A 72,089-nucleotide genomic window follows, 5' to 3' on the forward strand; every position below is an offset into this window, starting at 1 on the left:
TAACACACTCATGCTCACTCTAGTTACTCTAACAGAGGTGAAAACTCACTTTTTCTTTCTGAGTCACATGCCCTCACATCATAATTTTGAGAGAAGTTCCACACACATAAAATATAAGCAACAAGGAACCAAAGATAGGCAGAATTCACTCACTCTCAGCAAAGAACATTCACATGCCATACAGACACACCATAAGCTTGCCCCTAGTGTAGTACTCTACTAATCGAACTATTCAGTCAAAGATCAAGAGGTCTTTATTTGGTTGATATGTAGGCTAAGGGACGGGTAGGATATATTTGGATATAGTGACTAGCCTCCCTAAGCACTTTTAATACACACTTCCTTTTATTTCAATTTCCATGCTCAGCCCACTCGTTCTTCCACATTTTAGTTCATAGGTGACCCCCACTTTTCTTTAGGTGCAACTGTTTTTTTCTTTCTTTTTGTTTTGTTTTCTTCATTTTTTTCTTTTTTTTTTCTTTTTTTCTTTCTTTCTTTTACAAATCCATTGCACCATTCGAGTATTTCTTTCCTGATTCCCCTTTTTCCTACTTCCTTACCACCCCACACTTTGACTTTTGTATGTTCTTTAGTAATTCAAGTGCTTCTAGGAGGTACAGGTTCAAACAGTCAAACTATTCAAACACAGGGATATAGGTCATTATAGGGTTATCAAAGAACAGACTTCAGGCTCAAAGGGGTTAACTATGGCAATATATATAGGTGGATTCACAAATATACAGGCTACACAAAGAAATGCCTCAATCATCTCTAAAACCAAACAACTTCTATTTCGCTTTGCAAACACACAGGGAAAGTTCTAGGTATCACATGCAAGCACAGAACACAAGTAATAGCTCACACACACTTGGCATGTAACTCATTCCGAATCAGTTTATCAACACACTCATACGAGCGTTCAAGCAAGACAGGATGTGCAAAATTAAGGCATAGATTTACGAGTCTACAAACGAGCCTTGACGTCACACCCTCATGTTCGTTTTTGTTATTCTCAGGTGTGTACATCAAGGTTGCATTCTAGCCTTCACCCATTTTGGTCCAAAAACTACAAACGAAAAATCTACCTAACCCGGTTCAAGAAAAGCCCTTGGAAAAGAACCGTGGTCAAAAGAAAAACCAAGGGAAAATTACTACACTACCTAAAAAAGAAAAAATAAAATAAAATAAAGAAACTACATGGACTACTTCCCTCAAGAGTACTGTCCAAGTGGTCCGTCCTCAGGAAGAGTCCTCTACATTTTTTTATTTTTTATTTTTTTTTAAATCCGACTTTGACCCTCAAGAGACCCGTCGACAAGTGTCCGTCGTTGGGCCAAGTCAGTTACTTCTAATGTGAGTACAGTCAATTATACACAACAACACCTATCAAATACTATAACATACACCATGTCTATATACATTACAATACATTACCCAAGCAAGTCTCCCACCTCACACTTAAAAATTATGGAATGTCCCCATGTCATATCAAAAATAACGAGCAGAAGGGTAAGAAGACTTCCCTGATCCTCAATCAGAGTCGGAGACGGTGCTGGGGTCCACGTGGAAAGCTCTCCCCAAAGCACAGAACCAGGACATAAACCGGCTCTCAGACCTGGCCTGCCGCTGAGACATGGCATCCATACGCGTGTGTAGGCCCTCCACCGAGGTGCGAAGATCCGCGACCTCTTCCTCCATAGAACGCAACATAGGCTGGGTGGACTATGATCTGGATAAGCCTGCCCCAACATGGGGGTGCCGAGAGGGTCCGGCACTGTCATAGGATCTCCTGGATGGTGCCATGGGAACCGGGTCATCATCCTCATCATCGATCTGAATGGTGGTGCGTGCACTCCTGCCCACTCTGATGCCCGAAGCTTTGAAAGCTGCTTTAGGGGGCAACTCTCCATCAGTAGGATTGGTGGGGACATTCTTCAGTAGGTACGATGTAGTCACCAGGGAGGGGAAGTAGAAGCCCTTTGACCTCAGCGGGGACCGTATGATCATTTCATCACCAATAAGTCTTGCCGCATCAAAATCTTTCTTTGTGACGAAGCACCACGTCAAGAGGGCTCTTTGGAAGTTCACGTCAGTCGTGTTGCCTGAGGGCAAGAACCGGCTGCAAATGACAGTGAGCCAACACTTAGCCAAATGGGTGAATGAATTGGAGTTCAGGGTGATATGGTCACGTATCCAGATTAGTTGCCCCCCTGCGCAGAGTGCATCAGTCATAATATCCAAAGTGACTCCTAGTGCGTCCTGGTAATAGTCGACATCACCAGTAAACTGGGGCAGCCGCAACACTTGTTGAATAGTTTCAACTGAGGCATCTACCCATTTGCCCCGCACAGTCACCTCCCGCAACGTATGTGATAGGCAGTTCGCGTAGAACTCTCTTACAAACATCCTGTTCACCGTTTCAGGTTCATCAAATAAGAACTCCATTTCCCTCCACCAGATTTCCTCATACATCTCCTCTTTTTCTGCACGGAGGGCTGCCCTGTCAATCGGAATCTCAGGGATGAAGCTCTTTGAGGCCTTGGCATGAAAGTCGTCCTCTGCCAATTCCGATTCGAACCTTGAAGCATCATATGTAGGTTGTTGGGACGTGCCTGCCGATCTCTTTTGCTTCTTACGAGCCATATGACCTGCAAAAAATACAAGAGAACCATCAAATATATCCTACATGTGCCAGTCGGATGGTTACTCAGACTTCACCACCCGATGGCACCAAATAATATCCCCCATTTATTCCATTCATACACTATGCCAAACCCCCAACTAGTGAGGTGTTCCAGGTTACAACCTCCACAATGGCCCCACAACTTTCTTACAAATTCTGGCATACAACACCCCACACTTACTCCCTCAAGTGATTCACGTTAAATATAACACCACCATTCACCAAATACAACACTACCACAACCTAGGATAGGCACAAAATGCCTCAAAATAGCACCACAAGCCCCAAATTTTCCAGCCAAAAAGGGCCCTCCCCCAAACTACACCGCAAAAATTATTTCTAGGCCTCCAAATCATCGAAACAATCCCCACAATCGAAGTATAAGAAAGACCCAACCATTTTAGCACCAAACAAATCCACAAGAAGTAAATACAACAATAAAAACAGAGAAGAAGCAAAAATTGAAAGAAAATCTACACTATTCCTACCTAGGGTTTAACTAAACTAGTTTAGACTAATTTACACTAATTAGAAGAAGAAATAGACTCAAAAAGAAGAGAACACTTACTTGATGAAGGTTGGAAGGGGTGGGTAGTGGTGAGAGGAGGTGTGGAGAAGATAACAATGGCGGTTGTTGGGAGTAAGGGAGGGATTTGAGAGAGAAAGAGAAGAGAGCATTTGGGTTTTATTTTGGGGGGGGGGGGGCATTCTGTTTCAGAATAGGGAGGGGGAATAAATGTTTTGGGATGGGTGCAGGGTTATGTGAATTAGAAAGGGGGGGTGAATTAAAAAAGATTTCTACATACCTGGGCCCGACGGGGTCTGCCGCGGTTCTGCCGCGGTCGCGGTTGAACCGCGGTAGACGAAGTTCAGAGAGGGGTCCCCACTGCGGTTCTACCGCGGTCGCGGTGGAAATGCGGTGAACGAAGTCCAGAGAGGGTCTCTGACCTCGGTTTGACCGGGGTCGCTGTGGAAACGCGGTCTGGGTAGTTGTCTGATTGTTTTTTTTCATATAATGTGTTACACTTACAACAATTTTGTGGGTTGCCTCCCACGCAGCGCCTGATTTAACGTCACGACACGACGCAGGATGAGCGCATTTAAGGCTCACTCGACCTCTGTGGTTCAGTCAGGTGCAGCTCAGACACTTCGTTTTTCTCGCTCATGCCCACATATGGCTTCAATCTTTAACCATTGACTCTGAATGTACGAGAGTCATTCTCTGTGGAAATCTCAACAGCTCCTGAAGGGAAAACTTCAACTACTCGAAATGGTCCAGACCATCGTGACTTAAGTTTACCTGGGAACAGACGTAGTCTTGAGTTGTATAGCAATACCATGTCCCCGGCTTTGAAATTTATCTCAACAATGTTCTGGTCGTGCAGCCTCTTCATTCTCTCCTTGTACAATTTTGTGCTCTCAAAAGCAAGATATCTGAATTCCTCGAGATCATGCAATCAATGACTCTTGACGTGCCCGCAGCTTCCATGTCTAAGTTCAGCTGTTTCAATGCCCACCACGCTTTATGTTCAAGTTCCACTGGCAGGTGGCAGGCCTTCCCAAACACCAACTTGTATGGTGACATACCAATTGGAGTTTTGAAGACAATTTTGTAAGCCCAGAGTGCATCATCTAGCTTCCTCACCCAATCAGTTCTTGTGGCGTTCACAGTTTTGGTTAACACACTCTTGATTTCTCTGTTGGACACTTCAACCTGTCCACTAGTTTGCGGGTGGTAAGGAGTAGCCACCTTGTGGCGCACATCGTACTTAGCAAGCAACTTTTCAAAGGCCCTGTTGCAGAAATGAGTGCCTCCATCACTGATAATTGCTCGTGGTGTCCCAAAGCGGGTGAATATGTTCTTCTTTAGAAATCCCACCACCACTTTTGCATCATTGGTAGGTAACGCCGCAGCTTCCACCTATTTGGACACATAGTCTACAGCAACAATAATATACTTATTGCCATAGGAGCTAACGAAGGGACCCATGAAGTCAATCCCCCAGACGTCAAACACTTCCACCTCTTGAATTGGGTTCATGGGCATCTCGTGGCGTCGAGAAATGTTCCCGGTCCGCTGACATTCATTGCAGCCCTTCACTCATAGGTGAGCATCTTTAAACACTATCGACCAGAAGAATCCAGCCTCTAGCACCTTTGCCGCTGTCCTTACCCCTCCAAAGTGTCCACCATACGCTGATGCGTGACAAGCCTACAAAACAGAAAATTTCTCTATCTCGGGGACGCATCTCCGGATCATATTATCAAGGCATATTCTAAACAGATAAGGTTCATCCCAGCAATACTGGAGGCTTTCAAGAAAAAATCTTTTCCTTTGGACCGATGAAAGGTCATGAGGAACTATACCACTGGCCAGGTAATTAGCAAAGTCTGCATACCATGGCGCTTCCTGATGAGTGGTGGCGAGCAGCTGCTCGTCTGGAAAAGTTTCCAGTATTTCCTCGACCTCAACTACATTTTTAGGTCCCTCAAGTCGTGATAGATGATCAGCGACTTGATTCTCAGTGCCCTTACGGTCACGAATCTCAAGATCGAACTCTTGCAATAGCAACACCCAACGAATCAGGCATGGCTTAGATTCTTTCTTTTCTATTAAGTACCTGAGAGCTGCATGGTCAGTATATACAATTACCTTGGACCCTATCAGATAGGATCGGAACTTGTCAAACGTGAACACTACAACCAACATCTCCTTTTCAGTCACAGTGTAGTTCAACTAGGCTCCACTTAGCGTTCTACTAGCATAGTAGATTGGGTGCATCAGTTTGTCATTCCGCTGGCCTAGCACTGCTCCCACTGCATAGTCACTGGCATCACACATTAGTTCGAACGGTTGCTCCCAGTTGGGGGTAACAATGATGGGTGTTGTGACCAGTCTCTTTTTTAACTCCTCAAATGCTACCTTGCAATCATCAGAAAACAAAAATGGGTGATCTTTTTCTAACAACTTACAGAGAGGGTTGGCGATTTTGGAGAAGTCTTTTATGAACCTCCGATAAAAACCGGCATGTCCAAGGAAGCTTTTGATGGCTTTGACTGAAGTTGGTGGAGGAAGCTTTGCTATTACATCAACTTTCGCGCGATCCACCTCTATTCCCTTGCTTGACACCCGGTGCCCCAAGACTATGCCTTCTTGTACCATGAAATGGCACTTTTCCCAGTTCAGAACCAAGTTAGTCTCGATGCACCATTTTAGCACACGCATCAGATTTATCAGGCATTCATCAAATGAATTCCCCACCACTGAGAAGTCATCCATGAACACCTCCATTATGTCCTCAACCATGTCAGTGAATATGGCCATCATGCATCATTGGAATGTGGCAGGTGCGTTGCATAGGCCAAAGGGCATCCGTCTAAAGGCATAAATGCCATACGGGTATGTGAAGGAGGTCTTTTCTCTGTCCTCCGGTGCAATGGAGATCTGATTGTACCCTGAGTACCCATCCAGAAAACAGAAGTGTGACCTCCCTGCCAATCTGTCCAACATCTGATCAATGAAGGGAAGTGGGAAGTGGTCTTTCCGGGTGGCTAGATTCAACTTTCGATAGTCCATACAAATTCTCCAGCCTGTGACGGTTCTTGTTGAGATCAATTCATTATTGTCATTTGTCACAACCATCATGCCACCCTTTTTAGGAACACATTGCACTGGGCTCACCCAGCTGCTGTTAGATATTGGGAAAATAATTCCCGCATCCAACCACTTTATCACCTCCTTCTTCACCACTTCCTTCATGTTGGGGTTCAGCCTCCTCTGATGTTCCCTGGAAAGTTTGTGCCCCTCTTCCAGCAGAATCTTGTGCATACAGTAGGCGGGGCTGATCCCCCTGGTGTCTGCCATGGTTCACCCCATGGCAGTTTTGCACTCCTTTAGTACCTGTAAAAGTTTTTGAACCTGCACATCTAACAAACTAGATGAGATAATAACAGGTAATGTGGAGTCAGGTCCCATAAATTCATACCTGAGGTGGGCTGGCAATGGCTTTAACTCCAGCTTTGGTGGTTCTTCAATGGATGGCTTAGCTGGAGAAGTTTCTCTCTTTTCTAAGTGCAAGGGCTCAAACTCTAGATTTCTCTCCCAAAACCCTCTACCTTCCAATGCCAACACCCATTCCGCCAAATCCTCACCATTCACTTCATCTAAGTTCATCAAACATGCAGCAAGGGGGTCCTCAATTGTCAATACCTCATCATCAGACTCTACAATTACATCCACGACATCAATAAGAGAGCAATTGGCGAACTCTCATAGACTTCTGTACATTGAATATTATTTCCTCATCATTGAGTCTCATTTTGAGCTCCCCAATCTCACAGTCAATCAGAGCTCTCCCCGTGGCCAAGAATGGTCTTCCTAAGATTATAGGAATCTCTTCATCCACTTTGCAATCCAAGATCACAAAATTTGCAGGGAACACAAATTTTCCCACCTGAATAAGCACATTATCAAGGATACCGAATGGACGTTTCACAGTCCTGTCGGCCAGCTGCAACAACTTGGAGGTGGGTTTAGCTCTCCCAATGCCAACCTCTTATAGATAGATAGGGGCATAAGATTAATGTTGGCCCCTAAATCACAGAGCGCCTTAGCAAAGGCGAAATTCCCAATAGTGCATGGAATTGTAAAGCTACCTGGATTAGACAGCTTTTCAGCAATAGGTCTCGTCACCACTACACTACAGGTCTGAGTAAGTGCAACGGTAGCCAAGTCTTGAAAATCAAATTTCCAGGATATCAAGTCCTTCATCATTTTTGCGTACCCATGCATCTCCTTTAAAGCTTCAATCAGTGGAATATTTACCTGGATTTGTTTGAGCATTTTAAAGAACTTTTTATACTGCTCCTCCTTTTGATGCTTGGCCAGCCTCTGTGGAAAGGGTGCAGGAGGTCTCTTCTTCCCAATCACTTGGGACTTCTCTTTATCAGCTACTATTTCAACTACTGGCTCTTCAACTGGCTCAGCTACTTTCTCGGTCTCCTGCTGAATGTTCTTTTTTTCTTGAGCAGGCTGGACTGTCACCTCTGTCAGTATCGTAGACTCATCCAGCTCAATGGGCACTGGAATGAATGTCTCAGCCTGTATATTTTCTCGAGCTCTCTCTTGTTCTACATCTAGATCCCTGCCATTACGGAGACTCACCGCCATCAGCTGCTTTGGGCCCTGATCTTTTGGATTAATCTGGGTGTCTGCAGGTAATGTCCCCTGAGGACGATTGTTCAGAGACATTGAAATTTGGCCCAATTGCACTTCAATATTTTTGATTGTTGCGTCATGTGTATCTACTCTTTCATTTATTTTTGCATTGGACCCAATAACCTGCTGCATCATTGCTTCAAGTCTAGTGAACTCATCTTCTTGCCTTCCACCATGTTGTTGCTGAGGTGGGGGATACCCTTGTTGCTGATTGTTGTACCCCTGTGGCCTTGGATAAGGTGCCATATTGTTGGGAGGTCTCATACCTCCCATGCTTCCAGCGTTGTACTGTGGCTGAGGTGGTCTGTATGGCTGCTGAGTTTGCTGACCCCAGTTTTGATTGCCCTGTCTTTGGCCTCCATAGTTTGACACATAGTTCATGTCTTCAGGGTGCTGATGATGATGATCATGTTCTGCATTCCAAGGATTACCAACTGGCTGACTAATGCAAGATGTGCACAAGCCCCCATTGGTAGTATCTACAATGTGCACTTGCTGTTTCTGCCCTGATTCCTCCACTTTTTTGGTGAGTATGCTCATCTGTGTCAAGAGGGTCGCCACATTTTCAGCCATGGAATTTGATGGTCAAAAGGCACTGAGTGTACCACTGGAGTGATAGGTGCATTCCTCGTCGTCCACCCTGAATTCTGAGCCATTTGGTCAAGCAGACTCTGACCTTCTCTCCAAGTTTTGCTCAAAAATGCCCCACCAGCTGAGGCATCTACAATGTTCTTCATGCTATCTGACAGTCCCATGTAAAACCGTTGTCCCAACATCTGATCTGGAATACCATGGTGTGGACATATAACCATATTCCTTTAAACCGGCTCCATGTCTCATGCAGTGTCTCCATTGGTTTCTGTTTAAAGCTCACGATCTCATCAATTTGTTGAGCTATTTTATTAGGCAGGTGGAACTTGATGTGAAATTGCTTGACTAACTCATCCCAAGTATCTATAGAGTTTATGGGGAGTGAGTTTAGCCAGACCTGAGCAGCTCCTGTCACCGAGAATGGAAATAATAACAGCCTGATTGCTTCCGGAGTTACGTTGGGTTGCCTTTGAGTTTTGCAAATCGACAGGAAGTTCTTCAAGTGCTGCTGAGGATCTTCGGCTGGTGTCCCAGAAAATAGTCCCTTGTTTTACAGCAAGTGCAGCATGTTGTTCGTGATCTGGAACGATTCAGCTTGTATCGCGGGCACAATAATGGAAGTGGCCAAATTGTCAGCTGTGGGTTGTGCCCAGTCATATAGTGCAGCCTCAGGCACAGGAGGTGCCATATCTCTGACGTTTCCGTTGACGTTGTCTACATCACCAATGTCAATTTCGAGTTTGTGTGTTTGATGAGGTTGTTGAAGTCTTTTGTTGGCATGGTTCAATATCCGAAATATTTTCTCGGGGTCTGAGAGTCCTTCAAGTAGTTCTCCAGTCCTCATAGAGTTTCTAGGCATACACCTGTGCAACCCCGTCAACAACCGTCAAAAATTTCAATCAAAAATTTGGTGTAGAGAAAACTGACTACACTAAGAATTTTTGTATTTCTATCAATGGTAATTGATAATTCCGTTAACTCCCCGACAACGGCGCCAAAATTTGATCACGTCCAACTATGCCTTATAAAAAGGACCTTGCGGACGTTGCAAATATAACCTGAGTATTCTGCCTAGAGTCGAATCCACAGAGAGTTAACCTATCAATCACTATCTTTAGACCCATTAAACTCTTGAGAACCAATTTTCCCAAACGTTTGAATCACAGTTGATGGTGTCTTTAATAACTAAAATTGCAAGTAAATAAATAGCTGTCAACTAAGGATGCTAAGGTTGTAAACAATAATGAGAAAATGCTAAGGTAATGACTTCCCCTATTGATGGAATCCCTTCTGTTTATGCTTCATACAAATTGACCAACACCTCTCTATCAATCATGAACGTTCATCTTACCATAAATCTCTCTCGAGTAATCACAATAATATACTCAATGCACCCTCCCGAGATACACTAGCTAGCTCCAATTAACACGGTTCACTTTAGATTGCACTCAAGGCTTCGTTATCCCTAATCCCGCCTTTAAACCCGCAGTTATAGATCCCTCTTATACTTTGGGAGTGGTGTTGTTCAACAATAACCTAAATATGCACTCTCTCCCGAGTTATGCACACTAAATAGGCACAGCTAATTGAGGATTCTGTCAATTAACTACAACATGCACAAAGTTGAACAAATAAAGATTGAGACTAGCAATTTGTATTCACATAAACAAGAAGTTCATCCTCTAATAGGTTCCATCAAAACCTTAGACAAAGGATTTAGCTACTTATAACTATGGGTAAACAAACTAAAACAATATTCATCATAAAACTTGCAAGAAAAATCAAAGAAAAGAAGAAAGATGTTTTGGGTGATCTCTCACAATTATTTTTCCTTGCCAAAATACTCTCCAAATCAATACATGCCTCTCTTGGGCGGAGTCTAGTGTTTAAAATAGGGTTTTGGGCTAAAAATCCCGTGTTTTGCACTTTAGTCCCTGAAGTTCTCCGCCTCCGCCGCGGTTCTGCCGCGGTCGCGGTCAAACTGCGGCCAAACATGCTCTCTGATTCTCACTTTGTCTGCAGGGATCTTCTACCGCGGTTCTGCCGCGGTCGCGATGGAACCGCGGCAGTACTCTTTCAGTTCTGACTTGAGCTGTTTCGCGTGGTTTACTTGACGGAATTTTACGATCGACCTCTTTTTCTCTATATTTGATCCCAAAAGTACTCCATAGCCTTCTCTGGTCATATATAACCTGCAAAGCATGAAAAACACTAATAAGAGCATTTTGTTATCACTTTTATCATCCAAACTATACAAGAAGGTGGTTATTTAGGGCCTAATTATAGTTAAATTCACCTATTATCAATTGCATATTGGAAAATCTATGAACCATAGCAGCAGAGAAGACGAAGAAAAAAGTGAAAGCAATTATAAATATGTTACCTTTGCATCTTGTAATACCAACTCTATCGAATAAGGTATTTCGGGCTTGTAGTGATCCGGGATTTCCCACATTCGAACTACTCTAACTTTCAAATCCCATTGCATGGCGTTGCTTGAAATTTGTCTGATGTCATGAAGTTTTGTAGCCATATATGTAAAGTTCGTATTCTGACCAAAGCAAAAAGAGAATGGAAAAGGAATTAAAAGGAGTCACATAAAACTGTTGATGTAGTTATGGAGAAAGTGGATAAGTTGTGGAGTAATGGTGGGATACCCACGTTTGGGAAGATGATCGTAGTTATTTAAAAAAAAATATTTTGTCCGATTTATTTTTGAAATCTATTCATATTGCACATTATCCTATTCCAAACGTGGGAGTAACTCCAGACGTGATTGAAGTAATTTTTTTGTTTAATTTACAGGTTTAACAAATTAAAAAGTAGACCAACAAACGTGGGAGTCAAAGTATAGATGTATACTAAATTGGGAGTTTTAAAGTCTATAAACTTCTGTAAACCAATTAAAGAAGTTCTAAACATTTTGAACTTCTTTTAACAAATTTAAAAAACCGCAACTGCATTAGCATATTTAAATATTTATTTGAAATAATTTTAAATTATTTTTGAACTTCCAAATTAATTGGAAGTTTGTCCAAAAATTAGACACATGTTTAATTTATGTAGGATCAGTAGTTTCCTCAACTATTGTCCTCTGCGTAAATGTCAGCCTCAAATTGTGTGTTGTAGTCTTTAATTTCAAATTATTTGGCCCGACAACAAAGTAGGTCATGCGATATAAGCCGAGTTCATGTATCTTATTCTTAAAGAACTTTATAACATACTTCCCGATTGAGGCATGTATACGATCACCCTAGAAAATCATATTAATTGTTAGGATGTATTAGATTGGTAAAAATTGTTAATGCTGGAAATTAGTAAACAATTGTCAACAAACATTGTAAAGTTTTTTTTGTCTGAATGTGCATATTTTTAGAATTTGCAGTAGCTATAGAGATTATACAATTGTCAACAAACATTGTAACTTCCATTGGCAGAATATATGCATATTGTTATATTTTGTAGCAGTTTTAGGAGGAACATCATATTTTTTTATCAGATGGATTATATAAGATGTAATATATTGTTAATATTATGTTTTTGCTGGAAAGAAGTAAACAATTATCAATCAGATGTTCGCACATAATCACTTCAAGTTGGTAGTTTCATTTTTTTGAGGATTATTGGAAACTAATAAACGATTGCATATTGGAAAATCTATGAACCATAGCAGCAGAGAAGACGAAGAAAAAGTGAAAGCAATTATAAATATGTTACCTTTGCATCTTGTAATACCAACTCTATCGAATAAGGTATTTCAGGCTTGTAGCGATCCGGGATTTCCCACATTCGAACTACTCTAACTTTCAAATCCCATTGCATGGCGTTGCTTGAAATTTGTCTGATGTCATGAAGTTTTGTAGCCATATTTGCAAAGTTCGTATTCTGACCAAAGCAAAAAGAGAATGGAAAAGGAATTAAAAGGAGTCACATAAAACTGTTAATGTAGTTATGGAGAAAGTGGATAAGTTGTGGAGTAATGGTGGGATACCCACGTTTGGGAAGATGATCGTAGTTATTTAAAAAAAAAATATTTCGTCCGGTTTATTTTTGAAATCTATTCATATTGCACATTATCCTATTTCAAACGTGGGAGTAACTCCAGACGTGATTGAAGTAATTTTTTTGTTTAATTTACAGGTTTAAGAAATTAAAATAAATAGACCAACAAACGTGGGAGTCAAAGTATAGATGTATATTAAATTGGGAGTTTTAAAGTCTATAAACTTCTGTAAACCAATTAAAGAAGTTCTAAACATTTTGAACTTCTTTTAACAAATTTAAAAAACCGCAACTGCATTAGCATATTTAAATATTTATTTGAAATAATTTTAAATTATTTTTGAAATTGGAAGTTCGTCCAAAAATTAGACACATGTTTAATTTATGTATTGACACTTGGCACAATAATATGGCTTTGCTTCTCCTATTCTATATAGATAGAAGATTACTAAAATATTACAAAATGATCTAATAAGATAGATATACTGTGTACTCAAGAGGATGAATGCCCCAACAGAGAGGAGAAAGAAGATTTCCCGAAGTTAATTTCTTGACTGACTTGTACCGATTCCAATTGTATATTTGAAGCATTTCTCAGAACAATTTTAAATTATATGATTTCTAAGATATCGAAGAGATATTTGTCATCTATATTGATATTTTAAAACTTAGACACTCGATATAATTGATCGACTCTAGTGTTCGAATCCTCTTGCCCAGTTACGTTTTTTCTTCTTCTCCAAAGTGCATAATTATGAACTCAAGTTTTGTTAGGCTTTAAAAGTGCATAAATATGAACTTAAATTTTGTTAGATATATTGGCAAACCAGACAGAATTTTAGACACTGCTCCTCCATCTAACTCGGCCTTATTGACATATTTGTTTGAAAAATCAATTTACAAATAGAATTAATCTCTGAGTTATAATTTTAGCACATTACGCTATCACACAATTTTGGAATGAAATGGACTGTAGTAAAGTGGATTCATACAAATTACATTAACTAACTTGAGATAAAGGCGTAGTCCTTTCCATTCTAGAATGTTAGTTTACTGTTGATAATTTAAGTCCTTCCCAATTTTTACGTTCAATACTTAAAATTGAGAAGTAGTTATGCTTCAAGCTATTCTTTACAAATTAATGGTCCAGCATGAGGAAATAAGTCACGAATCTACTAATTCGATAACATGTTTGCCATACTTTATAGTGTCTAATAAAAAGAAATGGGAGGCAATTATTGCTTGATCAAGGTACAAATAATAACTAAACAAAAACCATTAATAAACGCAACACAGTGAATAAAGCTTCCCGCATTCACGTAGGATTCGGGGAAGGGCCACACCCCTAAGGATGTGATGTAGACAACGTACTCTAATGCAAGCATTAATGGTCCCTTCCACGATTCAAAACAGTGACATATAAATCACACGGAGATAGTTTTACAATTAATCCAAAGCTACCTTTAAACAAAAACCATTCAAGTTATAAGATTGCTCTCTTATAACTCCACTGGGGCATTGAACTTTCAAACAGACGTGCAAAGATCATACCTAACTGTGACTCATCAACCATACTAGCTCTTACTTTCTATTTTTCACACATAATAAAAAAAACTCCTTATATAAGGAATCTCATATACAAAAAAACACTTATGTAGAAGCTTCTTTCCAATATCTACAAACTAGACCTACAAGATATAACTACACAAGGGTTAGATACAAACAGTTCTTTTTTTTTCTATATCTACAAACTAGACCTGCAAGATAAAACTACACAATGTTTAGATACAAACATAGCAAAGCCTATGCATCCTCAGCATCACTGATACTCGGACGAGTATCGATGTAGAATTCAGTGTCAACGCCATCAATGATCCTATCTCTGTTAAAATACAATCAGAAGAGCATTGTAATGTTTTATAGAAGATATGCAAAACAGACGGACATTTTCAAGTATAAATACAGAATGTGAACAAACATGGGAAAAAAGGACACACCTTTCGAGGACAAACTTCCCTTCTTTATACTTCTGGCTTTCCTCATGTGCAGACTCCTGCATGATAGAAGTGCAGAATGCAAGTCGTTAACAAATTTAACAAACTTCCCGGTGTAGGTATCATGCATGTGCAATTGGTAACAAGTATATGGTCAGAGGAGTAACTATTTCCATCCTCTTTTTGTTGCGCGCATATTCACATACTTGTGAGCTACATGCAGGGGAAAGAGAGAAGAAGGAAAGAGAGGAAATACATATTTCCAGCCAACAATTTGCCCACAACAGCAACAAAATATGTCCGCTACAGTGTGCATCCCAGAAAGCATCACCCTCTCTTCATGAGGTCCAACAGTTACATTCACCCTGGATCACAGAATAGACAGACAGGTCAGACCTCTGCATTTATTGCAAAGGAGCATAATTCGGTAAAGAGATAATGATGCTAGTAAATATATTATCTATTGCACCGTGCAGAAGGCCAGATGAAGAATATGATTTACCTAGATGACGTTTTCCTCTGGAAATCTGATCGAAACTAAAATAAATAACTGATTACTTTTTTCCTCTAAACACATCAGTTCCTACTATGATGTAAACTAATCCATCCTTTATTGAGCAACTATAAATGACTCAGCTTTTCCTATCAACAGATAATCTTAAGACAAGATAGCAACACCTTAGGAAGTCACTGCAGAGTGCTCTCTTACCATTTACTACCACTCTTTAACTCGGTCTACAGCTTCCTCATTTGAAGTGAGGAACACAGCAATTGTTTGCCAATTTTTAGCATTTCAATCCAGCATATATCATCCTGTATTTGGACTTACCTAAGTGGATTACCTATCAATTTGGAGATCTAGACATGGGCAATGAAAACTCGATCTAGTGTTGCTGATCATAACATACTACCCGGACAGCCAGGTTACTTTAAGGGAGCTGAACTCTAGAAGACAGATATGATATAAGAAAATATACAATATTTCAAATATTAGAAACAGTAATCAATAATTTCTATCCAAATAACGCTTCAGCTCAATACTCATCCACAATGCACATACTCAAGTTGCTGATGTTTAGTGCGCGGATAAGTTAGCTTTTTAGCTAATTTCTCCAATATTTTGATAAAGTTTTATGCCCTATTTATTGGAACAAGTTGACAAATTATGCTTTGAATGGTGTACTTTCAGGTTTTGAAGTTGTGTGAGAGCTTAGAGATTGAAAAACATCAATTATCCGCAAGAAAGGGATCAATTTCAAGCCAAAAATGCTGAAAAACTAAAATATGTAGCCGGAGACCATGCGTAGCTACACAGGGCCTCGCGTAGCTACACAACAAGAGGACCTGGAGAACTGAAAATTTGGGGAATCACTAAAATCAGATACGCACAATAGCGTAGCTATGTAGCATAAGTCCATCTACGCAGAGGAAGAAGCTGTTGTGCGTAGCTACGCAGGCATCCAAGGGGCAATTTTGTCACAACTTTTAGACGACTATATATAGATTCATAGTTGATTTTCTTAGCTCATCTTTCATTCTCTTGTATTTCATACCAGCTTTTAGCTATTTTGGGAAGGATTGAAGGATATATTCATCATAGTGTTTGAATTTTCTTATTCTTTTAGTTTTATATCTTTTCATCTCAACTCTTATTTTCCATTTCTAGTACGAGTAGCAAACACCCATAGTTGGGGTTATAAACTCTTATGGTATTAATGTGATTGGGTCTTTGTTTATCTTGCTTATTATCTATTTGTTTTCATCAAGTTTACACACTTCTCGACACTTTAGAACGCGCCTACTCCTTGTGAAATTCGACCCCAACCTAGTTGGTTTTATTATTGTTAATGACCGTGCTACGCTTCACTTAAGAGGTGTAGGATTGGACGTCATTAATTTTTGGGGCCATTACTGGAGATCGATCCCGGGTCACCCGCCCGACAGGCGCGGGGCCTTGCGTAGCTACGCAAGATCTCCAGCTATATATTTCAACATTTTTGGCTTGAAGTTGATCCCTTTCTTGCGAATAATTGATGTTTTTCAATCTCTAAGTTCTCACACAACTTCAAGACCGGAAAATATACCAATCAAAGCATAATTAGTCAACTTGTTCCCATAAATGGGGAATAAAACTCTATCAAAACACAAGAGAAATTAGCTAAAACTAACTTATCAACTCCCCCAAACTTAGTCAACTTGTTCCCATAAATGAGGAATAAAACTCTAAACACAAGAGAAATTAGATAAAATTAACTTATCAACTCCCCCAAACTTACACTTTTGTGTGTCCTCCAGTAAATCAAAAGTCAACAACGAGCAACACTAAGGCCTCCAAATTTGCCTCTTCATCACACAACTTCTTTTGTTCATTCATCTCAATTGGGAGAAAAAAACTTCATAACTCAAGTTTTCATGTGCACTCACCATCAAAAGAGGATCCCCCACACACACAATATGCATTTCAAAATAAAAGTGGGATGTCAAATAAAAAGAATTAAGCACTCTCTCACAAAAAATATTCAAATGCTCAAAAGTGGTACCATAGGCTTGCCCCTTGTGTAAATCATCACTAATGTAGGTACACCAAGTTCAAAATCATCTAGGATCTGCGGGAATGTAATGTAGGATTTTTGTTAGAGGTAGCATATCAATTTGGGTAATAAGTGACAACGACCTTCCTGAGCACTACACTTTCAACAATTCAAAGCACATTTCTTTTCAAAATTCCACCCTTTTTGCTCATTTTTCAACTTCGAACACTTTTTCACCCCTTTTATATCACAACTCTTTTTCATCAATTTTTTTTTAATGCATTTCTCTTCTTTTTTTTTGTGAATATGTATAGGTAGGGTATCAATATGGTAAAATCACTTTCACCTCCAATTCAACTTCATTTAGCTTCCACCATACTCCTTTCCTATCTCCTCCCCCAAACTTAGGCTAAGAGCCTAAGTTGTAGCTTCAATTGCTCAAGAAGGTCGATCAAAAGAGGTCAAGACAAAAGGGGAAAGGCTTGTAATGTGGTTGCCAATGGAAAGGCTAAAGGCTCAAGGGGGGTTGTCTAGGGTAAACATGCAAAAGGTAGGCAGTTTAAGACACAAGTGGTCCAAGAAAAGCCTAAAATCATTTTCAAACCAAGTGCAACCTAGGATTTTTTCTTGAAACACACTTAGGAACCTCACTGCTCATGGCACATGTGAAACTCAAGTAGACCAAAAATAAAGCATCGTTATGTGCAAATGGCATCATGAACAACCCCCCAAACACAAAAATTTGCACTGCCCTCAATGCAATTAAAATAAAAGTTAGGGGAAAGGTACAGAAAACTCCCTCAATCCAAGTGTGGTGGCATCCGAGCCGATCTAAACTCCTCAACACTAAGTTCTCCTAGACGCAATGTCCTAACCACAATGGTGCAAGAGTGAGCAGACACAACTGTGTGCTTATCAGTAGGCAGCTCACTCTCTCATCCTTGTCTAAAGCTTATCTCCAATGGTATCCCCGATTGTATTGTGCCGCTTGAAACATCACCAAACTTCGCAATGCTGACTCCGTTGGTGCTAAAATTTGCATGTGCCAAATGCCTCAAAAGGGAACATTGGATGGATACGTCAAGGTTGTCACCCTGTCATTTGTGTTCGAACGGATGAGCCAATCTATTGAACCTCCTTTATAAACTCTATAGTATTCAGTAAGTAGCCAACACAAGGCATGTCAAGAGTGCCTTAGAGCACTAATAGAAGGAGTTATGCTTGAATGAGGTAGTATTTCGAATGTGGCTGGAGTTTCAGCTAAACAAGTGGTTGACTTTGAAACAATAAGAGATGTGGTAGAGCCACCGGGGGTAATGGTGACAGTGGTGTCAGGGGGTGGCAATGATGGTAGAGTAGGAGCTCTTGATGGTTTCTTCTTCTGTGGTGCACTAGTAGCTACTTTTCTTTGATGTGCCTTATGATATGGACTAGAATAGGAGTGGATTGAGTAGGCACCTTATACTTTTTGAGGAGATTGGTTATATAACCAGGGACATGGCATAACATCTGTGCTACTAGAGAATTTATTTCACAACTCCTTCACGATTACCTGACGCACATCTATAGGCTATGTTGACATAATTAGTGCAATGAGGATGGTGTTTGTTGAAAGAGCTCAGAGTAATTCTTTGTTGGCATTAATCTGTTACACACAAAAGCGGTCCAAGCCAAAGCGGTGTTGTTAAAAACCCATCATATGTATTCCCCTGAAGTTATTTGTGTTGGATCTGGCTCATCCTTCTTCACGATCCTTGCTGCTCAGACTCTATTAGAAGCAAGATTAACTTTATGCAAAGAGGTGTTAAACTGACTTTGATCTTGCAATGTAAATCTCAATTGATTGTTGAACTCTCGTGCATTAAATAGGATGCTCACACCTCTAGTTTTGAATTTAGACACTGCCTCTAGCTCCTCCTTTTTCAAAGCATAAGCGTGAGCAAAAAACTTCATCACAAGTGTCTCATTGATAGGCAAAGATTATGTGAGGGGTAACCATTTCCTTTGTACTAACCCATCATAAAATTCTGAGCAATTTTCTTTAGCATTGTCCACAATGAGAACCTCAGTAAGCGATCTGTCTTGTAGCTCTTCAAATGCTTGTATCTCTTTACGAAGTATCATTAAGTCCTCGCCCTTTGGCTCAGCTTGTTGCAACAACATATATACAAATATCAGCACTTATTTTGTTTGTTGATATTAATCATCTTATGATATGGATCATAACTTAACTCTCATCTTCTGGGATAAAGTCATGTTGTCCTGCACCTCTTTGTTATATTTTTTTCCCAAAGGAAGGTGAACGTACCCTTTGCATTTAATAATTTGTCGTTATTCCAGCGTTCAAGAAGTGCCCTCATGTACTCTAATAGTGAACTACGGACAGCTCTTTTGCATCTTTGTTTACTGCATTCAAGGATTCGGCAATATTTGATGTCATCGTTCATGTTCTATTCACTGTTGCATGTACCCGAGACCATTTGTGATAACCAATATCGTAAAGGTGTTCTTTTACCCATGTGTCGATCTCTTCAATCTTTGATATTCTTTCATTAAACTCATCAAGAGTGCATGATGATGCCGTGGAAAAGTATAATTCACTTAACTTTAGATGACATCTGACCTTACATTTGTCCAAATATGCCACATGCAAGCATAATGTGGGATGTTGGTAAAAATAGTTGTAGTTGCTTTCAATGTACTCTCATTTCTGTCTGAAACAACACACATATTTGATTTTTCACCATATGCATGTTTGAACTGCTCAAAAAAAACATGTCCATGATGCGTCATTTTCTGAATCAACTATGGCATAAGCAAGTGGTAATATGTTATCTATCACATAGCATAAAAACAATAAAACTTGAAAACAACAAACATACAATTCAAAAACAACTTGAATTCAACAAAAATACAATTAATCTACACGTACTAAACAGAATACTAACTGCGAGTAAAATGTACTTGCTGCATCCATTGTGCTAGTTGTTAGCATGGTTCCCCTATATGCCGATTTTAAAAAGGTGCATCAACTACTACAATACTCCCAACTCATTTTGGATGTATTAAGAGCAATAAATGCATATAGGAAACATTCATCTGTAGACTTTTGCAATTTCACTACTGACCCCGAATAAGTCTTCTCCAAAAATGTACAAGTAACTCGGTTGGTGACACATATGATCACCTCTCTCAAAAATTGCACAGCCTTTTCTTTTGCTCTCCAAGCTTGCATTTACGTTAAGTTCACACCATGTTCTGACAACATGTCTGTTTATATGTCTTTTGGTGTGTATATTGTCTTAGGGTCTGCATATTTTGGCATGACATTGCTGCCAACTACCATGGCAGTAGCTTTATGTTGTATAATGTATTGTCCATCAATGAGCATGTGTGCATGTTGAATTTTCCAACTTTAAACAGTGTTGATTCATTTATGCCGGTGGACTTAAAGTACCATGTACAATTGTTACAAACACATATGAGGCAATAGCTACAGAAGTAAAATAGTTGTGAACTATATATCGTGACGACAGTAGGTTGTTGTTACAATAATATGTTTTGAATTAAAAAATACAATCTAAAAATATTATGTTTTTGAAGACAGATAAAGCCAACAATGTATTTCTTACCTTGTTGCACCGGACCTTTTCACTTTAAATTGAAAATTATTACAACTAGTTAAGGTCCAGTGCAACAAGGTGAGAAATACATTGTTGGCTTTATCAATCTTCCAAAACACAAATGTTTATAGAATATATTTTTTATGTATAAATTGTATATAATTTGTTCAAAACATGTTATTGTACTACAACAGCCTATTGTCTTCATGATAAATATTTCATAACATTATCATTGTTTTACTTCTATAGCTATTGCCTCATATGTGTTTGTGACAATTGTACATGGTACTTTAAGTCCACACGCATAAATAAATCAACACGGTTCAAGGTTAGAAAATTCAACAACATGCACACATGCTCATTGATGGACAACACATTTATACAACGTAAAGCTACTGTCATGGTAGTTGGCAGCATTGTCATGCCAAAAGATGTAAGATCATAAGACAATATACAAAACAAAAGACATACAAACAGACATGTCGTCAGAACATGGTGTGAACTTAACATACATGCAAGCTTGGAGAGCAAAGGAAAAGGTTGTGCAATTTGAGAGGTGATCCTAAAACTGTCAAGTTACTTGTACATTTTGGAAAAGACTTATTCAGGGTCGGTAGTGAAATTGCAAAAAACTGTAAATAAATGTTTCATGTATGCATTTATTGCTCTTAATACATCCATAAGGGGCTGAGAGCATTGTAGGCTAATTGTAGTAGTCGATAGCACCTTATTAAAATCGGCATATAGGGGAATCATGCTAACAGCTAGCACAATGGATGCAGCAGGTACATTTTACTCACAGCTAGTATTATGTTTAATATGTGTAGATTAATTGTATTTTTTGTTGAATTCAAGTTGTTTCTGAATTGTATGTTTGTTGTTTTCAAGATTTAACTGGATTGAATTTATTATTTTTATGATATGTGATAGGTAGCATATTACCATTTGCTTACGCCATAGTTGATTCAGATGATGACGCATCATGGACATGGTTTTTTGTGCAGATCAAACATGTATATGGTGAAAAACCAAATATGTGTGTTGTTTCGGACAGAAATGAGAGTATATTGAAGGCAACAACAATTGTTTTTACCAGCATCCCATATTATGCTTGCATGTGGCATATTTGGACAAATATAAGGTTCGGGCAGAACCTCCCCTATTTTTAATACATCCCAAAGACCACTAAGGGTCATCAACAGCCCAACAACAACAACTATAACCAACAATAGCAACAACAACAATGCAATCCAATATGAGTTTCTCCGATTATCTTAACAATCATATTGAGCGGCAAGCTCGTTTTTACTCATAACAAGAATGAATTGAATCCAACTCTTATTTCATAAATTAGTTTACAACCTTCAAAACATTATACTTATATGTACCATATTATTTCTAGTTTGAAACATCCACAAAATGCCTACGCCTCTCAAAAGGTTCCCACCAAGTGAAGGCAACTCCAGAAAACTGATTAATGAAATCGACCCCGCTGGTCTCCAGAATACCCGCTGTACGAAGCATCCTCTAACACTTATCCAAGAAACCCTGAGCATCCTCGCCCTCTACACCACTGAAAATCTAAGGCTGAAGTCTACCAAACCTCTCCAACCTACGTTGCTCGTCCTCTAGCATGGCAGGAACAACATAGTTTTGAGCAGCTGCAACTGGCTGGGCTGGATGCGACCCCGGTGTCTAAAGTCCCTGCACGACCTGCTCAGGTGTGCGAGCGGCGGGAGTCTGTGTGCCTCCCCCGGCCTGAGAAGTAGCTGCGGATGTAGTTACTGAAACCGCCTAAGCTAGGCCAGTGCAAAATGGTCAAAGTTCAAAAAAGGTCATCTAAAATTAAGTGAATTGTACATTGGCACGGCACAACCATACACTCTTGATGAGTTTAATGAAAGAATGTCAAAGATTGAAGAGATCGACACACGGGTAAAAGCGTACCTTTACGATATTAGTTATTACAAACAGTCTCGAGTACATGTAACAGTGAATAGAACGTGAACGATGACATCAAATATTGCAGAATCCTTGAATGCAATAAACAAAAATGCAAGAGAACTGCCCGTAGTTCAGCTATTAGAGTACATGAGCACAATTCTTGAACGATGGAATAACGAAAAATTATTGAATGCAAAGGGTACGTTCACCTTCCTTGAGAAAAAAATATAATAAAGAGATGTAGGACAACATATTTATCCGGAAGATGAGAGTAAGTTATGGACCATATCAGAAGATGATTGATATCAGCAAACAAAATAAATGTTGACATTTGCATATATGTTGTTGTATAATTGTTGCAACAAGTTGAGCCAAGGGGCGAGGACCCAATGATACTTCCTAAAGAGGTACAACAAGCATTTGAAGAGCTACAATAAGACAGATCGCTTACTGAGGACCATGTTCTCATTGTGGACGATGCTAAAGAAAGTTGTTCGGAATTTTATAATGAGTTAGTACAAAGGAAATGGTTACTCCTCACATAATCTTGGCTTACTAATGAGACACTTGTGAAGGAATTTTTTGCTCCCGCTTATGCTTTGAAAAAGGAGAAGCAAAAGGCAATGTCTAAAGTCCAAATTAGAGGTGTGAGCATCCCATTTGATGCACAGGAGTTCAACGATCTACTGGGATTTACATCGCAATATCAAAGTCAGTTTGACAGTGCTTTGCATAAAGTTAATCTTGCTTCTAATAGAGTCTGGGTAGCAGGGATCCTAAAGAAAGATGGGTCAGATCCAACATGGACAACCTTTGGGGAAACACATAAGCTAAAGTTTTAACAAAACAGCTTTGGCTTGGACCAATTTTGTGTGTTACAGATTAATGTCAACGAAGAATTACTCAGCTCTCTCAACAAAGGACCGTCCTCATTGTAGTAATAATGTTAAAATGGCCTATAGATGTGGATCAGGTAATCGTGAAGGAACTGCGAGATAAATCCTCTAGTAGCACAGATGTTATGTAATTCCCTGGTTACATAACCAATCTCCTAAAAAAGTATGAGCCACAGAAGAAGAAACCATCTAGAGCTCCTACTCCACCATCACTGCCACCCCCTGACACCGCTATCACCACCACCCCTAGTGGTTCTACCACATCTCTTATTGTTCCAAAGTCAACCACTTTTGAGCATTTTAATATTATTTTTTCCGTAAGATAGAGTGCTTAATTCTTTGTATATAATATCCCACTTTTGTTTTGAAATGCATATTGTGTGTGGGGATACTCTTTTGATTGTGAGGGCACATAAACACTTAGAGTTGTGAAGCTATTTTTTCTCCAATTGAGAATTGAACGAAAGAAGGTTGTGTGATGAAGAGGCAAATTTGGAGGCTTTAATGTCATCACTTAGGTTGTTACTTTGATTGATTTAGTGTTTGAGCACTCGTAATGAAAATTGAGTTTTTTGAATGTTGTGATGATTCATATGCTAGTATTAATTGTTGGTACTAACCGAAATCATGAGTTATTGTGCTTGATTGCTTATTGGCTTGGTTGTTGTTGACTTTGATTGCTTGTCTAAGTATCTAGTTAGTCTTAGACGTAATGATTGTGTTATGATTTACTTGAGGACAAGCAAAAATGTAAGTTTGGGAGAGTTGATAAATTAGCTTTTAGCTTATTTTTTCTTGTGTTTTGACAGAGTTTTATTGCCCCATTTAATTTTTTGTTGTGTTTTGATAGAGTTTTATGCCCCATTTATTAGAATAAGTTGACTAATTATGCTTTGAATGGTATACTTTCAGGTCTTGAAGTTGTGTGAGAGCTTAGAGGTTGAAAAGTATCAATTATCCGCAAAAAGGGATCAATTTCAAGCCAAAAGTGCTAAAAATTTGAAATATGTAGATGGAGACCTTGTGTAGCTACGCAACAAGAGGCCCTGAAAAGCTGAAAATTTGGGGAATCACTGAAATCAGCTACGCTCTTATGCGTAGCTACGTAGAGGAATAAGTTGTTGTACATAGCTAGACACAACTTCTTGCATAGTTGCGTAGGCATTCAAAGGGCAATTTTCCCACAACTTTTAGACGACTATAAATAGATTCTTAGCTGATTTTCTTAGGTCATCTTTCATTCTCTTGTACTCCATAAGAGCTTTTAGCTATTTTGGGAAGGATTGAAGGATCTTCATTATAGTATTTAAATTTTCTTATTCTTTTAGTCTTAATGATGTTTATCTTTTCATCTCAACTCTTACTTTCGATTTCTAGTATGAGCAGCTAAACTCCATAGTTGGGGTTGTAAACTCTTATGGCATTAATGTGAATAGGTCTTTGTTTATCTTGCTTATTATTAATTGGGTTGTGATTATCTACTTGTTCTCATGTTTTATTGTTAATTTGGTGGTTGCAAACATAGATTGAGCCCATTTTATCTATTTCTTACTTGGAAAAGGAGAAATTGGATAAAAAGGGCTCAATAGCAACTCAAGTAGTAAGATATTTATTACTTTTGCTTTCCTGATAGAATATAGTGTTATCAGACTCTAACCCTTTCCTTTTATTTTTTAAATTAAGCTAGCTCTAACCCTTTCCTTTTAACGAAAAACAAAATGGTTGTTGCTGCTTAGCACATATAGATTGGTAAATGTGAGATTGATATATGGGTCAAGTTTTCATGTTGATGACGACACTGTTGATTAGAAAATAGCTAAGTATAATTTGTTGGATAGTTTGATCAGTGGGAGACAAAGTGAAATCCCACAGTGGTGGACTTCTAAGCTATTTGAGGGCAGTGTTTTGGATAGCGTGCAGCGACAAATAGCGACGAGAGCCCGCTTCACTAAGGCGAGAGGCGCGCAGCGAAGCGCTCGCCTTTTTATGTGAAGCGACAATTTATACAAAAACATAAAATATTTTATATATGTATATAACTAAAAACTCAATAACAATAATATACTAATAAATATATCAATTCAAAAATTAAAAACTCAATAAATAGTCATAGTAGATTCATAAACTAAGGTCTAAAAGTCTAAAACAAGCAACATCTATTCTTCTTCAAGATTTTCAAATTCTAGAACTTCAAGAATGTTAGCATTATAGAAAAAAATTATCAAGTCAATATGCAATTAATTCTACTCTATAAGACTATAAGTCTATAATTGAAAAAACAGAGCCTAAAAAGAAAGAGCTACTGCCTCTGCTCTGCCTCTGCTGCTGGTCGAAAAACAGAGCCAAAAAGAAAATAAGAGGATAAGAAAGAGGAAGGGAAGAGCCTCTGTTATTTTGCTCGAAAAACAGACTTTCTGTTTCTGTTGTTCTCGACAAAAACAGAGCAAAAAAAAATAGAAAGAAGAGAAGAAGGAGAAAAAAGAAAGAAGAAAGAAAGGAAACTCAGAGAAGCATACCTGGTCTTTCAGATGGCAGAAACTTGATGAAAAAGACGATAGCACTTGGCAGAAGCTTGAAGCTTTTAGATGAAGAAGACGATGGCACAATAATCGCGAGCCCTAATCGCGAACCCTTTTTCAGAAACTTTGCCCTAATCGCGACCTCTGTTGTTCGAAGTTGAAGAAGAAAGAAACTTCTGAGAGTCAAGCCCTAATCGCAACCCTTTTTCTTAAGTCTGCGCCCTTTTTCTTTTCTTTTTTTTTTTAAAAAAGCGACGCTACAGTCGCCTCACGCTACACTGTTGCCTCTCACTACACAAGCAGAGGCGAGCGCTTTATGCAAATCGCAACGCAACAGATGAAAGAAGCGACACAACCTCGCATCGCCTCGCCTCACGCTATTAGCGCTGAGGCGAGCGCTATTTATAACATTGTTTGAGGGTATAAAATAAAGGCCCACCAAGTGTCCTTAAAAGTCAAATCCACCAAGTACAACCATGTGTCCCTTTCTATATGTATGTATATTATATTATCGGCAAAATGGCTTCCGGGCCACTTAAACTTGTACCCATTTTTCAGCCCGGTAGATAAACTTACAAGTTTTCCATTTGAACACTTGTATAGGAATGAGTACTTATAAACACCTTTGACCATTGACCATGCTTATGTGGCAACGACTTAAATGATGTGGCTTAAATACATGCAAACCACGATACAAACGCACGTGAATATAACAGTTTTGATTAAAAAAATATTAAAATCAGAAAAGAAAGCAAATTAAAAGGAAAAAGAAAAAGAAAAAATTGAAAAAGGTGAAAACTCTCGCCCACCCCCTGCGTCTCTCCTCCTACTCCCCCCCCCCCCCAAACCCAAAAAACACCTTCTAACAAACATGGCAAGACCACAATTCAAAGAGGAAAATGCTAGTTAGAAAAAAATTACGAACAAAATTTCAATTTTGAGAAAATCAATTAATTGGGTGTTGAAGATTGAAAATTTTAGAGATGATTTTGAATCTATGTATCAGTAAACTCCCATTTGAGATTCTTGGGAATTTTTTTTCTTCTTTTTACTAATTTGTATGGGGATTTTCAAAGATAATTTTGGAGAAGATAATGGAAGAGAGTTCTTTTTACTGATTCGTCTGGATTTTTTAGATTTTACTAATTTTGACTGTGTTCTTTTTACTTTTTTATTCACTTGGGAATTTTAGAGTAGAGAAGAATGGTGTTCGTTATTGATTTGGGGGATTTTAGAGTGGATGAGGGTGGTGTTCATGGTGGAAGAAACATGTAGTGATGGTGCTGCCATGATGAAGAAGAAGAGAAAGGAAAAAGTTTTAATTTTTTTTAATAAATTGGTAAAAAAATTGGGACCTACAAATTACACGGTCAAACAATAATAGATTAAGAATATGATGTGTCAGTTGAGTCATATCGATTGAGAAACACGCTCAGCTGGAGGTGTTTATTGATATTCATTCTGTCAAGTAGGAGTGTTCAAATGGGAAAATTATAAATTTGTCTACCGAACTTACAAATGGGTACAAGTTTAAGTGGCCCGGAGGCTATTTTGCCTATATTATATACATATGGGTCTTGCTATACTACATGAAGGTAGTAGTTAGCATTGTACCCATTTTTTATTTCTCTTAAATGCCCCTAAGATAACATCCACAACACATGAATTAAGGGGACATTTTTGTCATTCTAATCATCCAATTCTTCTTCTCAACCCAAAGCATATTCTTCCCAGCCTTTCTTCCTCAAGCAAGAGCTCCAATCTCTTATGGCCCTTTCTGTTTTCTCCCGTCTCACTCTCTCACCTGCGAGAGTTTATTTTTTCCTCTAACCATGAAAAAGAAATCTAGACTGGCTGTTCGCTAAGAAGGGAAGAGAAGAGAAAGATAGCTGGGCATGAAATATCTCACAGATAGAACCAAAAAGTTTGTGCCTCAGCTACCGCTGATATGTATCCATTACTCCAGTGCTCCTTAAATCAATTTCAGGGTTATGTTTTGGCTAATGCTAGTGTTAATGTGACTTGAAAGTTGAACGAGTTGTTGGGGAGCACCTTCATTTCAAAATGATCAATTGCAACAAAGATTTGCTGATGTACCAAAGCTAATATAAATCCCAAGCTCTTAAAAACATAACTATTCGCATGTATCACTCAGAGATAGATGCATAACAAAATCAATTCAAGTGCGAAATAAGCAAATCAACTCATACAGAACCAGTTATCATCAAATTGCTGTTAAGAAAATTACAAGGCACTCACGCTTTATTGAATAGGTATGCTTTTCCTCTGCGACAATGAAATCCCTGACCATAAAAGTCAGCCGTTAGAAACCACAAACGAAGCAAGCCAAAAGTACAATACTACGAGCAAGCAATCATGCTAAGAAAATTTCCAGTGCATATACCAATTCCTTAACGAAACAATAAGCCCCAAAAGACCAAACCCAATGAAAAACACTATAACAATCTTGAAAAGTGTCATTAGCAACTGAGAAAGGTGAGATAATAATTTGTATAAACTTAGTAATATGACCAGAAACTAAGAAAAACAAGAAGAGCAAGGGCAAGTGAGGAAAATGGGGGAAGAAATAATACCCTGGAAACAACGTCATCAGCAAGGGCAAGATGGGTTTTGCAGAACTTGCACTTGTATGTCCTACCTTCAAGATCTACCACAAATATCCTTCCCATTTTCCAAAGATAGAGAAGTGGGTTTTCTAGATTCCAGAACAAGACTGATATATGGTCCGCGACCGTGCGGTTGAGGGTTTATAAAGGTAGAGAAGCGGGTTTGAGGGTTTAGTCAAAACTCAAAGTACACCGTCCCGTTTGTATTATCGGGAAAATGCACAAATATGTTATAAATATATTATATTATGGATGTTCATTTAGTATTCCGTTATACATAAGTTTCATGAATAAACTTATCCATATAGGACTCCGGCATAAATATGTTTATCTATTTAGTACTCTATTGAAAATAAGTCTCCTAAAGAAGTGTATTACTTCGGTACTCAGTTATGGATAAACATTACTCCAGTAGAAGATTATCCATATTAGGTATAATAAGCTTATTCTTTCGATACTCCGTTATGGATAAATATTATCCCGGGTAGAAGATTATTCATATCGAGTACAATGAGCTTATCCTTTCAGTACTCTGTAATAGATAAACAATACTCTTAGTAGAAGATTATTCATATCTGGTATAGTAGCAGCTTACACAGCAACTTGCGATAGCAACTTGCACAGCAGCTTGTAGTAGCAGCTTACACAGCAGCTTGCAGTAGCAGCTTCCTTTCTTCTATAAATAGAAGAGATTTCAGTTCATTATATACACCAGTTTGAAGTTGAATAATATATCAGTTTTTCTCTATACTTGTCTTTACTTTATAGTCTTTATTTTATAACACGTTATCAGCACGAGACTCTGCCATCTCGAGCAAATACTTTGAAAGTATCTGAGGTACGAACTTTCTTTTTCTATGTAATATCAAATCTTTCTAAACTTGAATTTGTAGCCCTGAATATATCGGGCAAAAGCTACATGTCTTAGGGGTTTGATGTTGAAATTCATCTTGATGCGATGGGTGGTAGACATCATCAAGGATAAAAAAACAGGCATCAAACCAAGACCGTGTCAAAGCAATGATATTCTTATGCCATCACCTTGATGAGGGCCTGAAAAATGGAATATCTCACTATTAAAGGTCCAGTCATACTGTGGAATAATTTGAAAGATAGATATGACCACCTGAAGATGGTCGTTCTTCCACAGGCACGTTATGATTGGACTCATCTAAGGCTACAAGATTTTAAATGTATAAGTGAATATAATTCTGCTATGTTCAGAATTATTTTTCAATTGAAATTATGTGGTGATAATATTACTGATCATGATATATTGGAGAAAACTTTCACCACTTTTTATGCCTCGAATATGCTCCTACAGCCGCAATATCGAGAGAAAGGATTTAAAAAGTATTATGAATTTATCTCACATCTTCTTATAGCCGAGCAACATAATGGGCTATTAATGAAAAAACATGAAAGTCGGCATACTGGTTCTTGTCTATTCCCTGAAGTGAATGAGACGAACTTCCACCAAGCTAGACGTGGAAGAGGTCGTGGCACCGGTCGTGATCATTGTAAGCACGTGATTTTTGCCCTATATGAGAATTACTCCCAAAATATTCAAAAATAAAATAATTTTTCTTGGTGTGCAATTTTTGTGATATTTTGTGATATTTTGTGTAACTATTTGTATGTTTGTCTATGCATGTTTATTTGTTAAATTAATAAAAAATACAAAATATGTCGCATTTTGCATGTAGGATTTAATTCTACAATTGTTAGTAATTAAATTTGTTTACAAAAATTAAAAATTACAAAAATAGGCATCTTTTGCATTTTTAGCATTTAATGTCCAAATGAACAATTTTATGCTTAATTATTACTTAATTGTGCGTTAATTGTTATTGGAAGTTAATTTGCGCTTTTATAACTTAATTTAGTTCTTAATAATAATTTAAGTACTTTTATAATTTAGTTTTAGAAAAATAAAAGAAGAAAAGAGAACAAAAATACAAAGAAAAATCGGATTGGGCCACTTCTTCAATTTCAAACCACAGGCCCAAATAATTGCCCAACTTTCCCCATGACCCGGTCCACTTCAAACCGGGTCGACCCGGTCCGCTCCATTAACCCAACACCCCTTCTTCATTTTTGTCCAACACAAAACAAAACCAAAAAAATAAAAAATAAAAGGTGAATTATCACTATTAATAGTTTTATTTTTTATTTTTTTATATATATAAAAATTCCGAAAATATTATATTTTTATTTTTTTTTTAAAAAAAATATATAATAATTTCGGGAATGATTTAAAAAATATATATAAATAAGAAAAAGGGAAGTATTGAATAAAAAAAATATAAAAGTAAAAATAGGTGAAATTCTCTTCTTTTTTTTAAAGTAAAAGAATGTAGAAAATTTAAAAAAATAAAAAGTTTTGTGGAATTTTTTAAAAATTTAAAAGTAAAAGAAGGTTGGAATTAAAAAATAAATATAAAGGTATCTGAAAATTTAAAAAATTTAAAGTAATTGAAAGTAGCATTTTTGAAAGAAAAAGAAAAGATAGTGGTTTGTTTTTTAAAGAAAAGTTAAATAAAGTGAGATTCTCTTTTAAAAAAATAAAAAGTGGGATTTTAAATAAGATAAAGTAATTAAAGTTGGAATTTTAAAAATAAAAGTAAATAAAGGTGGGATTTCTTTTTCTAAAAAAATAAAAGCAATTTGTAAGTGGGATTTCTTTTAATTAAAAAAATAATAAAATAATAAAAAAACAAATCTGAAAATTTCGAAAATTTTGCTATAAATAGAAGAGAAAATTTAGGAAGAAGGGGTGGAAAAAAAAGAGGAAAAACTAGATAGAGAGAAGAAAAAAAGAGGGGGCGGAGTGAGAAGTATACACCCGATATACATTCTGGATACACTGAATATACAGGGGCAGAATTCATTTTGGAGAGTTTTGAAGTTGAAAAAGAATAGTTACTGCTTCATTGCCTCGCTTAAGATCTGAAATAGTCAGAACCTTCCTACCTTTTACTTCTTCACTATACTTGGAGTCGTTTATAGTCTCCTGGGTTTTCTGCTATTCCTACTGTACTGGTTTGCGGTGTTGCTGAATCTGCTGTTGCTGTGTTATTACTGCTGCTGACTTCTCCTTCTTTTGTTCTTGTACTGCTGTTTCCAGGTACACATTTGTACAATCTCGGCTTGAAGCAAAAATGAAATATTAATCAGGCTTTGTTCCTGTTGAATTCCTCCTGTTTAGATTTGTGGTTGAATATAATTTTCTTTTCTTTGTATAAAAATGTAGTTGATTGATTAAATTAGTAACGATGTCACATATGTATAACTTCTTCATCTAATAATGTTAGTTTAAATTAATCAAAGAATAGTTAATCTGTTTTGATATTATGGTGTGTCAATCTCACGTTTTAGTATTATTGAATAATAGAATATAGAATGAAAGCAGTTTTTCTTTGTACAAACTCGGTCGCAATTTTCCATTCGCATTAGCCGTAAACTAATAATTAATAAGTTACGTTTTTAGCATGTAATTAATTAAGAGATTTTCTTTTATTTTAGAGACGAACTTAATAGGAAAATATAGTCACTGTAGGTTTATCCTTTTAAATAAAAATGAGACGAGCCTCGACAAACAAAAATGCACAAGCTGCGGGGCCCTCTAAATGTATATATTAAAATACTTAGAATTCGGGACAGGCCGTTTAGCGAATTTTACGGCCTTCCCAAAATAACAATACGCTAGTTGCTTTAGGCGCACCTTTAATAATTTAACCTTCTTAAACACGGGTGCACATTGATGTGACCCAAATCCAAATCCCAAAACATCAAATAAAACGTGTTCCGGATTGTGGGTGCATTTCATGTGACGCAGTCCAAAGACGTGTTTTAAGCGATGTTCATATTTCTTTTAAAAACAATAATAATAAAGCGGCTAAAAGTTAAATTTTGCACATAGGTTCAATATGTATAAAATCAGATAATCAAGCCGAATATAACAGTTGAGCGACCGTGCTAGAATCACGGAACTCGGGAATGCCTAACACCTTCTCCCGGGTTAACAGAATTCCGTATCCGGATTTCTGGTACGCAGACTGTAGTATGGAGTCATTCTTTTCCTCGATTCGGGATTAAAATTGGTGACTTGGGACACCCTAAATCTCCCAAGTGGCGACTCTGAAATAAATAAATAAATCTCGTTTCGATTGTCCTTTAATTGGAAAAAAACTCTCTTGCACTCTCGCGGGTGCGGAAAAAGGAGGTGTTACAGCTCTTGCGACTCTGCTGGGGACTTGGACCCAGAACCACTGGTTCAGGGTTAGAAATTCGAGCTTAGATAAATTGTTATATTTGGCTTTATCTGATTTTTACATGTGTTTGAGCCTAATGTGCTAAATGATGCTTTTACCGCTTTGATATTATGTGAACTGTATATAAATTGTGCCGAAACCCATCTTCTCTCTGAGTCTTCTGAATCATGAAGAAGGGTGTACTTCGTACGACTTCTTTTCTGTATAGTGTCAAGTCCCAATTTAGAACGAGGTTTGGATAAGTCGCAAAGCCGGTGAAGCTTCTGTATTCCCGGACTGCCGCCTCCTCCTCGGCTCGAGCTGTCCGCTCGGGTAAGCCAGGTCTAGAACAAACACCCAGGTTCTGAACCTAGTATAACAAAGCCACATGCCGGATCCCTAGTAGGAACGTTTGTTTGCATCACGTGCATTTGACTTTGGAGGCCCAACACAGGGGTTGGGTCTGTCTAGGACAGGTGTACCAAAAATGAAAATGACCATCCTGATGCATCTTACTTGCTACTACTTGCGCATTTATTTGATTCGGACTTGTGTGCTGACTGACTTGTGAATATCAGGAATAATATTTTGAAATTGAAAAAAAACGAAATAGCGGTTAGGGAATTGATTGTTTATTTTTGAAAAGAAAACAAATGCCCAAATACTGTCAAAACTCTGCCGAAATTTTAAGAAAAATGAAAAAAATGTCTTATTAGTTTGTTTTATTAAAAGCTAAGAAAAGAAAAAAAAATCGTTGTTCTGTTTTTGTTTTTCAAAAATAAAAAATAGAAAAAATATATAGTTTGTCTTGCCATGAAAATGAAAATAAAAAAGAGTCTTATTTTTAAAATGGTTTTTTTTATTATTTATTTGCTTATGAAAATGCAAAAAATAAAAATAAAAAATAAAAAAAAAGTCTTTCATTATTTGTCGCAAATATATATATATATATATATATATATATATATATATATATATATATATATATAAATCCGAAAAGTTTTTTTTATTTCCAAAAGATATATATATCTTTATTTGTTGCAAAGAGTATTTGTCTTGCCAAGAAAATTCAAAATAAAATTCCAAAAAGATATGTCTTGCAAAAAATAATATAAATATCTTTATTTTCCATTGTTGATAAAACAAAAATAATAAAAATGTTTTCTTTTAAGAAAAAAAAAATCCGAAAATATTTTGATTCTTCTTTCAAAATTGAAAAAAAAATTCAAAATTCAAAAAATATTTTTTAGAAGCATTTCTTTTATCAAAAGTAAAATTCCAAAAATATTTTTTTTTCTTTAGAATAAAAAAAAACAAATGGAAATTCGAAAAAAAAACTTCCTTTTACTTTTGAAATTCTCAAAGTTCAAATCAAAAGAAAAGGAATTTTTACAAGTTTTTCTTTCAAAAAGAAATCAATCAAAAAAATATATATACTTCCTTTGAGCAGTTCTTTCACAGTTCCAATAAAAAAAATATTAGTTCATTTACTTATTCACGAGGCCCGAACTACGCGGGTTTGATTCTCACCGGATGTGAGATACGTAGGCAACCCTCATCGGGTCCAACCCCCATTTTTGCTAAAATAACCAAAAACAAATAAATAATAATAAAAATAATATGTCATAAAGAAGTCAGGTGATGTTGTTTTGTCATAAATAGCCGAATGTTCCCGAAAGGGACGCCGGAAGGCTGACTTTGCATAAACAGCCACCTTTGGGTCATTTTAGGATTTTGATCCAGTTGACCCACTCAGCCTTAAAAATCTTCGTCCCCGAGATGTTGAAAGGCCGTGTTTGCAATATTGAGTTTGCTAATTTGAAAACGATAAAAAGAGTCATGAATAAGTCAGGTGATGTTGTTTTGTCATAAATAGCCGAATGTTCCCGAAAGGGACGCCGGAAGGCTGACTTTGCATAAACAGCCACCTTTGGGTCATTTTAGGATTTTGATCCAGTTGACCCACTCAGCCTTAAAAATCTTCGTCCCCGAGACGTTGAAAGGCCGTGCTTGCAATATTGAGTTTTCTAATTTGAAAATCGATAAAAAGAGTCATAAATAAGTTAGGTGATGCTGTTTTGTCATAAATAGCCGAATGTTCCCTAAAGGGACGCCGAAAGGCTGACTTTGCATAAACAGTCACCTTTTGGGTCATGTTCAGGATTTTTTGTCCAGTGGACCCACACAGCCTTAGAAATCTTCGTCTCCGAGGCGCTGAAGGGTCGTGTTTGCAACACCAGTTTTTTTCGTAATTTAAAAAAAACAAAGAGTCAGCGGTCAGGTGAATACCGTTTGAATTTTGTCATAATAAGCCGAGCCAGCTTCGGCCGCGTCTTAAACCGTTCTCGCCGAAATAGCCTTAGAGTATCTTTCAGTTGTCGAAAGGTTATTTTCGTAAAAGAATGGACAAGTTTGTAAAGTGTCAAAATAATCCTCCCCAGCCTCAAAATTCATGTGAGATTTGGAAGGGGCAACATTTGCAAAAATAGCCGTTTGGTTGCATTTGACAAACGGGGAAAGGAAGCTGGCCGTTTGTTTTTGAGTTTGTAAATCTTTTGATTAGAATATGTGGGTTGTTTGATTTTCGAGTTTGTAGGTCATCTTCAAACCTTTGAAACTCAGTTTGTTTTAATATGAAAATTGAAAAAAAATGTTCATTATTGTTTATCTATTATTGGTCTGAACTACGCAAGGTCTGATTCATGCGGGGGCATGATATGTAGGCAATCTCCATAAGATTCGACCACAACAAAAAAAAAGATAAAAAGAAAAAGAAAGTGAATAAATAAAAAAGGCACAAAGAATAAATAAAAAAGGGTGGAATGAAGGGTTTCATGCGGGAGGATGCACGCGGTAGAAAAAAAACATGTTAGAAATGGTTAACTGCCTAAGAAAATTGCGTTCCCCAACATGCAATTGCAATATCTGTTAAAACTTTAACGCTAACAAGTTTGTTGTTTGTCCAAATCCAAACAGTTAGTTGTTAAAGCGTACTGGCACCATACCATTATCAAACAAGATCAAAAGGGATTATACCAGAAAGCATGACTGGCTCAGAAAATAGTGTTGAGTCGGAAGGGGCGGCACATCAGATGCTGAAGGAGGCGATGGCCAATATAGAAAAAATGAGATTGGAAATGCATGAAATGCAGCTAGCCATTGCTAAGGCGCAAAAGGGGCCCGAACCACTCGTCACTCCTACTTCCCCACCGGGACACACACCGAAATACCCTTTACCCGGCCCTTCAACGAGCTTCCCCGTTGCCCAATACTACCAAGGGGATACTTCCTATAATCCCCAAGCTCCACCACCCAAACAAAACCGTCCTCCGCCAATCGTCCCCGTCGTCGGGGCACCTCCGCCAGCCACGTTGCAAAGATCCTCCAACGAGCCATTGTTTCAGGCTCACGATACACAATACTATCCCCCTGAGCCCACATTCCATGCCCCCGAATCACATGCCTACAATCCACAATTGGAGGTACCGGCAGAGATTGAAAAACCGGTTAAAGTCCCAGAACAAGAGGAGGTATTGAGGAAGTTCAAAAGCCTGGAGCAGTCCTTCAGAAACCTGCACGGATTGGGCAACCAGGTCAGTGTGGCCTACAAAGATCTATGCCCTTTCCCGGACGTCCAACTCTCGGCTGGGTTCAAGATGCCTAAGTTTGATTTATATGAAGGGCACGGTGACCCCATGACACATTTGCGGGGTTTCTGTAGCAAAATGAGAGGGGCAGGCGGTAAAGATGAACTGCTGATAGCCTATTTTGGCCAAAGTCTGAGCGGATTGGCACTCGAATGGTATACCAGGCAGGATTCCAGCAGATGGTACACTTGGGATGATCTGGCGCAGGCTTTTGCAGGTCATTTCCAATACAATCTCGAGATAGTCCCTGACCGTCTCACATTGTTGAGGACCGGGAAGAAGCCCGGGGAAAGTTTTCGCGAGTTCGGGTTCCGCTGGAGAGAGCAAGTAGCTAGAGTTGATCCTCCCATGAGAGAGGGAGAAATGGTGGACTACTTCTCGCAGACACTGGATCCAACTTACTTTGGTCACTTGGTGACGACGGTTGGGAAATCCTTCAATGAAGTAGTAAAGATAGGGGTCATGATAGATGAGGGTCTGAGGTCTGACAAAATCCTGAATTACTCAGCACTCAAGGCAACAACCCAGGCTATTCAGAGCGACACGGGAGGTGCGCTGGGAAGAAAGAAGAAAGAAGAAATTGCCATGATTGAGGCAAGCAGTTGGTCCAGGTCTGGTAAACCATACTACAACCAACCCAGACCCCACAGGCCAAACTACCCATACAGCCCACCACAATACTACTATTCACCTCAAGAACCACACTTCTCCGTGCACCAAGCCCAAACATACACTCAGCCTCCGGTTCGCCCGCAATGACGCGCGCCAGCTCCCCATAACACACATACACCATTGCAAAACACCTATCCACCGCCAAGAGCTTACAGGAACCCTCAAGGGCAGGTTTCCGGGGAAATCAGGCTTTCAGAAATGAAAGAATACAAAGAACATTCACTGAGTTGGGAGAAACCTATACTGCCGTGTTCCACAAATTAAGGCAGTTAGGCTTGTTGAGTCCTGTTGAGCCCAGATTGCCAAATCCCCTTCCCAAAAATATGGACCACTCGGTAAGCTGTGAGTATTGTTCGGGGGCTCCCGGACATGATACCGAGAAGTGTTGGAAGTTGAAACATGCAGTACAAAATCTTATTGACACCAACAAGATTGAGGTTCAGACACCAGAGGCGCCCAACATCAATCAGAACCCGTTGCCGGCACACCTTGAAACCCACATGATTGAGCTAGTGCACGAAGGAGGGGAGCTAAAGAAACCCTCACAAACAGTGATGATGATCCGTGTCGGTTCAAAAGAAATGTTAACCAGTGGAAAAGCGGTGGTATAGTTGGAAAAGGTGGATGACAAGCCAGTTATGGTGTTGGAAAAGGGTCCAACGAGGCAGATGTGCAGTTTGTGGGGTTGAAAGCAAAAATCAACAATTGAACGGCTACTCCTCTTCCTATACGAAGGGAGTCTTGGTAGTGGGCTCTGATTTTCTTTTTTGTTGTCTGGATTATTCCAGGGTTGTAATCCAGATTTTTCTTGTGCTCGCCAAAGTGTGAAACCTTGCTATCCCGTATTTTAATAAAGTGAAAGTTTTTTTTTCTCATTCCTTATTTTGTTTTAATTTTTCTTCTTATTTTTCTCTTCTGAACAGTTCTCTTTATACTGGTTCTAATGACATGGCATGCACGACGGATCTTCAACCTAGTCTAAAAAATCAATTTGATTTCGAACTTATAGTACAAGATTGTGATGATAAGTCGGAATACGATAAGGATGAAGCCTTCGAAGAAATTAACAGAGAGTTGAGCCAATTTGAAAAAAGAGCCCAACTGACACGGAAGCTGTCAATCTAGGGGATGCGGATGACATCAGGGAAGCTAAGATAAGCGTCCATATGGAACCAAACATCAGGGAAGAACTAATCAAAGCACTTACTGAATTCAAAACATTTTGCATGGTCATACGACGACATGCCGGGTTGAAGCACCAATTTAGTGGTTCAAAAATTGCCCACTGACCCAGCATTTCACCCCGTCAAGCAAAATTGAGGAAGTCCAAAACCGACGTAAGTGTGAAGATTAAGGAAGAAGTAACCAAACAGCTGAACGCTAAGGTTATTCGGGTCGCTCGATATCCTGATTGGTTGGCTAATGTGGTGCCAGTGTAAAAAAAAAAGGAGATGGAAAATCCGGGTGTGTGTTGATTATTGCAATCTAAACAGAGCAAGCCCAATGACGCTTTGTGATCAACAAATATCTAAGGGAAATGCGTCGACATGGCTATCAATTCTGACGCAGTTAAGAGATATTATGTATGATTGTAATTGTTGTTTGTTTGTATTTAGCATTTATCAGAGAATGAAATGACGGAGGCAATTCTTTCTTCTATCCAAACACTTTAACCTTTGCTTCCCCTTTTGAGCCTTATTTATTCTTTCATACCCCTCTTTTGGAATCAGTAATGAAAATGAAAGAAAAAAAAAGTAATGATAATAAGAACAAAAGAAAAGTCACAAAAAACAAACAAAGGAATTGGGAACTACGTTTGACCTGATTCCTCGAAGATGATACGTAGGCGCCTCACGGCTCGGTCATAGTGTGCATAAGATAACATAGTGTGACAAAATAAAAATCCCCAAGCAAGAAAAACTGGGGCAGAAGTTGGCGCTTGTAATTTTGGCAAGAAAGTTTGATTCCAAGAGTTGTACTATCTTACCCCTAAAAATTATTTTTGAACTTTGGATACCCTTTCTCCTTTCAGCCATACACAAAAACCCCTATTGATGTCCAAAAAAGACCTCCCGATCAGTAACTGAGAAGTGCTAAGTCAATGCAAATGGAAGTCGGGAATAACACTCTGATCCCCAGCAAAGAAGAAGATCATAAGCTGGAAATGAATTGATAGCCGAAAGAATCCCCCAACAGAGAGAGTCATATCGGCAGCACTCCAATCCCCAGCTGAAAAATAAAATAAAATGAGAGAGTCTTATCGGTGAAAACCTTCACAGGCACCATAAGGCGATGGGAGTTGAGAGAAATGAGAGAGTCTTATTAGTGAAAACCCCTCGAAGGGCACTATGAGGCGACAAGACAAGATTGGCGGGAAGGATCCACATTTGGCAAAGAGTTGAGTGCCTGTTTATCCCCAGCAACATGAGGCCGTCCGAAGGGTTGATTGATACAAATAGACTGGGTTGATTAATCCGGAATGCGTGACATGATCGTTGGGATCAGTTATATCATTCAGATAAGTTCTTTTCTTTCCTTTTCCCCAACATTTTGTTCAGAAAGACTTCTTCTTTTTCTATTTTTGAAATTCTTCACTTTTTCATTTCTTGGTTTAAAGATTTTACCTCCCCAACAGTTTGTTTTTGAAAAGGATTTTCAGAGTTTACTACCAGTTGCCAAAATGATGCAAAGCAAAAGGCGAATACAATAGGCCAAAGATAAGGCGATAAAGTGAAAAGAAGTTGGTCGCAAACACAGAGTGGGGAAGGAAGAAAAGGAAAATTCATCCCCAGCAAGTTTTGATAGCGTAATGAAGCACAGAGCGGGGAAGAGGGAAAGGGAAAAACCATCCCCAGCAGGAGTGGCACGACCACTCACCATGTGTTAAAACTAACAAATTTTCTTTGATTTGAAGCAGGAAAAGGAAATCTTGTTAATGGCGAAAAAACATGCCACAAGGAAAAGCACCAACACTGGGGCAGAAAATTTTCTGCCATTTGTCGAAAATTTTCTCGAAGGAACGAGGAAATCAATTCAAGTTTTAAGAGATAGCAAGACAACACGATTCTAAGAAAGACAGTCGGAGGTAAGACAATTCCAAGTTTTTGAAGATGGGTTCATCCGCCCTCGAATAGGATATTCTGGGTTCATCCGCCCTCGAATAGGATATTCTGGGTTCATCCGCCCTCGAATAGGATATTCTGGGTTCATCCGCCCTCGAATAGGATATTCTGGGTTCATCCGCCCTCGAATAGGATATTCTGGGTTCATCCGCCCTCGAATAGGATATTCTGGGTTCATCCGCCCTCGAATAGGATATTCTGGGTTCATCCGCCCTCGAATAGGATATTCTGGGTTCATCCGCCCTCGACTAGGATATTGTGGGTTCATCCGCCCTCGACTAGGGTATTCTGGGTTCATCCGCCCTCGAATAGGATATTCTGGGTTCATCCGCCCTCGACTAGGATATTGTGGGTTCATCCGCCCTCGACTAGGGTATTTTGGGTTCATCCGCCCTCGACTAGGGTATTTTGGGTTCATCCGCCCTCGAATAGGGTATTTTGGGTTCATCCGCCCTCGAATAGGATATTTTGGGTTCATCCGCACTCGAATAGGATATTTTGGGTTCATCCGCCCTCGAATAGGATATTTTGGGTTCATCCGCCCTCGAATAGGATATTTTGGGTTCATCCGCCCTCGAATAGGATATTTTGGGTTCATCCGCCTTCGAATAGGATTTTATTTTCTAAATTGTTGTTGAAGCCAGGCGCCCACCTGTATAACGAGAGGAATACTTTTTGTCTTTCCATTTCATATTTTAGGCGCCCACCTGTATAACAAGGGAATACATTCCACGCCTTTACCAATAGGAGATGCATTTCCTCCTAAGTTCATTTTACCCATAGGAGATGCATTTCCTCCTAAGTTTACTTTTACCCATAGGAGACGCATTTCCTCCTAAGTTTAGTTTTACCCATAGGAGATGCATTTCCTCCTAAGTTTAGTTTTACCCATAGGAGACACATTTCCTCCTAAAGTTTAGTTTTACCCACAGGAGATGCATTTCCTCCTAAAGTTTATTTTATCCATAGGAGAGATATTTCCTCCTAAGTTTAGTTTTACCCATAGGAGAGGCATTTCCTCCTAAGTTAGTATTGAAGTTGGGAGCCCGCCCATATAACAGAGGCATACATTTCTGTCCTTTCATTCTGTTCTAGGTCGCCCACCAGTAAAATGCGGGAATACTTTCTGTTCTAGGTCGCCCACCAGTAAAATGCGGGAATACATTCTGTTCTAGGTCGCCCACCAGTAAAATGCGGGAATACATTCATGTTCTAGGTCGCCCACCAGTATAATGCGGGAATACATTCAGTCTTTTTCATTACAAGCGTTGAAGTTGGGAGCCCGCCCATATAATAGAGGCATACATTTCAAGATCAAGTCAGAAAACAATAAAATAGAGGGTTACAACAAGAATCCCCAGCAGGAAACAATAAAAATCCCCAGCACCGGGAAACAGAAGGTTGCAACAAGATGTCCCAGCACAAATTCAGGCGCATGAGTCAAAAGGAAGAAAGGACGCGTCTTGAAAGAAGCAGCTGGTGAACATTAAATCATGCCCAGCATAACAAGTCTGATGAAGAAAGCCGTACCCACCAGAGGAACCGCCGAAAAGCTTGATCATGTCCCCAGCGGACCGAGCAAAATGATGAAAACTGGTATTCAGAAAAGCAAAGGGCCAGTATCATTCCAAAATTCAAGGAAGAAAAGCACCGAAGGAAACACAAGCCGACAAGAAAGCAAGGCAACAAGAACAAATTTTAGTCTAGCCTAGCTTCTTGTTTTCTTTTAAGCACGGTGTAACAAGGAGATCGGTAAGCAGTGATAACAGCATGCAACAGCAGTAACATCGCAGTCCCACGGTAGTCCCAGCTACCAAAAACTTCCCGAACTACATTGACCTGATTCCTGTTTAGCCCAGGATATGTAGGAAACCTTTGAAGCAAAGGTTCGGTCAAATCTTTTTCAAAAAATGCTTCACACGGAGTACTCGGATGGGCAAAAATCGCTCGCTTTATCTTTGCACGAAAACCCTTCGTGTCTTCGGGCAAAGAGGGGCAGCTGTAAGCACGTGATTTTTGCCCTATATGAGAATTACTCCCAAAAAATTCAAAAATAAAATAATTTTTCTTGGTGTGCAATTTTTGTGATATTTTGTGATATTTTGTGTAACTATTTGTATGTTTGTCTATGCATGTTTATTTGTTAAATTAATAAAAAATACAAAATATGTCGCATTTTGCATGTAGGATTTAATTCTACAATTGTTAGTAATTAAATTTGTTTACAAAAATTAAAAATTACAAAAATAGGCATCTTTTGCATTTTTAGCATTTAATGTCCAAATGAACAATTTTATGCTTAATTATTACTTAATTGTGCGTTAATTGTTATTGGAAGTTAATTTGCGCTTTTATAACTTAATTTAGTTCTTAATAATAATTTAAGTACTTTTATAATTTAGTTTTAGAAAAATAAAAGAAGAAAAGAGAACAAAAATACAAAGAAAAATCGGATTGGGCCACTTCTTCAATTTCAAACCACAGGCCCAAATAATTGCCCAACTTTCCCCATGACCCGGTCCACTTCAAACCGGGTCGACCCGGTCCGCTCCATTAACCCAACACCCCTTCTTCATTTTTGTCCAACATAAAACAAAACCAAAAAAATAAAAAATAAAAGGTGAATTATCACTATTAATAGTTTTATTTTTTGTTTTTTTTATATATAAAAATTCCGAAAATATTATATTTTTATTATTATTATTATTATTATTTTTTTTTAAAAATATATAATAATTTCGGGAATGATTTAAAAAAAAATATAAATAAGAAAAAGGGAAGTATTGAATAAAAAAAAATATAAAAGTAAAAATAGGTGAAATTCTCTTTTTTTTTTAAAAAGTAAAAGAATGTAGAAAATTAAAAAAAATAAAAAGTTTTGTGGAATTTTTTAAAAATTTAAAAGTAAAAGAAGGTTGGAATTAAAAAATAAATATAAAGGTATCTGAAAATTTAAAAAATTTAAAGTAATTGAAAGTAGCATTTTTGAAAGAAAAAGAAAAGATAGTGGTTTGTTTTTTAAAGAAAAGTTAAATAAAGTGAGATTCTCTTTTAAAAAAATAAAAAGTGGGATTTTAAATAAGATAAAGTAATTAAAGTTGGAATTTTAAAAATAAAAGTAAATAAAGGTGGGATTTCTTTTTCTAAAAAAATAAAAGCAATTTGTAAGTGGGATTTCTTTTAATTAAAAAAATAATAAAATAATAAAAAACAAATCTGAAAATTTCGAAAATTTTGCTATAAATAGAAGAGAAAATTTAGGAAGAAGGGTGGAAAAAAAGAGAGGAAAAACTAGATAGAGAGAAGAAAAAAAGAGGGGGCGGAGTGAGAAGTATACACCCGATATACATTCTGGATACACTGAATATACAGGGGCAGAATTCATTTTGGAGAGTTTTGAAGTTGAAAAAGAATAGTTACTGCTTCATTGCCTCGCTTAAGATCTGAAATAGTCAGAACCTTCCTGCCTTTTACTTCTTCTCTATACTTGGAGTCGTTTATAGTCTCCTGGGTTTTCTGCTATTCCTACTGTACTGGTTTGCGGTGTTGCTGAATCTGCTGTTGCTGTGTTATTACTGCTGCTGACTTCTCCTTCTTTTGTTCTTGTACTGCTGTTTCCAGGTACACATTTGTACAATCTCGGCTTGAAGCAAAAATGAAATATTAATCAGGCTTTGTTCCTGTTGAATTCCTCCTGTTTAGATTTGTGGTTGAATATAATTTTCTTTTCTTTGTATAAAAATGTAGTTGATTGATTAAATTAGTAACGATGTCACATATGTATAACTTCTTCATCTAATAATGTTAGTTTAAATTAATCAAAGAATAGTTAATCTGTTTTGATATTATGGTGTGTCAATCTCACGTTTTAGTATTATTGAATAATAGAATATAGAATGAAAGCAGTTTTTCTTTGTACAAACTCGGTCGCAATTTTCCATTCGCATTAGCCGTAAACTAATAATTAATAAGTTACGTTTTTAGCATGTAATTAATTAAGAGATTTTCTTTTATTTTAGAGACGAACTTAATAGGAAAATATAGTCACTGTAGGTTTATCCTTTTAAATAAAAATGAGACGAGCCTCGACAAACAAAAATGCACAAGCTGCGGGGCCCTCTAAATGTATATATTAAAATACTTAGAATTCGGGACAGGCCGTTTAGCGAATTTTACGGCCTTCCCAAAATAACAATACGATAGTCTCTTTAGGCGCGTGTTTAATATTTTACTTTCTTAAGCCTGGGTGTGCATTTCATGCGACCCGTATCCAAATCCCAAAACATCAAATAAAACGTGTTCCGGATTGTGGGTGCATTTCATGTGACGCAGTCCAAAGACGTGTTTTAAGCGATGTTCATATTTCTTTTAAAAACAATAATAATAAAGCGGCTAAAAATTAAATTTTGCACATAAGTCCACACTTGTATAAAATCAGATAATAAAGCCGAATATAACAGTTGAGCGACCGTGCTAGAACCACGGAACTCGGGAATGCCTAACACCTTCTCCCGGGTTAACAGAATTCCGTATCCGGATTTTTGGTATGCAGACTGTAATATGGAGTCATTCTTTTCCTCGATTCGGGATTAAAATTGGTGACTTGGGACACCCTAAATCTCCCAAGTGGCGACTCTGAAATAAATAAATAAATTCCGTTTCGATTGTCCTTTAATTGGAAAAAAACTCTCTTGCACTCTCGCGGGTGCGGAAAAAGGAGGTGTGACAATCATGGCCGTGGTCGGGGAAGAAATTTTAATCATGGTAATAATAATGCACCAAAGAACCCTCCTCACCACCAGCAGTGGAAAAGGAAGGAAAAAAAGCATGAAGCGGTGCAAGCACCAAATGCAGAAAATGCATGCTATAGGTCACGTACTTATTGTACGCCAAAGCACCTGGTTGAGCTTTATCAAGTCTCCCTAAAGAAGACAGAGAAAAATGCTAAAGCAAATTTTATTTTTGAAGATAATTTAGACTTCATGCATTTGGATGTAGCTGATTACCTTGCACTCCTATAAGGAGAAACAAGTCATGTAATCGGTGGTGAATCTATAGAAATGTAAATATGTTAACTTTTGTTGTTTGTAATAGATAGTATGGTTATGTAATTGTTGTACATAAAGAAAAATTATGATTTGATAATGATGTTTACTATAATATATCTTATTTATGTCATTTTGAAGAATATGGATAATATTATTAGATCAACTTAAACTCTAGCAGAGTTTGCAAGAAATATACAACCACCAGAAGTAGTTATATTTCATATATCTCATTGTAATTATATTTTGTTAACCACCAGAAGTGGTATATGTCTATGATCACCAGAAGTGATAATTTAGGCTTTCTATGGTTACAATTGAAGATAAGCTACATAAATATTCTCTATATTAAATGCACGCCTCGATTTGCTCCTGAAGTAGTAAATATTTTAAAAGAGGTTGAGGCATCACAATTTGATGTGATTAATGCGCATTCAGATAATTATGTTCGATTTCCTGAAGGATGAGAACTTTTGATAATATTAATCCATTCCCTGAAGTGAATGTGACAATACTAATAAGTCGGGTAAATATGAACGCGCTCTTGATGTGAATACATTACAATTCACCTCCAGAAGAGTTAATATAATTGAGAGAATATATACTCAATATTTCGTATTTTAAATTTGCTCCTGAAGAAGTAACACAATTGAAATTGCCTCCTGAAGTGGAAAAATATTATGAAGAGGAGTTTTCGTGTGCTTAAACAATTGTTTTACATTGTTTATTTGATTGTGATTTTCTCTCATGACACCAGCAGTGTCTGAGCAATATTTGATAGTACAAAATGTATCAACAACTCCTGAAGAGCTAAATGTTTGCCTAAAGAATACATGACACCAGTAGTGCCAGATAAATATTAGATTGTGGATAATAAATGAAGGCTCTCGAAGAGCTTATATACAAATATGTCATTCATATTATATGATTATGGTCAAAACATATGTTGTAGTAAACCTGAAGTTTACTAATACAAATGACTATCATATTGAGACTACAAATGACTGGAAGATTGAAAATCTTCATGTTTCCACAATCATAGGAGGTAAAATATATGTATGTGAGAAGTTACCCGCCTTATTCTTCAATTTATATTATATCATGTGTCATAGTAAATCAGAAGTTTACTAATGCAAAAGCAGTCATGGTAAACCAGAAGTTTACTAATGCAAAAGTTTATGCCATAGTAAACCAGAAGTTTACTAAGAGATAACACATGTCATGATAAACTTGAAGTTTGCATTTACCATTTTTGAATGAGCTATTTAAGAATTCAGATAAACATATATTGAAGAACTAGAAGATTCTTCAAGGATTCTCCTGTGTTGCTTGTTCTCATAATAAATTGATTATACCAACTAAAGTTGGGACTAAGACCCCTAATTCTGAAATATATAAAAGGCGAATATGGTCTCATTCACCTGTCATGTGAACCACTTAGATGCATATATAAGATGGTTACATATATGTTTATTGTCAACCTGCAGTTTGGCATTTGAGATTGCTTTTCTCAATTAAGAGCATAACTTTCAGATTATGAAATCAAGACAGTTCATCTTGATAATGCTGGTTTATATCCAAGCTGGTTTAGCATTGAATACCTCCTACTAATGGCTAAACTATTGCTTATGAGAACAAATATTCATGTGTTGGTCTAAGATATTCTAAATTGCATACAACAACACGTGTATGCATCAGACCAACAATATATGATAAAGTCCTCCCCTCACAATTGATTTAGGATCAGAAATTAAATATTTTTTTACTATCTTTTGATGTGTGGTATATAATTAATTTCTCTACCACAATACACAAAGATATGTTTCCCAAAGAAGATTGGGGATATATGTTAAATTTTTCTAACATTTGGGGGATGGAATAAACAGCTGAAAAATATGTTATATGAATCGAATTATCATTAATATGATCCTCACTTAGAAGATAATTCAAGTCAAACGCCAGAAGCATTTGCTAATCCAAAATTTAATATCATATTTCAGCTACAAATGCTCCTATTAAAACTTAAGCCCCCTAAAGGATAGAGTTTACTGTACGCATGAAGCATGATAGACCAATCGGTTCCAAAGGTAACAATCCTTGAAAAGTGGTAGGAGCTAATTGTGAGCACGTGATTTTTGGCCTATGAGAATTACTCCCAAAAATTCAAAATAAAATGGTTTTGTGTTGTTTGTGATTTATTTGTATTTTTGTCTGTGCATGTTTATTTCTACTTTAATTAAGAAAAATACAAAAAAAAATATATGTGTTGCATGTGCATTTAGGATTTAATTTTACAGTTTAGGAATTAATTAAACAAACAAGTTTGTGTTCCAAAATGAAAAATCAAAAAATAATAATAATTTACTTGGCATTTTAGCATTTAATGTCAAATTGTGTGATTTTATTTTTAATTGATATTCAATTGTGTGTGATAATTATTATTAAGGGTTGATTAGTATTTTCTAGGATAATTTTGGCTTTACAATTTATTTTAGAATTTTGGGGTAATGAGAAATTAAAGAAAGTAAAAGGGAAAAGAGGAAACAAGAGTGGAAGGGTAAAGAATTTCGGACTGGGCCAGTTTTAAAAGGAAAAGTCCAGGCCCAATGTCACCCCCGAGTCAGCCCAATGTCCGCCCCAATCCAGCCCATCTCCAGCCTCAACCAAACGACGTCGTTTCAGGCATTTCAATCGGGACCATTGAAATTAACTTGATCAACGGTCCTAAAACCTTGGCCCAACCCGACCCCGACCCGTCACTCCAATACCCGATCCAACCCCAGCACTAAACCAAACGACCCCGTTTTCCTTCCCCAAGTTGATATGAACCCTCCATCACCCTTGATCCAACGGTTCACATTGATTGACCCCTTCCTAATATATCAACCCCCCCAATGCCCCCAAAACCCATCAGACCCCCCCTCTGTATCGTCTCCAGATGCAGAAACTAAATCCCTTCCGAAACCCTAGCCGCCCCTCCACTCCTTCGACGTAAACCCGGCGGCTCCGGCTCCGATGACCGCCGAAATAACACCCGTGAACCTCCTAACCACCCTCAACCTGAATCCCACTCCGTTTGCCTCGAATCAACCTCCAGCTCCTCGAATCTTCAATCGAAGATTCGAGCAGAACTCGAACCTACCCCAACCAAGCCCAAATTCATACACTGGCACCCCATGACCTCCCTCGTGCCCGAACCACCTTTGGTTTGAGTCGAATCTGGCTAGAAACGCTCGAACCCCAAATCGAAACGTAAGAACCCTAGAAAACCAAAACTGGTTTCTGTCCGAAGTTGAAGGGGATTTGGGTGTTTAACTGACCTTGTGAGCACGTGATTTTTGCCCTATATATGAATAATTCCCAAAATCCCAAACAAAATAATTTTTCTGTATTTTTACAATTTTTGTGCGTTTTGGTGTCATCTTCTGATAATTGTCGCGTTTCTATTTGTGCGTGTTAATTTTTATAAAATACAAAAATACGCATTTTTTGCATTTAGGTTTTAGTTTTATATTTTAGTATCAATTAGGGATTAATTTATTTAGAACAAAGCATGAAAATCACAAAAATAGTCCACTTTTGTATTTTAATGATTTTATTATTTTTCGAACAATTTTAGGAATTAATTAGTCTTTGTTTTGAAAAATCAGGATTTCATATTAGTTTACATCTTTATAAAAATTAAAATAAAAATTATAAATTGTAAAAGCAAGAAAAGAAAATAAAATATAATAATAGTATAGAAGGGGTCTTGTTTGAGACCCGAAATTTGGGCCAAATGCACCAAAATTTCAGGCCCAAACGCCTCAAACATTTTTAAATTAAGTCCAGCCCAGGTCCTTACCCGATCTGCCCCCCCTTGCTAAATAAAACGGTGTCGTTTCGGGGTCCTTGGATCAGGACCGTTGGATCTCATCAATCCAACGGTCCGGAATTTCCAGTATATAAGTGTCCAAACCGTCCCCCCTACCCCCCATTTCTATCGTCTTCCTTACCCCACCCCTTCTCCCAAACCCTAATCCGCGACGCCCTAAAAATCCTTGCCGGCGGTGAACACAAACTATGTCGTTCACCCTGAAATTAACACCACAGACTCCCCTCACCCTCCTCTTTCTATTGCACCCGTTGGTTTGCCTCGAATAAGGCCGGAACTCTTCGAATCTTGATTTGAAGTTTTCCGGCCAGGTGACAGTTTGTCCGAATCAGCCCAAAATCACACCCTACAACCCCCAGCCCTTCCCCAACACTAATCCGTGTTTGTTTTCTTTCAAATCACCATGAAACGACCCACATCTTAGATCTAAGAATTGCTGGACAAACCCTAAAATCAAATCCTTTTGATTTCGAACCGTAGTACCCTTAACCATGTGTTCTCGTGTAAGAACACATGGTTAGGAATGTTACGCGTTAAAAATCTGAAAGGATTCAGATGTTTATGACCGGCCGGAATCCCTTATGCCTTTGTGAGTTTTTCTTTTCTTTTTTTACTGCTTCTTTTACTTGCATGATTGAAACATTATTTACAGTCGTTGTTTCATTATTGTTCTGTTAATTTTATGGTTTAATTGTGTTAATTTAGGTTCTGTTAATTACTGTTGAGTTTAAGCTTGTTAGTTGGTTGAATGATTATAAGTTCGTGATTTAATAATTAGTTTTAAGTTCATTTAATGTTAATCGTGGTAGCTTAAGCTCAGTTCGATTTTGTTTAGTTTGTTTGAGTTGGTTAATTGAACAGAATTGGTTCAGTCAGTCTAATTAATTGGTTTCTGATTGCTAGTTAATTAATTTTAGTTAGTTTCTGATTGCTAGTTAATTAATTTTAGTTAAGTTTCAGAATGGTTTAGGATATAGGGTATAGCTGTTAGGGATAAGGGTAGGTTCAGTGATTCTAAAAGGCTTTCAGGGGTAATCTGGGTATGGAAAAGGGCAGTTCTGATAGGAATAGTAATATCAAGGTATAGGGAAGGGCAGTATGGGTATTGTATGAGTATAGGAATACCTTAGGGCCTTCTAGAAAGGGGTTCAAGTGTAAGTTTTAATAATTATACTGCAGTTACTTGTTTAGCAAGATAAAAATAGGGGGACCAAATTGAAAATAGAGAGGGACTAATTAGAAAATCAGAACTTAGTCCATTCTCTTTGGGGTTGCCTATAAAAGGGCATAAGATGCCTTGGGAAAGGGGGTCGGCTCTATCTTCTGCCTTGAGCCCTAAGTTTTAATTTGAGCTTTCATTTTTTTATTATTCAGTTAGCATTTCAATTCTGAGGGTATTCAGAAAATAAAAATATCAAAATATGGAGATTTGAAACAGTTTCAGAGTCTCATTACTAGTTTTGGACTTCAGCTGTGAGGGACAGGGGTATGTTAGACTGATCTGTGGGAATTGGCTTATATATCTGATTTTCGAAGTAATCTGTCTGTGTTTCTGTGGTGTAACATTGCTGGGTTTGTTGCTGTTGTTGTTCAAAGTACCTGACTCCTCACCTTTTCTCTATTTTACATTCCAATTTCCAGGTACATTTCCCTGAATCTCACTGATGTATGTTCGTTGAAGTTGAAATGAAATGTTCCAAGGCCTGTTATTCAACTGAAAGTAGCCTGTATCTTTAATGATAGTAATAGTGTGGTCTCCTGTTATGTAAATGGCAGAATGTGTATAATTAAACTTGTTCAGTAGGGTAGATTACATGTTGAATGATGCGTAGTTTAGAACTGTTGAATTGGACATTTGAATAAGCTTTGAGCATGGGCCTGGGCTGATCAGAAAATTCGTGTGAGTTCCATTAGTCATCAGAAGCAATTAGACCTGTGTACATGACATGAGAATTCATGAGCAAATTTGATGACATTTAGCTTAGTCATTGGTATCTTGTCATTATAGTGTAATAGAAGGTTTGCTTTGGTTTTACGATTCTGAAATCGTTTGGAAGATCATAACTATGGTAAGTAGATTGGTATAGAAATCAGTTGGAAATCATGAAGCAAACTCATTCATCATTGACTTAGTTCATTAAGAACAACAGGTCGTGATAGGCAATGTGTAGGATAGATCATTTAGGATTCTGAGAATTCACGTTTTTTCAGTATAAGGATTCATGGATATTGTATTAATTGTTACAATAGAAATAAATCTATCTTCGTTGGGCCGCTCGGATCACCCCAAGGCCATGAGGCAGGCCCAATTCTCCTTTAAATTTGGTTCTTAGTCTATTTCATTGTAATCCATTTCCAAATTAACTAGTCTTTTTGAGGCATACAAATAAGTAGGAAATCGTAGCTATTTCGGAATTGCTACTGGCCTTGCCGGAACAAATCACCTGCGCGGACTGTCAACAATGGGCTACTAACAATGATTAGAAATTGGAATGGCCATTTAGCAAATTCCATGGTCCTCTCTAAAATCATATTACATTGGAATCTTTGAGCTCGATTTAATTGAATAACCTTCTTAAACTCGGGTGCGCATTGATGCGACCCAAATCCAAATCTCGATGAAGCCGAAATGTGTCGATAACCGCGGGTGCATTGATTGCGACGTGGTTCGAAACACGTTTTCGCGACATCGTAATTCTTAAAAATAAATAATGATAGAAAAGAGTTTCACAAATTGAGACGAGCCTCACTGCGCAAAAATAAATAAATGTGGGGCCCTTAGTAAATAATTATCGAAATAATTAGAATTTGGGATGGCCGTTTAGCGAACTTCATGGTTTTTCCCAAAAATAACACTACGTTAGTATCTTTAGGTACGATTTAATTAAATAACTCTCTTAAAATTCGGGTGCGCATTGATGCGACTCAAATCCAAGTCTCGACGAAGTCAAAATGTGTTGATAACTACGGGTGCATTGATTGCGACGTGGTTCGAAATGCGTTTTCATGACGTCGCAATTCTTTAAAAAATAATTATGATAAAGCGGTGTAAAATTAAATAAAAGGCACATAAGCTAGCATGTATTAAAATCAGATGAAATCAAATACAACAGTTAAGCGACCGTGCTAGAACCACGGAGCCCGGGAATGCCTAACACCTTCTCCCGGGTTAACAGAATTCCTTACTCGAATTTCTGGTTCGCGGACTGTTAACAGGGTCATATTTTTCCTCGGTTCGGGATGCAACCGGTGACTTGGGACACCATTAATCTCCCAAGTGGCGACTCTGAATAATTAATAATCAAATCCCGTTCCGATTGTCCTTTAACTGGAAAAACTCCTTTACGCCCTTGTGGGGCGTAGGCGTGAAAAAGGAGGTGTGACAACTCTGGCGACTCTGCTGGGGACCCGAACCCAGAATCTCTGGTTCAGGGTTCAGAATTCGAACTTAGAAAAATTGTTGTATTTAATTATATCTGATCTTCCTACATGTTTTATGCTGATTGTGCTAAATGTTACCGCTTTGATATTGTTTGAACTGTATATAGATTGTGCCGACACCCTTCTCTCTTCACCTCGAGGGATGTGCTTATTGGTTGAGACTCCCCATTCTGTTAGTGTCATACCCTGAAATAAGAAAGAGGTCGGACAAGTTACGAAGCCGGATAGCCTTTTGGTTCCCGGTAAGTTGCCCCTCCTCGACTCGAGTTGTCCGCTCGGGTACACAGTCTAGTACATTGACCCAGGTTTTGAATATAGAATAACATGACTTTATGCCTGATCCCTAGTAGGAATGCTTATTTGCATCACGTTGCATTGACTTAGGGGACTCAACACAGGGGTTGGGTCCGTCTAGGACTAGCAACCTGAAATGAAAAGACCATTCTGATGCATCCTACTTGCTCTGTACATATATTTGTTTCGAACTTGCATGTTGACCGGTTTCTGAATCTCGGGAATGTGGGAAAATTGAAGGGGAAAAAGAGAGAAAAGAGTGAAAAATAAAATATATCAGTTAGGGAGTTAATTGATTATTTTAGAAATAAAAAATCAATGACCAATTACTGGCAAAACTCTGCCGAAATTTTTTATTTTTGTTTTACTAAAAAAAATATAGAAAAAAAGTCTTTTATTTTAGTTTGGAAAAATAGATTGTTTTATTGTTTGTTGAAAATGGAAAAATCATATTTTGTCTTGTTTTCAAAAATAGAAAAGGAAAATAGTTTGTCTTGTCATGAAAAAATAAAAATGGAAAAAGAGTCATGTTTTAAAATAGTTCGGTTAATTTGCCCGAACTACGCATGGTTTGATTCTCACAGGGCGTGAGATACGTAGGCAACCCTCACCGGGTCCAACCCCCCCTTTGCAAAAATAACCAAAATATCAAAATTTCAACTTTGTCATAAATAAACCAGGTGATGCCGTTTTTGTCAAAAACAGCTAAATGTTCCCAAACGGGGCGCCGGGAGGCTGACTTTGCATAAACAGCCACCTCTGGTCATATTTTGATTTTTGACCCTCATAGCCTTAAAATTTTCGCCCTCGAGGCATTGAAAGGCCGTGTTGCAATATCAGGGTTATCTGGGGACGCCGGAAGGTTGACTTTGCAAAAAAAAAAAAATTTAGAATTGAGAATTGAGTTCTTCATTTGAAAATATAGGGGTAATTTTGAGTCGATAATATAGATAGTTTTCTTTGAGTTAAATAAAAGTTTTCTTTTTGCTTAAATGCTTTAATAAATGTGAGGATGAGCACGATGGTAAATGAGTCTTTTTCAATAATGACCAAAATCCCTTTTGAGCTGCAATTATGGTGGAATGATTTGGGCAAAGAAGGGCAAGACGAAGTGAGAAAATATTTGAAAGACCTTCCGGATTTATTAAACATTCAGCCTCGGGGGGATATCATCAGGGCATTGGTCGCCCATTAGGATTCGGCACATAATGTGTTTCATTTTTCAGACTTTGAACTCACCCCAACATTGGAAGAAATAGCGGGGTACATTGGAAGTGACCAAGATCCATTGAGATTCAAATACTTGATTGCTCCTAGGGCCATTACCATACACCGATTCCTGGATTCCTTGAAAATACCCCGAACAGTTCATCATCCAGATTTTGCAAAGGGTTTCTGCAGTTTCCGCTTCATGTATGATAGATATGGCCATGTGGGCGGGTTCAATAATCCAGACCTCAAGCTGTGCAGCAGAAATAGCCGACAAAAATGGGAGGAACACATACGAGTGACATTTATGATAGCTTTTTTGGGTCTCGTAATATTCCCAAGGAAAGATGGTAATTTTGATTTAAAAGTAGCAGGCGTCGTCAGTACCTTGCAAACCATGGGGAAAAGCACTTTAACACCTATGATTGTGGCTGATATCTTCAGGGCTCTCACTGCGTGCAAAGCTGGGGGCAAATTTTTTGAGGGATGTAACTTATTGTTACAAATGTGGATGATTGAGCATTTGTGCCCGCGCTCTCAATTATTGAGTTATGGTTCGGCTGAGAAAACTTGTATAGGAGAATTTTGTACGAGAATCGAAGGGGCTAATCTACCTGAAGGAGTCATGGCTTGGGCATTATTATTTCGGAACCCAAGGCTAGCCAGATACAGTGGGTGCTTGGATGGTTGTCTGTCGAGGAAGTCATATATATGCCAGCAGCCCGACCGCATTTTTTGTTAATGGGACTCAAAAGCATACAACCTTATGCACCGTATCGGGTTCTGAGGCAACTCGGTAGATATCAAGTAATACCAAGAGATGAAGATTTGAGTACCCAAGTGGTCGAAATTAGTCCTGACGGTCGATTCCCCGAGGAAGAGGTTCGTCAAATTTGGAGTGAGTGTCAATATCTGATGGCAAACACTTGTGTGTCTGATAGGGTCAAAGGGGAAATTGCTCCAGGGTATCGCGAGTGGTTCAGAGGTGACGTAGCATATGGGAGACCGGCTAAAAGACCTCATCTCGAAGATTTCGCCAAGTCGTCCCAAGAGCAGTGGGATTGGTTAGCAAAGGAAGAAAGCTATCGAGTTGAGGTTGGTAAATTAAAGCAACAAGTCGAGAGTCTGAAATTCGAGAACAGTGTACAGGTTGTCGCGGATCAAGGTGAAAAGAATAGACTAGCCAGAGAAAATGACGCTCTTAAGGCCCAAATCCGACAGTTGAAGATAACCATCGATAAGCAACCGAGGAGCCGATCCGATGGACAATTGGTAAAAAGATTGGAAAGCGAAGTCAGAGAATGGCGGGATGAGTTAGGAAAAGCTGAAAACGTCATGGCCGAACTTAAGGCACAGTGGGCAACAAGAACCGAAGAGCGTCGCCAATACTTGAATCAGTTGAAAAGGGACCATGAGAAAATTGTTGCCAATTTAAAGAGAAAAGTAGTTGCCCTTGAGGGTAAAGCGGTTAGGCAGACTAGAGACTTTGAAACTGAAAACGGACATTGTTACAACTTGTTGGCCCAAATGGAGGCAGAAGTGCAACAGCTGCAAGACCAGCACTTGCAAGACTCCCGAGCTTTAAAGACGTGCAGCGATCAGATAAGACGCTTGCTCATAGAAAAGAAGCAAACAAAAGACAGGATTAGAGCCATTGCTCATGCTATTGTCAGGAGATGCCGGGTTTGTGAAGACATGACCCGTACTACTTTTATCTCAGCAGTGATGATCTATGTGAAGCGAACCATGAATGAGTTAGAGCAGCTTGAAAGGGATTTGGATCCTAGACCCGCGGCGAGGCCGAACGACGCCCCGCGGATACCTAAGTTTGAAGCACTAGAATATGCATAGTCCGTGTCTTTGAGTGTCTACCATGTCGAGTCAGTCTTTTGTACGTCCGTTATCTTTCTGGATTGAATATGTTTGCAGGCTTAGAGTTTTTGGTTTGCTTTCAGATTGCGTTTGTTAGTTTCTTTCCAAAACAAAAGATGTCGAGTTTGTAAGAGTCTGTTTATTAATGAAAGTTGAGCATTTTATTTCCACCCTTATTTTTACATTTATCTGCACGAACTACGCTTGGTCTGATTCGTGCGGGGTCACGATACGTAGGCAATCTCCATAGGATTCGACCATAACCAAAAGGAAAACAAAAAAATGAAAATGAAAATATAAAGAAAACCAAGGAAAAGAGAAAGAAATAAAAAAGCGGAAAAACAAGAGAGAGAAAAGAAAAAGCACAAGAAAGGGATAAGGCGAAGGGAAGAATAACAAAACAAGGAATGAAATGCCGGGATGACGCATGCAATCGAGCAAACGCATAATAGAAAGGAATAACTGTATAAGTGCATTCATGCCAACGTGTGGTTGTTAAATCTATTAAAACCTAATCACTAACAAAGTGGTTGTCTAAATGTGTGAGCCCAGGCAGGTGGTTAGTTGATTGGCAATTCTGGCAACTCATCCATACAACACCCGGTCAAAAGATCAAGTAAAAATGACATGGCAGGATTCGGAAATCAGCATCGTAGACCCTTCAAATGAGGTTGAGGTAACAGATGTGGGTGCTATGAAAGAAGAGATGAGGAAATTAAAAGCACAAATGGCTGAAATGCATCGGGCATGGTCGCAGGGACACCCGGCACCACTATATCCTGCTAACCCATCTTACATCCCACCCCTGGCTCAAGCTTAGGAGCCTACCACTCCCCACGCATCTTCAGCTTTCCCCTATCAGGCCCAGGGTTATGGTACCACATCATACGCCCCCAGCTCCACCCTCTAAACAGAACCCTCCACCACCCATGGTTCCCGTCTTTGTGACACCTCCCCCAGCTCCACTACATAGATCATCTAGTGAGCCACTATTCCAAGCTCACGACACCCAATATTACCCTTCCGAACCCACTTTCAAAGCGCCTGAGCCATATACCTACTCTCCCCATTTTGAAATCCCGGGAGAAATTGAGAAACCGATTAAGAATGCAGAGCAAGAGGAGGTAATTCGTAAAGTCAAAAGCCTGGAGCAATCCTTCAGGAACATGCATGGTTTAGGAAACCAAGTTAGCGTCGCATACAAAGATTTGTGCCCTTTTCCTGATGTACAGTTGCCTGCGGGGTTTAAAATGCCGAAGTTAGACTTGTATGAGGGGCACGGTGACCCAGTAGCCCATCTGCGTGGTTTCTGTAGCAAAATGAGAGGTGCCGGGGGAAAGGATGAGTTGTTGATAGCATATTTCGGGCAAAGCCTGAGCGGGTCAGCGCTAGAATGGTACACGAGGCAAGACCCCGGCCGATGGTATACATGGGATGATTTGGCCCAGGCATTCATTGGCCTTTTTCAATATAACCTCGAGATAGTCCCTGATCGTCTGTCATTGTTGAAACTAGAAAAGAAGCCTGGGGAAAGTTTTAGAGAGTTTGGTTTTCGCTGGAGGGAACAAGCTGCAAGGGTTGATCCTCCCATGAGGGAGAGTGAGATGGTAGATTACTTCTTACAAACATTGGAACCTACCTATTTTGGTCATCTAGTGACATCTGTCGGAAAGTCGTTTAATGAAGTGGTAAAGATGGGAGCCATGATTGAAGAAGGGTTGAAATCTAACAAGATCTTGAGCTACTCGGCATTGAAAGCAACCACCCAGGCCATCCAAAGCGGTACTGGTGGTGTGCTGGGGAAGAAGAAGAAAGAAGAAGTTGCTACAATTGAAGCTAATGCTTGGTCCAGGCACAATAACCCTCCACTCTACTACAACCAACCCAGACCCCACCACCCAAATTACCAATATACCCCATATGGCCCACCGCAACACTATTATCCACCACCAGAACCACACTTTTCTATCCACTATGCCCAGACCTATACTCAGCCCCCAGTGCATTCGCAATGGCGTACACCAAGTCCCCAAAATACACAGCCACACCCACAAAACACCTATCCACCTCCTAGGGCTAGCAGACCAGGAACCAATTTCCGCCCAAACCAAGCTTTTAGAAATGAGAAGGCCCCAAACAGAAAAATATTTACTCCGCTGGGAGAATCTTACACTGCCCTCTTCCACAGATTAAAACAGTTGGGGATGCTGACCCCAGTTGAATCCAAAACACCAAATCCTCTTCCCAGAAACTTGGACCACTCTGTTAGTTGTGAGTATTGCTTAGGGATGCCGGGGCACTATACTGAAAAATGTTGGAAATTGAAAAACACAATACAAGAGCTCATTGATAATCGTCGTATTGAGGTACAGGCTCCAGAGGCCCCGAACATCAATCAAAATCCGCTACCAGCGCATTATGAGGCCAACATGATCGAACTGATACATAAGGGGGCAGATCCTAAGAAACCTTCACAGGTGGTTATGGTGATTCGTTCGACGGAAGCCAAAGAAAAGATAGTGAGTGCAAGGCCAGTGGTTCAGTTAAAAGTGATAAAAGACAAGCCGGTGTTAGTAATGGGAAAGGGACCGTCTGTGACCGAGAAAAAACAGGAGCCAGTCAAGATAGTGGTACCAAGGTCAGTATCCGCGCCCGTGGTGGTTATGAAGGGAGCTTATGTAGAACCGGTTGTCATAAAACCGGTAGTCCAGTTACCCATGGTTGATAGCAAAGCCGTACCCTGGAGATATGACAAGGTAGTGGTGACATACAAAGGAAAGGAAATTGAGGAAGAGAGTTGTGAAGCACAGGGACTGACCCGGTCGGGGTGTTGTTTCGTTCCCGAAGAGTTGAGAAAGGCTAAGAGCGCAAAAAACAATCCAGTGCCAATCAAAAAAGCTGTAACGGAAGAAGAGGCAGAAGAGTTTTTGAAAAAGATGAAAGTACAAGATTATTCCATTGTTGAACAACTAAGAAAAACACCGGCCCAAATCTCGTTGTTGTCATTATTAATTCACTCTGATGAGCACTGCCGAGCTTTAATGAAGATATTGAATGAGGCTCATGTGCCTGACAAAATTTCAGTGAACCACTTAGAGACAATTGCCAGCAAGATCTTTGAAGTGAACAGGGTAGCATTTTCTGATGATGAATTGCCTACGGAAGGCACAAAACACAACAAGGCTCTCTATTTGACGGTCAAATGTGAAGGTTCAATGGTTACTCGGGCACTAATCGATAACGGGTCAAGCACTAATATTTGCACGTTATCCACATTGATCAAGTTAAAGATTGATCAGGATAGAATCCGTAAAAATAGCATTTGTGTTCGAGGGTTCGACGGAGGAGGAACAAACACGGTAGGGGACATTGTACTCGAATTGACTATTGTCCTAGTCGAGTTCACAATGAATTTCAGGTGTTGGATGTTGCAGTATCCTATAATCTGTTGCTGGGTCGACCATGGATTCATGCGGCCAAAGCCGTGCCCTCCACGTTGCACCAAATGGTCAAATTTGAGTGGGACAAACAAGAAATTGTGTTACATGGGGAAGATCCCTCATGAGCCATGAATGATGCCCTTGTACCTTTTATAGAGACTGAAGTTGATAGGGGCCCATGGGTTTATCAGGTCTTTGACACAGTTCTGGTGAGCAGGGTGCCCGAAGGTAAAAGCATGCCATGTCCCAGGATACCAGCTGCGACCGTCATGGTAGTATCAGAACTGCTGAATAACGGGTTCGTGCCCGGGAAGGGTTTGGGGGTTGAACTTCAAGGCATTACTCAACCTGTGTCTTTGCCCAAAAATCTGGACACCTTTGGGTTAGGGTTCAAACCAACAACGGCAGATGTCAGAAGGGCCCGTAAATTGAAGAAGAAAGCTTGGGTGCTTCCTAAACCAATTCCTCGATTGTCTAGGTCCTTCGTCAGGCCGGGTATCAAGAAATAGTCATTGGCAAAGGTGTCAGGTTCGTTAATTGGGGCAGAGGGGAATTTGGATAAAGTGTTCGAGAGAGTATTTGCTGAAGTAAACATGGTTGAGGCCGGAGAAGGGTCAAGCGGAGCAGACATACAATACATCGGACCACATGCTAACATCAACAATTGGGAAGCTACACCTCTTCCAGTTCGGAGGGAGTCGTGGTAGTGGGTTTTGTTTTCCTTTTTGTCACCTGGATTATTCCAGGGTTTGTAATCTAGTTGCTATGTTCCGTCCGTTTGGATGAGTTAAAACCTTGTTGTCTTTACGTTTAATGAAATGCAATTTTCTTCGTCCCTAATTCTCTTTCCATTTTCTTTTCTTTTCTTTCTTTGTACAGTTCTTTTTATGCTGATATCAATGATATGACATGCATGAGGAATCTTCGGCTCAGTTTTAAAAGCCAATCTAGCTCAGAAATAACAATACAAGAGATCGAGTGTGATGATGGGGTGGATTGTAACAATGATGAAGCTTATGAGGAAATTAGTAAAGAATTAAGTCATTTTGAAGAAAAACTCAAACCTAACCTAAATGACATAGAAGCAGTTAATCTAGGGGACCAAGACAATGTACGGGAAACTAAAATAAGTGTTCATCTGGAGCCACAGCTCAAAGAGGAGATAATTAAAGTGTTGCATGAGTATAAAGATGTTTTCGCATGGTCATATGATGATATTCCGGGTCTAAGCACCGATTTGGTGGTCCATAAATTACCCACCGATCCAGCACTCCTTCCTATCAAGCAGAAGTTGAGAAAGTTCAAAACGGACATAAGTGTGAAAATCAAAGAAGAGATTACCAAGCAGTTTGAGGCAAAAGTCATTCAGGTGACACGGTACCCCACTTGGTTAGCCAATGTCGTGCCTGTGCCAAAGAAAGATGGCAAGACCAGGGTGTGCATCGATTATCGGGACCTTAACAAGGCAAGCCCAAAAGATAATTTCTCATTGCCCAACATCCATATACTGATCGACAATTGTGCCAAACATGATATTGGCTCTTTTGTGGATTGTTATGCGGGTTATCATCAGATTCTAATGGACAATGAAGATGCAAAAAAGACGGCATTCATCACGCCGTGGGGAACGTATTGTTATCGAGTCATGCCGTTTAGTTTGAAAAATGCTGGGGCAACTTATATGAGGGCTATGACAACTATCTTCCATGATATGATACATAAAGAAATCGAGGTATACGTGGATGATGTGATCGTGAAGTCTAGGCAGCAATCCGACCATGTCAGAGATTTGAGAAAATTCTTTCAAAGGATTTGTAGGTACAATCTTAAGCTCAACCCTGCGAAATGTGCTTTCGGGGTGCCATCTGGGAAGTTGTTGGGGTTTATAGTCAGTCGGCGGGGTATTGAATTAGACCCGTCAAAGATCAAAGCTATTCAGGAGTTGCCACCTCCAAGAAACAAAACCTAGGTGATGAGGCTATTGGGAAGATTGAACTATATCAGCAGGTTCATTGCCCAGCTCACGACAACTTGTGAACCAATTTTCAAGTTGTTGAAGAAAGATGCCGCGATCAAATGGACTGATGAATGTCAGGTGGCTTTTGATAAGATAAAGGGGTATTTGTCAAACCCACCCGTGTTGGTCCCACCAGAACCAGGGAGGCCTTTGATTCTATATCTGACAGTTGTGGATAATTCATTCGGCTGTGTACTGGGGCAGCATGATATTACGGGCAGAAAGGAGCAGGCTATCTACTATCTCAGCAAGAAGTTCACATCTTACGAGGTTAAGTATACTCATCTGGAAAGGACATGTTGCGCCCTAACTTGGGTGGCACAGAAGTTGAAACATTACTTGTCATCTTACACCACTTACCTTATATCTCGCTTGGACCCGTTGAAGTATATTTTTCAGAAACCCATGCCTACAGGAAGGCTTGTAAAGTGGCAGATCTTGCTTACAGAGTTCGACATTATATATGTGACCCGGACTGCCATGAAAGCACATGCATTAGCCGATCACTTGGCGGAGAACCCCGTTGATGAAGATTATGAGCCTTTGAAAACTTATTTCCCTGATGAAGAGGTAATGCACATTGATGAATTGGAACAAGTTGAGAAGTCGGGATGAAAACTTTTCTTTGATGGGGCTGCAAATATGAAGGGCGTGGGAATATGAGCAGTACTTATTTCGGAAACAGGTCAGCATTACCCTGTTACAGCTCGGCTTCGTTTCTACTATACAAACAACATGGCAGAATATGAGGCGTGCATATTGGGACTGAGATTAGCTGTGGATATGGGTGTACGGGAAGTCTTGGTCATGGGTGACTCGGACCTACTGGTACACCAGATTCAAGGGGAATGGGAAACACGGGATTTGAAGCTTATACCGTATCGACAGTGTCTGCATGAGCTTTGCCAGCATTTTCAGGCCATAGAGTTCAGGCATATTCCAAGGATTCATAATGAGGTTGCTGACGCTTTGGCTACTTTGGCGTCAATGTTGCACCATCCAGATAAGGCTTATGTTGATTCATTACAGATTCAGGTCCGTGATCAGCATGCTTACTGTAACGTGATAGAAGAGGAAATCGATGGAGAGCCGTGGTTCCATGATATCAAAGAGTACATTAGAGCAGGAGTATACCCAACGCAGTCCACCGGTGATCAGAAAAGAACAATTTGGCGGTTGGCAAGTGGGTTTTTCCTTAGTGGAGGAGTGTTGTACAAAAGAACGCCAGATCTCGGTTTGTTGAGATGTATAGATGCACGGCAGGCCACAACTATCATGACTGAGGTGCATTCCGGAGTTTGTGGACCGCATATGAGTGGGTATGTTCTATCAAAGAAGATTCTCCGAGCAGGTTATTATTGGCTCACGATGGAACGAGATTGTATCGGTTTTGTGCGTAAGTGTCATCAATGCCAAGTACATGGAGATTTGATTCATTCTCCACCATCAGAATTACATACGATGTCCGCGCCATGGCCTTTTGTTGCGTGGGGCATGGATGTTATTGGGCCAATTGATCCGGCTGCATCAAATGGGCACAGGTTTATCTTGGTAGCTATAGATTATTTTACCAAATGGGTGGAAGCTAAGACGTTCAAGTCTGTGACCAAGAAGGCTGTAGTTGACTTCGTGCATGCAAATATCATCTGTCGGTTTGGGATCCCAAAAGTAATCATCACAGATAATGGGGCTAATTTTAATAGTCATTTGATGAAGGAGACATGTGAGCAGTTTAAGATTGCTCACAGGCACTCTACTCCGTATCGTCCCAAGGCAAATGGTGCGGTTGAAGCGGATAATAAGAACATAAAGAAAATACTCCGGAAGATGGTTGAAGGATCTAGACAATGGCACGAGAAATTGCCTTTTGCATTGTTGGGATATCGCACCACCGTGCGTACCTCGATAGGGGCGACTCCTTACACATTGGTATATGGTACCAAGGCAGTAATACCCGCAGAAGTGGAAATCCAATCTCTGCGAATCATTGCAGAGGCTGAGATCGATGATGATGAATGGGTGAAAAGCCGCCTTGAGCAGTTGAGCTTGATCGACGAGAAAAGATTGGCATCAATGTGTCATGGCCAACTGTACCAACGAAGAATGGCAAGAGCATACAACAAGAAAGTACGTCCAAGGAAATTTGAGGTCGGGCAATTAGTACTGAGGCGGATCTTGCCTCATTGGGCCGAGGCAAAAGGAAAATTTGCCCCAAACTGGCAGGGACCATTTGTAGTAACCAGAGTGTTGTCTAACGGAGCATTGTAGTTGACAGATGTGGAAGGAAAATGTGTAGAAATGGCCATCAATTCTGATGCGGTCAAGCGATATTATGTATGATTTCTTTATTTTCTGAATGTATCTGTTTGTATCTGGCGTATCTTAAAGATTGAAATGATGAAGGCATTTTGTCCAGCTATCCAAACACTCTTGTCCCTTGTTATCCCTTTCAAGCCTTACTTATTTTTCATACCCCTCTTTCGGAATCAACGGCACTATCAGGGAATACAGGTGCTAAACATAAAAGAAAGAAGAGAAAAACAAAAGGAAAAGAAAGAAGATAAAAACAAAAAGAAAAGAAAGAAAAGAAAGGAAAGGAAAAGAGGAAAAGAAAAGAAAAGAAAGAAAAGGAAAGAAATGAAGAAAAAGAAAAAGAAAAGAAAAGAAAAGAAGAAAAGGAAAAGAAAGAAAAGCGAAAGAAAAGAAAAGAAAGAAAAGCACAACAACAAAGGTTTATACGAACTACGTTTGACTTGATCCCGAAAGGGTACGTAGGTAGCCTTACTCCGAGGTTCAGTCATATCAAATAGAAACCCTAAAATCCCCAAGCAAGAAACTGGGGCAGAAGTTGTGATTGTTATGAAAGTTGGATTCCGAAAGTTGTAATTTGAACTCATTCGAATTGTTTTGAGCCTTTTATACCTTTCTTTCTAAACCCAATCCAAAAGCCTACATTACGGTCCAAAGAAAGACCTTTTGATCAATCTTTAAGAAATGCCAGGGCGAGCAGGTGACGGTAATTCGTATCAGTGGCGACACTCTGGTTCAAACAAGAAAGAACGAAAGCAAAAATGAGAGAGTCTTATCGGTGAAAACCCTCACGGGCACCGTAAGGCGACGAGAGCTAAGAGAAAAATAAATGAGAGAGTCTTATTGGTGAAAACCCTCGTGGGCACCTTTAGGCGAAAGTGAGTTGGAAGATGGTTAAAAGGCAAAAGGTTTGTGGGTGGAAGAATATCTCGAGGTACCGCAGGAAAACAAGGGTAAGGTCTGGGTAATTCAAACAATTGATGGAAGTTCTGGGCAACAAAGTATGGCAATTGAAAGCTGGTTATTTGGACAGATTGGGCCGATTAATCCAAAATGCATGTCATAACCATGGGTACCCGCTGTTTCGCTCAAATAAGTTTCTTTTCTTTCGTTTTTTTTAAAACAGTCATCTGGTTTTGGATTCTTCTTATCCTTAACTCAAAAATCGCCGCATTTCATTTTTATGTTGAGGGTTTTATCTAGCTGAGATATTCCAGTGCTAGTTTTGGTTAAAGCAAGAAGAAAGGACTTCAAAGTTCACTACCAGTTTCCAAAATTGCAAAGCACAATGTGGTCAGAGCATGTCAAAAAACAACATGATGTAAATGGAATAGGGGAAGTCGCCGGAAGTTGCATCGGCAGAATATGTGGGAAATGTTATGGGAAATGTGAAGGTTCAGACAAAAGGGTCGGAGAGATGAGACAACAGTATGGGTACAAATGCATTCAGGTGGTCAGAAATTGGGGGAATGTGGAAATCGGTTGGAAAGTCAAGCGGTTCAGGGACGATATGTGGAAACCAGTCAACACAAAGCAATGCAGGGGAAGGGTTTTTCAGCAAGAATGCCATCAACTAACCACCATTTTTTTAAATTGACGAAGTTTTCTTTGATTGTAACAGGGGTAGAAAGTTAGTCGTTGAAAATGAATTCTCCAAGAAGGAAAAGCAAGCAGTAATCAGGTTTGATCGCAAAGTGCGGTTTGATTAAAAAAGAGAGAGAGAGATAATCTTGAAGTACATAAGAGGAATGGAACTTGGTTGCGAAGTTTGCATGATTAGAATAAATGCAAATAGTCAGGAGTCCGCCTGGAGAACAGAGACATACAATTTAGTTTTAGCAATCAGGAGTCCGCCTGGAAAACAGAGACATGCAATTTAATTTTAGCAATCAGGAGTCCGCCTGGAAAACAGAGACATACAATTTAATTTTAGCAATCAGGAGTCCGCCTGGAAAACAGAGACATACATTTTAATTTAGCAATCAGGGGTCCGCCTGGAAAACAGAGACATACAATTTGATTTTAGCAGTCAGGAATCCGCCTTGAAAACAGAGACATGCAGTTCAGTTTTAGCAATCAGGAGCCCGCCTGGAAAATGGAGGTGTTAGATATTTTAAGCAGTCGAAATCAGGAGCCCGCCTGGATAATAGAGGAGCAGTTTCAATTTTAAGTTCAGCAATCAGGAGCCCGCCTGGAAAATGAAGGTGTTAGATATTTTAAGCAGTCGAAATCAGGAGCCTGCCTGGAGAATAGAGACATGCAGTTCAGTTTAGCAATCAAGAACCCGCCTGGAAAATGGAGGTGTTAGATATTTTAAGTAGTCGAAGTCAGGAGCCCGCCTGGATAATAGAGGAGTAGTTTCAATTTTTAGATTCGGCAGTCAGGAGCCCGCCTGAATAACAGAGGAATACATCCGATTCCGAGTTTATTTAAGTTCAACAGTTGGGAGAGAGGGAATAACATCTCAATTAACCAGGGAATAGCAACATGGATTTTTATCAAGGAAGAACAAGACAACAAGGCAACAAGGAAGTACAAGAGCAAGTTTGAAGAATTTAGATAGGATTTTTTTACAATTAATAGAGCATAGTTAGTTTAGCTTCTTTTATCTTTGACACGATGTAATAAGGGAGGTCAGCAAGCAGCAACAGCAGTAGTAACAGCAACAAGCACAGTGCAATCACAGTTCCTGGTAGTCCCAGCTACCAGACACTCCCGAACTACACTGACCTGATTCCTGTTTAGCCCAGGATATGTAGGCAACCTCCAAAGCAGGATGCGTTCAAGCTTTTCAAAAAAAATGCTTCGCACGGAATTTTAGAACGGGCAAAAATCGCTCGTATTTGCTCACTTATCTTTGCCCGAAAACCTTTCGCGTTTCCGAGCAAAGAGGGGCAGCTGTGAGCACGTGATTTTTGCCATATATATGAATAATTCCCAAAATCCCAAACAAAATAATTTTTCTGTATTTTTACAATTTTTGTGCGTTTTGGTGTCATCTTCTGGTAATTGTTGCATGTTTATTTGTGCGTGTTAATTTTTATAAAATACAAAAATACGCATTTTTTGCATTTAGGTTTTAGTTTTATATTTTAGTATCAATTAGGGATTAATTTGTTTAGAACAAAGCATGAAAATCACAAAAATAGTCCACTTTTGCATTTTAATAATTTTATTATTTTTCGAACAATTTTAGGAATTAATTAGTATTTGTTTTGAAAAATTAGGATTTCATATCAGTTTACATCTTTATAAAAATTAAAATAAAAATTATAAATTGTAAAAGCAAGAAAAGAAAAGAAAATATAATAATAGTATAGAAGGGGTCTTGTTTGAGACCCGAAATTTGGGCCAAATGCACCAAAATTTCAGGCCCAAACGCCTCAAACATTTTTAAATTAAGTCCAGCCCAGGTCCTTACCCGATCTGCCCCCCCTTGCTAAATAAAACGGCGTCGTTTCGGGGTCCTTGGATCAGGACCGTTGGATCTCATCAATCCAACGGTCCGGAATTTCCAGTATATAAGTGTCCAAACCGTCCCCCCTACACCCCATTTCCATCGTCTTCCTCACCCCACCCCTTCTCCCAAACCCTAATCTGCGCCGCCCTAAAAATCCTTGCCGGCGGTGAACACAAACTATGTCGTTCACCCTGAAATTAACACCACAGACTCCCCTCACCCTCCTCTTTCTATTGCACCCATTAGTTTGCCTCGAATAAGGCCGGAACTCTTCGAATCTTGATTTGAAGTTTTCTGGCCAGGTGACAGTTTGTCCAAATCAGCCCAAAATCACACCCTACAACCCCCAGCCCTTCCCCAACACTAATCCATGTTTGTTTTCTTTCAAATCACCATGAAACGACCCACATCTTAGATCTAAGAATTGCTGGACAAACCCTAAAATCAAATCCTTTTGATTTCGAACCGTAGTACCCTTAACCATGTGTTCTCGTGTAAAAACACATGGTTAGGGATGTTACGCGTTAAAAATCTGAAAGGATTCAGATGTTTATGATCGGCCGGAATCCCTTATGCCTTTGTGAGTTTTTCTTTTCTTTTTTTACTGCTTCTTTTACTTGCATGATTGAAACATTATTTGCAGTCGTTGTTTCATTATTGTTCTGTTAATTTTATGGTTTAATTGTGTTAGTTTAGGTTCTGTTAATTACTGTTGAGTTTAAGCTTGTTAGTTGGTTGAATGATTATAAGTTCGTGATTTAATAATTAGTTTTAAGTTCATTTAATGTTAATCGTGGTAGCTTAAGCTCAGTTCGATTTTGTTTAGTTTGTTTGAGTTGGTTAATTGAACAGAATTGGTTCAGTCAGTCTGATTAGTTGGTTTCTGATTGCTAGTTAATTAATTTTAGTTAGTTTCTGATTGCTAGTTAATTAATTTTAGTTAAGTTTCAGAATGGTTTAGGATATAGGGTATAACTGTTAGGGATAAGGGTAGGTTCAGTGATTCTAAAAGGCTTTCAGGGGTAATCTGGGTATGGAAAAGGGCAGTTCTGATAGGAATAGTAATATCAAGGTATAGGGAAGGGCAGTATGGGTATTGTATGAGTATAGGAATACCTTAGGGCCTTCTAGAATAGGGGTCAAGTGTAAGTTTTAATAATTATACTGCAGTTACTTGTTTAGCAAGATAAAAATAGGGGGACCAAATTGAAAATAGAGAGAGACTAATTAGAAAATCAGAACTTAGTCCATTCTCTTTGGGGTTGCCTATAAAAGGGCATAAGATGCCTTGGGAAAGGGGTCGGCTCTATCTTCTGCCTTGAGCCCTAAGTTTTAATTTGAGCTTTCATTTTTTTATTATTCAGTTAGCATTTCAATTCTGAGGGTATTCAGAAAATAAAAACATCAAAATATGGAGATTTGAAACAGTTTCAGAGTCTCATTACTAGTTTTGGACTTCAGCTGTGAGGGACAGGGGTATGTTAGACTGATCTGTGGGAATTGGCTTATATATCTGATTTTCGAAGTAATCTGTCTGTGTTTCTGTGGTGTAACATTGCTGGGTTTGTTGCTGTTGCTGTTCAAAGTACCTGACTCCTCACCTTTTCTCTATTTTACATTCCAATTTCTAGGTACATTTCCCTGAATCTCACTGATGTATGTTCGTTGAAGTTGAAATGAAATGTTCCAAGGCCTGTTATTCAACTGAAAGTAGCCTGTATCTTTAATGATAGTAATAGTGTGGTCTCCTGTTATGTAAAGGCAGAATGTGTATAATTAAACTTGTTCAGTAGGGTAGATTACATGTTGAATGATGCGTAGTTTAGAACTGTTGAATTGGACATTTGAATAAGCTTTGAGCATGGGCCTGGGCTGATCAGAAAATTCGTGTGAGTTCCATTAGTCATCAGAAGCAATTAGACCTGTGTACATGACATGAGAATTCATGAGCAAATTTGATGACATTTAGCTTAGTCATTGGTATCTTGTCATTATAGTGTAATAGAAGGTTTGCTTTGGTTTTACGATTCTGAAATCGTTTGGAAGATCATAATTATGGTAAGTAGATTGGTATAGAAATCAGTTGGAAATTATGAAGCAAACTCATTCATCATTGACTTAGTTCATTAAGAACAACAGGTCGTGATAGGCAATGTGTAGGCTAGATCATTTAGGGATTCTGAGAATTCACGTTTTTTCAGTATAAGGATTCATGGATATTTTATTAATTGTTACAATAGAAATAAATCTATCTTCGTTGGGCCGCTCGGATCACCCCAAGGCCATGAGGCAGGCCCAATTCTCCTTTAAATTTGGTTCTTAGTCTATTTCATTGTAATCCATTTCCAAATTAACTAGTCTTTTTGAGGCATACAAATAAGTAGGAAATCGTAGCTATTTCGGAATTGCTACTGGCCTTGCCGGAACAAATCACCTGCGCGGACTGTCAACAATGGGCTACTAACAATGATTAGAAATTGGAATGGCCATTTAGCAAATTCCATGGTCCTCTCTAAAATCATATTACATTGGAATCTTTGAGCTCGATTTAATTGAATAACCTTCTTAAACTCGGGTGCGCATTGATGCGACCCAAATCCAAATCTCGATGAAGCCGAAATGTGTCGATAACCGCGGGTGCATTGATTGCGACGTGGTTTGAAACACGTTTTCGCGACATCGTAATTCTTAAAAATAAATAATGATAGAAAAGAGTTTCACAAATTGAGACGAGCCTCACTGCGCAAAAATAAATAAATGTGGGGCCCTTAGTAAATAATTATCGAAATAATTAGAATTTGGGATGGCCGTTTAGCGAACTTCATGGCTTTTCCCAAAAATAACACTACGTTAGTATCTTTAGGTACAATTTAATTAAATAACCCTCTTAAAATTCGGGTGCGCATTGATGCGACTCAAATCCAAATCTCGATGAAGTCAAAATGTGTTGATAACTACATGTGCATTGATTGCGACGTGGTTCAAAACGCGTTTTCATGACGTCGCAATTCTTTAAAAAATAATTATGATAAAGCGGTGTAAAATTAAATAAAAGGCACATAAGCTAGCATGTATTAAAATCAGATGAAATCAAATACAACAGTTAAGCGACCGTGCTAGAACCACGAAGCCCGGGAATGCCTAACACCTTCTCCCGGGTTAACCGAATTCCTTACTCGGATTTTTGGTTCGCGGACTGTTAACATGGTCATATTTTTCCTCAGTTCGGGATGCAACCAGTGACTTGGTACACCATAATCTCCCAAGTGGCGACTCTGAATAATTAGTAATCAAATCCCGTTCCGATTGTCCTTTAACTGGAAAAACTCCTTTACGCCCTTGTGGGGCGTAGGCGTGAAAAAGGAGGTGTGACAGACCTTAGTCGAAGTGTTTTCAATCGAGAACACTCGATTAAGGTCTGTTCAACCTCAAACAGTTCGAGTTTTAGTTCGAATCAGGGTCGTCCACGTCCCGAGTTCTTGAGGTATTTTCCCTTTCCTGTTTGTTCCAGTTTCTGTTTGTTTATTCTGTTTATTTGTTTAGTTTAGTTTTATTGGTTTTTCAATTTCTTTTGTCGACTGATTCTGCCCATCTTCAATGACCCTTTATTTGGTTAAACTTTTTCTGGTCATGATTAATGAATGTGATAAAACTATATAATCGATTTGAATGAGTGTCATCGATTAGTTAAGTTTTATTATGAATCCCTGTTTCCATCAATACGATTCGAATCACCCATGTGCATGTTCGATTCTTATTTGTCGTATGTGTTGTAATTCGTGTAGTCGATTGAATAAGTGTCGTCAATTAGTTTTACATGCTTCAATTCTGATTAAATAACCTGATAATAATGTAATTCGTACTGCTTCAATTCTGACTGAATCAGGGTTCTTCTGTTGATACCATTCGATCTGATTTAAATACTAGTTTGAACGGTCATTTGAGTTCGAATTGAATTGGTTATAGCTGAAAGATGTAGTATAGATTAAAGGGTTTAAGGTAGGACATTAAGTCACCGGGGTTTGCCGGGGTATTTTGGGGTTTTAAAAGGGTTGAAAGGGTTAGTGTTAGTGGTCTGACCATGAGGGCACTTAATTGACCATTAATCTAATATTTTCTCTAGTAGTAGTGGCTTGGGAAACATAATAGCATGGGGATTCATGGAATATTATAAGCTGCCCATGCCTTTGGTTCAAGACACATGATAATGGGCTGTAAGAGAATATCATGGGCAAAAAGATGGTGGTGGTATTAGTTTAATTGCTTTTGAGAGAGGGAAGGGTCTGTTTTTTGGCAGATAAATAGAGCAAGGTTTAGACATTGAGGGGGACTTTTTTTTTGGGGAATAGGCAGAAAAGGTGGGGAGTCAAAAACAAATAGAAAAGTCCAAAGATTGGCACACACTGTCTAACTTTGAAAAAATTGAGAAAACCTACTGTGGCATTAGTTTCCTGAAGTCAAATTAGAATTCGAGTTGATGAGTTGCATGTTTTCTAGCTTGATTTCTAACTGTGAGAGTCTCAGAGGTTCCCTGGTTGGTCTTCTAGTGATTTTGGGTTGATTCAGGCTTGGTTTTGAGTCAGTTCTGGTAACTCTATTTGGTTTTACACACTTCTGGATTTCTGGTTCATCACTTGGGTCTGTTCGTTGTTCCTATTATTGGGCATTGATTACTGCTGTAACTGCTGTTGCATTATTGCTGACTGTTCTTTCTCCTCTTCCTGTGTTGCATTTCTCCAGGTACACATTTGAACTTGTTCTTGGTGTAATTTCTCTAGTGGAATGAAAAGGCAGTTACTGTTTGA

The 72,089-nt window shown here is 38.8% G+C and overlaps 1 protein-coding gene and 1 long non-coding RNA gene across 2 annotated transcripts; both read right to left on the reverse strand.

Moving 5' to 3' along the window:
- Positions 1-10,498: 10,498 nt before the first annotated feature.
- LOC138870152 (uncharacterized) lies at positions 10,499-12,338 on the reverse strand. Its single transcript, XR_011400390.1, has 3 exons — positions 12,210-12,338; positions 10,876-11,043; positions 10,499-10,684 (listed from the first exon to the last, which is right to left on the reverse strand). It is a non-coding gene; the product is annotated as an uncharacterized lncRNA (long non-coding RNA).
- A 1,761-nt stretch (positions 12,339-14,099) lies between these two features.
- LOC104213177 (protein yippee-like At5g53940) lies at positions 14,100-28,836 on the reverse strand. The gene is made up of 5 exons (XM_009762618.2): positions 28,596-28,836; positions 28,261-28,304; positions 14,745-14,853; positions 14,492-14,547; positions 14,100-14,376 (listed from the first exon to the last, which is right to left on the reverse strand). Exons 1-5 carry the CDS (start codon positions 28,689-28,691, stop codon positions 14,298-14,300), a joined length of 384 nt encoding a protein of 127 aa, XP_009760920.1. The 5' UTR covers positions 28,692-28,836; the 3' UTR covers positions 14,100-14,297.
- Positions 28,837-72,089: the final 43,253 nt, after the last annotated feature.

This window comes from Nicotiana sylvestris, chromosome 6 (genome assembly GCF_000393655.2).
Source record: "Nicotiana sylvestris chromosome 6, ASM39365v2, whole genome shotgun sequence".
NCBI lineage: Eukaryota > Viridiplantae > Streptophyta > Magnoliopsida > Solanales > Solanaceae > Nicotiana > Nicotiana sylvestris.

Bases quoted from the DNA above. Each gene is read 5' to 3' on its own strand.
- LOC104213177 (XM_009762618.2), bottom strand. From the start codon at position 28,691: ATGGGAAGGATATTTGTGGTAGATCTTGAAGGTAGGACATACAAGTGC. The intron at 28,305-28,595 runs GTATTATTTCTT...TTTTATGGTCAG, and splicing joins CTGATGACGTTGTTTCCAGG to GGATTTCATTGTCGCAGAGG. The intron at 14,854-28,260 runs GTGAGTGCCTTG...TCTGTGATCCAG, and splicing joins GCATACCTATTCAATAAAGC to GGTGAATGTAACTGTTGGAC.